The sequence below is a fragment of the Olea europaea genome, unplaced genomic scaffold (genome assembly GCF_002742605.1).
Source record: "Olea europaea var. sylvestris unplaced genomic scaffold, O_europaea_v1 scaffold1273, whole genome shotgun sequence".
NCBI lineage: Eukaryota > Viridiplantae > Streptophyta > Magnoliopsida > Lamiales > Oleaceae > Olea > Olea europaea.
Genome location: NW_019230182.1, coordinates 100,372 through 172,460, shown reverse-complemented (window position 1 = coordinate 172,460; position 72,089 = coordinate 100,372). Strand labels below are relative to the sequence as shown.

The window sequence follows — 72,089 nt, the reverse complement described above, 5'->3', positions numbered from 1 at the left end:
TATATTTGTAACCTTATTAAATTTAATTAATAAATATTTTTAATTAATTAGCTAATACCTGAGTTTTGCATTTTGAAACTTGACTCCTGAAAATTGAATTTGTCATACGTAACTCCTTGACTTTTTAATTTTTCCCCTTTCAATATATTTGTGAATTGGATTGTATTTAGTGGTGTCAACGAGTCGAGTCGAAACTCGAGGCTCAGGCTTGGCTCAAGTAAAATGATTCGAGCTTTTTTGTCGAGCTGAGCCGAGCTTTTGCTTGGCTAAGAAATTTAGGCTCGGGCCTTATCGAAGAAAAAGGCTATTGTCATTCTCTAGTTAGAAAATGCGATTGCGCATTGATGATTCCAAGCTAGAGTTTTGTACTACACCTGGGGCCTCATCGCGCGCCACCCCAGGGATCGAAGAATTCACCGACGGGCCTTCCATTTCCGTTTCGGAAAAAGGCTCTAATAAGACCCCCTCGTCGAAGTCCGTCCACCTGGCTGAGCTTGATGGGTCGGAAGGAGCCGGAAGTGCTTCCACCATAGTCAAAATCAAAAAAGGATGCTCGATTTTTTTTTTAAAAGGCAGCACTCGATTGCCTTAAAAAAGGCAGCAGGCAACCCAATACCCCAAAATGGGGCTCGGCCTGAGCCTTGAGCCCGGCTGGCTTGGTATTTTTTCGGGCCAAACCACGGGCAACCTGAACTGATGAGTTCGATTGCCATCCCTAATTGTATTTACAAAATTTGATTTTTTTTCCTTTAGCTTGTGAGAATTAAATCATAAAAAAAAAAAAAAAAAAAAAAAAAGAAAAGAAAAGAAAAGAAAAGAAAAGAAAAGGAAGAAGAAGAAGAAGTATTCCATCAGATACTGATGTTAAGTCACTCTTGTCATCAATCGAACATGTTTAAATATGGTTAATTCTCTTTTTAGCGGCGACGAAGTTTTCCTCCCTTGTGAATCTAATAGTTCCAATCAACTCCAATACTTGCAACGAAGGGTGACACTAAGTCCTCAATTTCTGCTCTGACATGAAAATTAACACTTCGAGTAAAGTCATTTTTAGAGAGAATCTATGAAGTCCAAAGCATGAAAAGGACCAAAAAGATGTTAATAGAATTTATTTGGAATGTCATGATGCTTTTATATATGCATCTTATGAGGTATGTTGATACGTGACATAATGTCGTGAAAAGTTGTTTTGGGTGAAGGTTTGTACAAGATCGTATTTATATAAAGTAGGGTCAAGTTTGACCACGACGAGCCCATGCCGTTCTCATAGTGGGTTTCCTCAATGGGGTGTTTAGGTTCTTTACAAATAGGGATAGATCAATTTAGTCCTACAATTGGCTAATTCAAACAGCTCACTAGACATGGTGTGTAAGTAGCGTATATCATTTCACTGGCAAAATGAGATAGAGGATGGGAGAGAGCGAGAGAGATGGCGATCAAACTCAATAGTCGTCTCCTGATTAGGAGAGTCGTCGCTCGGTTTTTAGGTGGTCGTCGACCAATCTTATGGGAGTTTGACGGGCAACTTAACTACCTCGACTAAGAGGAGATAATAAATCGACCTCAAACGATGCATGCACGGACCCAATAGGACGGTCTCGCAAATTGTCAACTGGCGAGGTGGCCAAATTTTCTATGACTGGTAACTTGAACCCGGGTGTACTTAAGCTATTTAATAAATAGGGCTGGTCAAAAATCACTTTATCACCACAGTCACAATACATTCAAATCACTCCTCAATCCTCATGCTTCCAAGATAACATATCTTAATCATCGCCTTCAGTCACAGGTTCTCTCTCTCTCTGCCTTCATATCTTAATGCACATAGATTTTCCTGTTTTGAATATTAATGCGGTTAATCCCTGCGAATAAGACAGGAAAAAATGGATTATTCAAACGGAAATGAGGGGGGACTTTCAGTGAAGAAACTGGAACCCGATCAAGTTCTTCCTTCTGGAAGGACTCCGGGGGGTTTGTATTTGCTCTCGAATCTCGACCAAACATTTCCTTGCCCAATTGAGATTTTGTTTTCATGTAAGGGAAATGAAACAGACAATGAAAATGCCACTGAAATTCTTAAAACATCACTGGCCAAGATCTTGATTTTTATCCATTCGCATGTTGTCTTTGACACAGACATGGGGTGGAAAAATGATGGTGAATCGCACCGGAGATGGCGTGCCGTTTGTCGAAGCTTTTACTGAGGATGAAATGGAAGTTCTTGGAGATTTACCATAGCTGATCCTCCAAAGCTAATGAAGCTCATCCATTTTAATGAGACAGATCAAAATATATTAGAACTTAGAAGTTCCACCATTGACAGTTCAGGTATCATACTTGCATTTTTCATTTATTAGTAATGCTTGTAAATTAAGGGTTGTTTGAGAAAGTTTTTGATAAAAGTTGTGAATTTCACAAAATGTGTGAATTCGTTTTAACGACTTATTAAGCTTTTTCGAACAATCACTAAATAATTTTTCACTAATGTTATTTAGTATTAATGGTATTCTAACACTAATTTAGGTGGCATCACTAGTTAATAACATAAAATTATAAATTCAATTAAATATAAAAAAAAATATGACCAATTTAATAGGGTTAGATTGACACCTTTCAACTCTTTAAATATCAACAAATATATATCTTTTAACACCATTGTGGTTTTTGTCAGAATGAAGGCCGCACTTCGGCTAAATTTGTTTAACCATGCTACACGAGCATCGAGTTTGATATCGGGGATAACCGCATACATATACATGGAGGGTCGAACATTATTTTATTCATGTGAAACCTACGCATTCATGTGAGTGTTCGATCATCCTCGCGAGTCGTTTGACTTTTTCCAAAATTGTTTACTTGATTGCAGTTGTCGTCAGTGGTCAAAATTGTATTCCATCGTTTTTATCATCTCTAATGGCAACATTAATTATTACAATTTTTTCCACTTGTAAAAAGAGAGAGAGAGAGAGCAAGGATACTTTATTCAGGCTGCTTATTTATCTATGTAGCTCGACTCAAATCTATAACAAATATGTTGGCTCTAATAAGATTGATTTTTTAAGATAGAATTAAATACGATATTTGATTTTAATTTAGTTAATTAATTTTTTAGTAAATTCAAAAACACAATTTCTGATGAAATATATGGTTGAAAAGTTGTGAATTCTATAAAATATGTGATTACAAATGAGTCTAAGGGAAAAATGAATTTTAAAAAATTAAGGCCAAAAAAGGCTTAATCTCATCTAAAAATTATGAAATTATATATATAAAAGACATGCTAAGGTTTAATAAATAAAAACGTGACTCTAGAATTAAATTTAATAAGTCATGCTTTTGTTTTTCATCTTTGTCCATAGCATCTTCACCAATAATCTTGATTGGGTCAAAGATACTTATTTCTCCATTAATAAATAATTATAGACAAGAAACTTGTCTAAAAATCATGTTTTTAGTATTTTTTTTATAAAAATTAATTAAATGTATAGTTGAAAATTGATTAAAAATTATAAGTCTCATAAAATATATGACAAATGAATTATTAATTTTAACTTAAATTTTTAAAAAATTACACGAACGGAGCATATTTAAGATTTCGATTTAGTTGATATCAATCAATTTGTGTCTTACTATACAAATTAATGATTTTAAGAGTTCAAATATGATTCATCGTACACGTGAATAGCCTCGTATTTTTCATTCATCTGTGGAATACTCTCTATTTTTAATATTGTCCATGAACTTATGGTGGACTCCATTTTCACGTGAATAGCCTCGCTCGTAACTTTCATACAATTTTAAATATTATCCCTGTATGGCCATGCATAAATGACACGTTGATAATTCCAAAATGGCCGTCTTGTATTATTTTTTCGTATAGTATAATAATTCTTGCTTGGTTCCTTTCTAACCAATATATAATAAAGAATGCAACAATGATGGTTAGTTTTGGATTAATTCTCCCTACTAAAACTATCTTGAAAATTTGTTCTATAATTATTTCAGGTAACAAGATTCAAGTGTGGGAGTATTATTCTGGGACTAGCATTTAATTATGTACTCGTCTGAAAAGGGGCCAAACCCACACGATTAATTATACAAGATACAGTCGATCAACAATAAAATAGAAAATAAACTTGTAGAAAAGTAAAATGAACACAACAGAATTTTTCGATCGAAGCCCCAAAGGTTCAGTGTTTTTTCAAAAACCTAATCTCCTGTTGAGCATCTAATCAAGAATGGATATTGCTTGATTGTACTAAATGCCTCAAAAATCGACAACGAAGGTTACAATGTTCAGCCAATACAAGAATACACAAAGGAAGAGCCTTATCTCTTCAAGATATCAATGGATCTGACTTGAATCACAAAAGAAACAACAGATTTGACTTCATGAACACAAGAACCCTCTCGTTCTTACACATTTCACTCAAGAAATCACATGTATTCTAAGGCTAAAACACCAAAAACCATCACTTCGAATGAGAAGTTCAAGCAGTAATGGCAGACCAACAACCCTTAGCAACAGAGACGAAAGAACTCTCTCGAATCTCTCTCAGAGAATGAAAAGCCAAAAGAATGAAAGTCTAAGCCAAACAAACCGTCTAAGGCCCTTTTTATATCACTAGAGCCAAAGATTCATCCAACGGTAGATTATAGGCCAAGTGTCATCATCATCCAATGAGTTGCCAACTTATAAAAGCGTATTTTGAAAACGCGTTTTAAATCTGAAAATTATGGGAGCACAAACTAGGTTCGAGTCTAACAATCTTCACCTTGCGACCATAGTTCTCAGGCCATAGTGCAGGTAGGAGCCAATATCATTCTATCCTTTCATTTGCTTTAAGTAATTGCAAATCATCACACAATATCAACAAATAATATCTTCAAACGGTTCTTGAATTTGCTCAAAGGTATTATCTTAGTTCCCATATCAGAGGGGTTATATGGGTATGTATTTTGCCAATTTTCAAAATTCCTTTTGAGTTTATATCTCTAATGAAGTGATACTTAACGTCTATGTGTTTAGTTCTACATGATACATAGGGTTCTTGCTTAGATGTATGGCACTTTGGTTATCTGAATACAATGTTGAATTTTCCATCAACGAATCCAAGTTCTTTTAATAAACTACTTAACCAAATACCTTTTTTAAAATATCAAAAGCAGCAATGTATTCTGCTTCAATTGAAGATAAAGCTACAATCTTTTGTAATTGGGATTTTCAACTAATTACAGTACCACATAGGCTGAAAAAAATATGATGAAGTTGATTTTCTATTATCCTTATTTCCAGCAAAGTCAGAATCAGTAAATCCCTTCAAAGTTACCCATTCTTTGTTCATTTTAAACACAAGACTCAGATTTAAAGTGCACTTTAAGTATCTTATCAACCATTTTAAAGTATTCCAATGTCCCTCCCTCGAGTTACTCATAAACCTACTCAATATTCTAATACTAAAAGCAAGATCAGGTCTAGTATACACCATCAAGTACATGACAGATCCAATCACATTAGCATAAGGAATTTTTGACGTCTTATCGAATTCTTCATCAGTTTTGGAACAGAACTCGAAAGTAAGCTTAAAGTGATTAGCAAGAGGCAAAGTTTTAATTTTTTTTTCAAAATCTTAGCCACATAATCATGGCAGTTTAGAAATAACATGTTTTTCTCTTTATCTCTATAAATCTGCACGCCAATGATCTTTTTAGCATTTCTAAGATCTTTCATATCAAATTCAGATTTAAGTTGCTATTTGATATACTCAATTTCAGATTTATCACAACTTGCAAGTAACATATCATCTACATAAAGCACAAGATAAAGAGAATGTTTACCTCCTTTACCTTTACAGTACAAATATGTATTATAATTGCTCATTTGAAAATCAAGTTTCAAGACGAAGGAGTCAAATCTTTTGTATCACTGTCTAGGAGCATGCTTTAAGCCATTTAATGATTTATTTAACAGACAAAAGACATTTTTAGGATTTCCCTTTATAAATCCAACAAGCTATTTCATATAGACATTTTCTTCTAAGTCTCCACAAAGAAAAGCAATTTTAACATCTAACTGGTCAAGTTCCCAACCAAATTGGGCAACTAAAGCAAGTCAACATCTGATTGTGGTATACTTGACAATTGGGGAAAATATTTCATTAGAGTCTGAGACACACCTTCCTTTTGTGTAAATCTATTGGCTATTAATCTAGTCTTATATCTCACATTGTTATTTCCTCCTTCGCCTTCCTTTATTTTATAAATCCATTTACAATCTATAAGCTTTTGACTTTTAGGCTTTTCAACTAATTTTCATGTTTCATTTTTAAGAAGTGAACTCATTTCATCTTCTATGGCTACTATCCAGTTTTTAGCGTCTTTACAATTAATGGCATTATCATAGGAGTTAGGATCATATTCTGATTGTTCTTGATAGGTAAATAAAGAAACAAAATCATCAAAATCATATCTAACCGGTGGTCTGATTTGCATGCTTTCCCTATCTCTAATTAGTTGATATTCATCAATGGAAAAAGTAGGACTATCAATCAGATTATTAGGATCAAAGACTAGATCATTTTCAGTTTCACTTAGAGTGTCATTTTCTGTAGTAACTGTTTCTATGATAACAGGTGCAGGTGTTGTTCCCTAAACATGAGGAGTCTCCACCTCAATTTGAACATTTTCACTAGTCAATTTATTCTATTTTCCTTCTAAACAAGGCATAAGACTAAGAGATTCATTAAAAATAACATCCTTCCTAACAATCGCCCTATACCCTCTTTCACCCTTAAACTCATGATTGCAAAACTCCAAAACATTATCAGTTCTCAAGATCTTTATCTTATGATAAGTTTGGTTTTCAATTTGTGTTTTCCAATCTGTGAAAATTGAAAAGGTTTCATCTTTAGATTTTAATAAGAAAACCCAAATTTTTCTTGAAAAATCATTAATGATCAAACGATAATATTTGAAACTACACGCAGATGCAGGATCCCATAAATCAGCATGCACATACTCAAGTATTTGTTTGGATCTATGAATTCCAGGCAGAAAAGGAAGTTTAACTTGTTTACCTATCACACATTGTTCACAGTGACCAATATCACCTAGCTTTTGATTGCCAAAAACTCCTTTATTAAAACCTTTAAACTTTTCTTGTCAATATGGCCAATTCTTTCATGCCATAGTTTTGCAAGGGAAAATTTTTCAATTAAAGCAACAGCAGTCAAACCAAGTAAGGTTTTAACTTTAAGAAAGTAAAGACCATGTCTCTTAGGGGTACTTATGATTAAATCATTGCGCCTAAGAATTTCAATATATCATTGACCCAATTTTATGTTATACTCCATATCATTCAACATACTTAGAGACACCAGATTTCTCTCTAGTTCTGGAACATATCTAGTTCTTTTGAAAATAAGACCTTGCCATTTTCAAGTAATAGTTTAATAGTTCCAACAGGTCATATTATTACCCATTATAACTTTCCCACCAATTGTTCTTTCAATTTGAAGAAAACAATTTTTATTTTGGCACATGTGGAAGGAACAACGTGAATTAAGGATCCATTCATCACTCAATTTATTTGCTGCATCAACAAGGACCAACTCATCTTCATTCTTATTATCTTTATTGTACACTGAGGCAGCATTCCCATCATCATATTTATTTTCTTTTAATTAATTTTTCTTTTTATAACAATCTTTGATCAAATGACCATATTTCCCACAATAGAAACATTATTATTATTATTACCTTTGGCCTTGTTTTTAGATTTACCCTTATCACCCCATTTGTATTTATTTTCATTTGAAGTTTTAGAGTGATAGTTAGGTTTACTAAAACCCCTTCCCTTAGCCAGTAAGGTATCCCCATTGTGGTTTTCTTTGGATTCAGATTTAATCTCTAAGGCTTTGTTCTTTAGGGCATTGATTATTATTTCTGTGATAAGTTCTGCCCTACCATATTCCAAGGCAATCTTGATGTCTTTGCATTTATTACTAATGAAGTTTAGCAGGATCACAACCAACTGATCTTGTGAAATCTTTTCATCACAATTGGCTAGATCTTGGGTCAACTTAGTAAATCTATTCAGATTGTCATCCAAGTCTGTTGAAGGGTCCATTTTAAAATAAAAGAGTTGTTTTAACAAATAACACTTATTTTAAATTGTCCAAGTCACATATTTTTTCTAAAGTTTGGTCCACAATTCAGAGGCTGTTTTAGTTTTACCAATGGTCTTATCACATTTTTAGACAAGTACAAAAAGATAGTAATCCAGACCACATTTTCTAGTTTAGTTTTCCTAGCAGGATTCATATATTGAGGTCAACTATCATCTAAAGCCCTAATACATCTCATTTGCATTAGGATAGCTTTCATCTTTTGACTCCCCATATTAAAATCAATTTTACCATCAAATTATGCAACCTCAAATTTAGCAATAGCCATTTTATTATGCCACACACAATGCACAAGCAAGAGTCAAGATGATCACAACACAATATGCAGAAGACACACAATAGTGCCTATCAAAATTCACAGTAAAGATCAAAAAGACACAAATTTTGCAAGTTTTAATCACAAGTAAAGTATGTAGATTAAAAAAAGTAAGGAGACAATAACAAAGGTAGAAGTTCTAAGTTTCAGAAACTTTTCCTTCAAAATTCTCCAAATACAGCCCCGTTTTAGACTTATCTCAGATTCTCAAGGCCTCACAGAAGCCTTTGAACAAAGACCAGTCTCCAGAGGGTTATGGTGTATGGCTAATCAAGGGTAGAATAACAAAACCCTAAAATTTTGAAAAGTAAACTTTACAAAATTAAAAGTTCTCACCTAGCGAGTATTATATACTCGAAAAGTCCTCTAACACTGCTCAATAGCAGTTCCAAAAATTCAAATTTGCAGCAGATCGACCTCTTCTTTCAAAAATCCAGATATCTTATCCCAGTTTAACGCTCTGATACCAATGAAAAGGGGCCAAACCCACACGATTAATTACAAGATACAATAGATCGACAATAAGATAGAAAATAAATTTGCACAAAAGTGTAATGAACACGACATAATTTTTCAATCGAAGCCCCAGAGGTTCAGTGTTCTTTCAGACAACTAATCCTCGTTGAGCATCGAATCAAGAATAGATATTGCTCGATTGCACTGAATGCCTCAAAAATGGCAACAAAGGTTACAATGTTCAGCCAATACAAGAATACACAAAGGAAGAGACTTATCTCTTCAAGAAATCAGCGAATCTGACTTGGATCACAAAAGAAATAACAAATCTGACTACACAGAACACAAGAACCCTCTCGTTCTTACAGATTTTCACTCAAAAAATCACATTTATTCTAAGGCTAAATTACCAAAAACCATCACTTCGAATGAGAAGTTCAAACAGTAATGGCAGACCAACAAACCCTAGCAACAGAGACGAAAGAACTCTCTCGAGTCTCGAATCTCTCTCGAGTCTCGAATCTCTCTCAAAGAATGAAAAGCCAGAAGAATGAATGTCTCAGCCAAACGACCCTTTTTATATCACCAGAGCCAAAGACTTATCCGACCATAGATAATAGGCCATGTGTAATCATCCAGTGAGTTGCCAACTTATAAAAGCGTATTTTGAAAATGCGTTTTAAAATCTGAAAATTATGGGAGCACAAACCGGGTTTGAGTCTCAACATCATCGATGTTAAAGCTTTTGCATATTTCGTAAGTTGTTGGTGCCAAGTTGCCAGAGGTTTGCCTTCGTCTATGCCTCCCTATCTAGACCGATCCATTTTTTCCGCAAGACAACCTTCAAATATCCAAATCTCCCACCATGAATACACAAAAACTAGATACCCATTACCAACACTCATTCATCAGAACCAACGACTGAGAATAAATCGAACATTTTGCTTTACTCCAAAACTACTTTCCCAACTGAAAAATTCGGTTAGCGGCAATACTAATAATAATAATCAGTTCAGTTAAGTTCAGCTCCGACAAGCTTTGAACTTATAGCTGCACTGGTTTGGATTTGCTAGACGAAGGCCACTGATATTAACCCAGAAAGCAAAACCAAACTTCTGATTGCCGTCGATGGCCATCCCAAGTTCTTTGAACCACTACCGGAAGGCTACTTCGGGAATGTCATTGCATGGTCGTGTGCACAAAGCAAGGCATGAGACCTAACAAGAAAAACCCTTGATTTTGCTGTAAGAATGGTGCAAAATGCTATCAAAGAAGTTACGGAAGATTATATAAGATTAGCAATAGATCATCATGAAGTAACGAGAAAAGGGCTTGATCTTGAAAATTCACTATGGATCACTAAGGGGACTAGGCTTCCTTTTTATGAAGCAAATTTTGGATGGGGAGAGCCAGTGCAGGTTGGTCCGGCTTCACTTGTGGACAACCTTGCTATCACCCTTTCGGAAGGGAAAGATGGTGAAAACATAGCTATGTCATTGAGCCTTCCAGCTTCACAAATGGAAGTATACCAACGGCTCATCCAACCAGAAGGATTTCAATAACCTGAGAGTCCACTTTATATTTACTCATAATTCGTTTTTAGAAAATTTATGGTCGAACATTCATATTTTGCGGTTTGTAGCGTGAACAATAAGTTTTAAATCTTTGAACAAACTTGATTTTAAATTTTTTGGAACATTGACGTGTTGTATTATGTGTATTAGGTCCTAATTATAATTGGCTTTATCCATAACCAAAATTATGGTTATTTGAATTGTAATATAAGTCAAAATAGTTTGGGGTTGATAGAGTCTTAAAAGGAGTCGAAGACATTCAAGAAGGTCAAGAAAAGGAAAAGGCGATCACACGGTGCACGCCAATATGGTGCTCAAGCTCCCACAGTAGGAATGCTGTTGCTTACTGGCCACGATGTTAACACTCGTTAGGCACCCACCTAGCGCTCGAGCGATGGTTGGATAGAGTCCTATTACGATTTTGAAGTTGTTTTTCAATCCTATTTCATCCCAAATACTACCTACTATAAATATACAATCATAGGTCCGTCCTAAAGTGTGTTAAATCATTATTTCATTATAGAGATCATATTATTGAAGATCCAAATCACATTCAAAGATTTCTAGATTCAACCACTTGATCACTAATTCCTGAAAATTCATCTTAAACATTGTTTAATTCCACATATTTGAGTCTAAAAATTTCCCAACAATGTGATACATATATTCTAGCTAGTCGACGATTACATATATGCTTGTCACATACAAGAATCGTACTGAGGAAGTTCTATAAGTGTGAAAAGAGGGATGGCGAACAACGATATCTTCCTATTCCTTGACTCACTAGACAACTTAGTACTTGGCTGTATTCATATGAGACTTATCTTGGAAGTCGAGATTTGTAGGACTGGGCAGAAAAAAGGGTTATGAGCATCAATAGAAGATATAGATGGTCAGTATCGAGCCCAGAGAGACTTGCAAAAAACAACCTTCACGTTGATCCTCGGAAAAAGTACATATACAATAAAGCCCCCCTTTAGAGTATCACTACTGTCATTCCTTGAGCGAAGCCTCCGTTCTTTTATGGCTGGGTTGTGGCACTTTAGGAAATCCCATGAATAGACGAACCTTCACCGTAAGGTAAGGACTATTCAATGCCGTTCTACTGGCGGTATGTATTCGGACTCGACTGACCGAAAACCTCTCATAGCTGTAGTTAAGTCATAAAATCAAAGGAGCATCCATGGTAGAGACACCTTATTCTAGCAGACAAGATTCGAAAGTCTAAACACTCTCTAGCAGACAAGAAGCTAAATTCCAACTAAAAAACATCGATGGGAAAGAAGCGAAATTCAAGCATTCTAGCAGACAAGAATCGAAAGTCTACCAACAAAAGCTGGGACTGGAATCCAATGTAATACTCCTCAACTGGGAAATGCAAAATAGTCAATCGCTTCAAAAAGACAAATGTAGCTCGAAGGAGATGACAACACTCGTGATTAACCCAACACGCTATCTATATCAACCAATAGGAACCGGGAACTCACCTTTCGAGGTTGATGTTCCCTCGAGTTCAGTTCAATACCATGAGACATGAAATCAAGACATTTCATTTCCATTTACAACTTCCATGACAGTTTTTAAACTTATCACAGCATTCCAGTAAAACATACAACTGAATTCAACCAAGGATTAACATATATCAAGCTCAAATGAACAAATATAATTTTGCATGAGCTTGAAATGCAAAAATTACAAAATATCAAAGCCGCACTTAGAACCATTTATCGCTGTTGGAAGAATTTTGTGAATAGTGACGCCAAAATAAGTATAATGATGGTTTTTAAATCCGTGCCGAAAATTGGATAGAGTAACGGCAAAGAAAACGCAAACAAAAAGAAGAAGAAAGTAAAGACAAAGTCGAGGCAAGAGTTGGACTCTTTGTCCTTAAGTCGAATTTGCCCCGCAACGGTGCCTACGGATTTCGACAATCGACTCCCAAGATACAACGGCTACACTTGTGTTTGTAGCACTCCAAAACACAAGTACAACGAACCAAATTTAGGTTTATGTACTCCAAGGATGAAGGAAAATCAAAATAAATGAAATGATTTTGATTTTGGATAGAAGAGAGGATGAGAGATGTTTTGCATATCAAATTATGAGGAATAGGACACCCAAAGGGTCCTATTTATAGACCATGAAAGGGTGTGGACGAAATTGTTGAGACCAAACCATGCACCATTTCCAAACAATGCACCTTTATGAAAATGTGTCTATTCACCGGTCGCACGGTCAAATATTTTGACCTGATTTTCGTCCTTTTTTGTAATTTCTCATTCATCCGATATTGATTTTTCGAAATGCCAAATACACCCTTCAATACATGCAGGTCGATCCCCGTTTGTGCGCCCCGAAGCGGCGAAGTGGCAAACAATTTTGCCTAAACGGATTGAGTCGAGCTTTTGAGTATTTGGCTGAAGTCGATACGAAGTCACTTTAATCGATTTTCAATTCTCGATTTATTTAATCAATATCCAACAATCGCCTCTATCAACACTTGTTTAGACGTGACTTCTTTGGTGTGGAGGAGGGGCGAGACTTCTTCGGTGTGGATGAGGGGCTTGGGGTCTCCTTAAATGCAGATGGGCAAAGACCATTAACTGTGCATATACTACAACGAGGCCTCAGTGGAGTACATACAGTCTGCCCGAACCCCACCTATGCACCAAATTCAGCAATATTTTATGAAATGACAAAATGAAATTCACCCAAATCACGCTATAATGATCAATATAAATGTAACCACACAGCGAGTAAAGTCATTGCTCGAAGAGGAAAGTTAGGATAAGATATTTATGATCAATTCTATCTATAATATAGTTTAAAATCTTTCAAATATTTTCTGCAACAATACAAGCAGAAAATGGATCGACAAGCCTTCCTATTGTCAAATTTTATTACTTTCTAGAACAAAATACCCTAAATGAAGATAAAACCAGTGTGCTTTGAAAAGCATATTTCTATTTTTACTTCAGATGTAAACAGCTGCCAGCATTTTTCAGAAAAGGCAGTGGCATTATCTACCATAGATTAATAGTCGGGTTGAGGAATAAAAAAGAAAATTGATGCAACAGTATATACAAAAGTGTTTTCCTGACGAAAAACACAGAAGATATTGCTGCACTCCACAAATAGTGTCGTAGACATACCAGAAGAGGATTGATAGGGACCCATTCCTCCTTAGGAAGCCATAGTTGCAATGACACTCTAGTCTCTTCTGGAGTCGAAGTTCTCTAACAAAGACCAATAAAGTTTGTGATGAAGTGCATAAGGGATTAGAGTTCATGGCAAAATGGGACCTTCACAAGGCAAAAGTTGGTAAAAAGGGCAAATGATTTCATGATGACTTTGGGTTTGCTCGTTTTTGGCAAATTGCTAGTCTAATTTGATTGGAGTCGAGCCAAGGAATAAAACTCAGCGCCTTTGGCCCTGACGCAAGGCCAATTTCGGGCAAAATCCATCGTTTAGGCCCTCGTTTAATCGTTTTTGCTATTTATGGTAATTTTCATTTTTGCAATATCTCTTTCCATGAAATTCGGATTTAGATTCCATTTGTTGAAGGATGATCCTGAAAATAAGTATTTTCCATCTTAGTAATTATCTCATATTTTTCATTTTTGGAAAAAAATATCTTTATTTTATTTTATTTTCCGGATTTTTCGAGATTTTTCTTCTATTTAATCAGTTGTAAGCCTTTAGAGGCAGTAGTTTTTGAATTCAATAAAATCTTTCTTGAGAATTTTCTCAATTTGTGATTGTTCATCTTCCTTATAATATTTCCGCTACGTCAGTTTGTTAATGATTCAATAGTATTTCTCTGCTGTATTATGCATTTATGATCATTTTTTCGAATAAGAAAGGTATTACCTGCTTAGTGCCGGAACGTGAAACCCATCCAAGCCTATTACAGATACGGTGCACTTGAGTATCTACACATATTCCTTGAACATTGTTCCATCCTACATTCATGACCTAAAAAAACAGAAATTTACTCGATAGAAGTACAAAATTAGAAGCAAATATTTGAAACAGATTCTTTCTCTAACCAGATGAGCCATTTTGGGACCAATCCCTGGAAGCAGGAGCAACTCCTCCAACGTACTAGGAATGTCTCCATCATACTTCGAGAGACAAATTTTAGCAATTTTTTTCAAGTTGCTTGCTTTTCTTGTGTAAAATCCTACCTGTTGAGAACAAAAGCCGAAGTTTGATGCATATAAGCCTAAAAAGTTGTGGCTGATATATTTAACTGTTTGTTTGGAACAAATTTTCAAATTTATTTGTATCAGCTTTAGAACTTCTCCAGATCAAGTAGATTGCAATGTTCAGCTATACATTGACAGAGGAAGAGGGCATACTGGGTATAGTAAGTTCTTAATGGTAACTTCATCCGATCGGTCGATGGCTTCTGCAGTAAGAATATCATTCTGAAGAAGCCGCTGAATAGCTCCTGCAAAGCCAAAAACTTAATATATATCCATATTCAAAAGCAAATATGAACTATCAACCAAAGTATTTGTCACGTCTTATCTGGATAAATGGCGCAAATTATGCCACCTACAATATATACACACCAAAGTAAACAGAAGAAAAGAACCTTCTATCTTAGATCTACTTCCCTAACAGAACTGAATATGAAGTTCTGTGAATGCGCAGAGAAGCAAATGAAATTGCAAAGCCATCTCCAGTAATATTATTACTTCATGTGTAAACCTCTGACATCAGATTAGCTCCAATTATATTTCCCGCTCGATCCTCTAAGTTGAATACCAACAAGGACTGAATAACAGCGATGAGTTACATTCTTTTCGCTCAAGATAATCATATGGATTGTAGAAGGCAGTCAATGAGAAACTTCTAAACAGAGCATAGAGAAACCTACTAAACTAAATGACAAGAAAAGTAGGCTAAAAGCACATAAAAGGAAATTTAATTGCATGTTGGGGCCAAAAAAAAATAAAAAATAAATCCTTGACAGCATGTGCAGAACACCACCAATGAAGATATACAATAAATGAATCAAGAAATTGATTCCTTAATGGCACTAACTTGAAAAAAGAAGAAACAAACTTGCCATGAGTAACGTGGTCTTTTGTTTGGCTTGACAAGAGTGAAGATACCAGAACAGCGAATCTTCTTTCCTAAAAAGAGAAAACATAAATAATTCTCAAGCCAATTTTTAGACACCACACTTTATCTATCAACCAAAATCACCTAAGGTATAAAGTATTACTATATCATGGGCACATGCTACCACAACCAGGTAATGGTGTGTTGGCAAGGTGGCATAGGAAGCTCGTAAATGAAATTCACAATAAGCAATTTTTAAGACTTGATAGAAAGGGAGAAGATATTGGAGAGAATATAACGAATTTAGAGGGAAAAAATATGAGTCTTTCAATAATCAAATCTCTATTATAATACATAATAAATTAAAATAAACTAATTTAAATCAAACTATATTTATTCCAAATCTACTAATAATATATTTTATTCTTATATTCATTCCCCATCATTTTTCACGGTCAAAATAATCAGACTTCGATGAGATAGACTGCAATTTTGGTGCCAAGGGAGGACGATCTTTCTTTCTAGTATCAATAATGGCTCATGATATCAACAAAATGTGCAACTCAACCAGTAGCTGAAGTCTTGGCCGGCTAATTAAGGAAAAACTAGAACATGTGCATAGGAAGACCAGAACATATCAACTAAACCTATATAATGAGGAGCGCATGAGACTAGCACGATAGACTAGCTTGCAGAAACAAAAATTGCAACAACGGTTGTGCCCGGCTAAGGAAACAATTTGGTTATATTGAAAACAAAATTTTCATTCAAGGGCAATGGTCAAAGAAGGATGAATTTCATGTGTCTGATTAAGAAACTCTTTCTTAACGTATAGCGTGAATTTATATTTGTATATAAATTATGTTTTAATCAGGGATGATCTTTAACTACATGGGTGAGTGATGGCTCTAATTTCAACAACAATTAACATGAAAAATAAATATCTCTAAGGTGGTTGACAATAGGGCTTAAAATTGAAATATGTAATCCACGACAAATATGGAGTTTGGCATTCAGAAGAACAACCAAACATATTAAAGATTGCTTAATCATACAAAAGCGGAGCAGTAATTTTCAAAAATAAAGATCTCAACCATTGACACCATGATATAAGATAATTAATTTCACTTTTTTATGCTAAAAAAACCAAAAGAATTACCTTAGGAGGAAGAGAAATGCCAGCTTTCTCACACCCCATTGAATCAACCGGTGCACCCTCGGAAGACCTCATTTTGCGAATTTCTCGAAGGACCTTTTCCCAGTTGGCAGGTGGTGGTTGTGCTGTATCGCACAACATGCAATATACATGATTTCTCTTAAGTCTTGATCATATGTTCTAACAGAACAAAATTGAAAAATTTAACTATTATATACCTAGGACGTAAAGTTAATTGTAAATGTTAGCAAATGGTGTCTAACTCAGTGGCATTTAAACTAATCATATCCAAAGAATTAGTTGGATTAGATCCTTTCTTAGAGATCATAAATCCACATTATTTATAAATTGTTGAACTACTTGATATAAAAGTTTAAGTTGTTCGATAAATGCATATCATTTAAATCTTGTCTTCAATACACCCATCGCACGTAGGCAAAGTTCGTTCCTTCTCCATCAGAGCCCAACGTGTGCATGATTCCATTAAATGGGTGACAGGAGAGTTGCACCAGGACCTTGACTGTTTAGATACCATATTTAACCACTTGATCTAACAACTTAAGCTAGTAGAAAATGTCACATGTATATCATTTAAATCCTATATCAACATAAACTTTTGCTTACAGTTTTAGTAATCTAATAAAAGACATGCTCTGGTCGAGACTAAATTTAAATAAATAAATGTAATTTAAATTTTAAATGAGATGACTCAACATTCTCTCTGTCTTTTAAAGTATTCATAAGTCAGTTATATATCATAAATGTATAAAACTGTCATTTATTGAGGATTCCTATTCCAATCCCCACACCTCAAGGGAACTCCAACATCAATGTACATTTTCACTAAGAAACCTTGATGTTTTTTCCTTGGATGAAGTCAGAACTTCATTAATGGAAAATGCGTATAAATGCTATGTGAAAGTAGAAAGAATAATGCTATATGTACATAATTTTTTTACCTAATCCTTTACCTATTAATCACAACAGGGGGTGGGGACCACATTTGAAAATTTTTATATTCATGTTGGGCCCGCATGTATTGTGAGAGGGGGGACAACTTTCGGTACCCCCAATTCGGTACAAATAGAATTATTCAAGTATTGATGCCTATCCCTGCTATACAAACAACTAAATTCAAGGGTCATAGTTACCTAGGCAGTTCTACAATTACAACCACCCGCATGCAAGCTTCAATGGTTATAATAATCCCCGTAATTTAGATCTTGGATCACCGGTGCTTTCCAGATCAAATATATTGAAAAGTTAAGCTAACAGATATATGTGGCCAAGATTCATTGGACCATTCTCCTCATTTTGGCAAACCTGAGGCTCATATTTTGTTTAATCCATTCACCATCAAAAATGCGTGGTATCTAGTTAACGAGATAGTAAGATCTAGCATGTATGCCAACACATAGAAACTACTATATTACAATGAGTTTTACCCTCCCAAGCAAACAACAAGCAACGTAATATATATAAAAGTATGTGTTATTAGAGAAAAGAGGAGACATGGAGAAGAAAATAAGAGAGATTCTACCAAAATATTTTTCATGAAAGGAGGAGGAAAGAAGGGAAGATTGTAAAAATAGTAATACTTCGACTAACATGCTTGGGGGAAGACAATTATGATCCTTCCAGTCATATACCTATACCATAAAGGTCATTCTAATACAAACTCTATGATTTTCTTTCTTCATGAATGCTAAACACTTTGAGGCAGTCTACTGAATCTCAAATACCTAAAAGGAAGAAGAGGTCTGTTATTTGGAAATCGTGGCCACCTTAGGATTGAAGCCTATACTCATGTTGACTGGGGGAGGAAGTATAACAGATAGAAGGTCCATATCAGGCTACTACACTTATATCATGGGTAACTTGGTGACTTGGAGAAGCAAGGAATAGTGGAAAAGCTAAGTTCAAAGCCGTTACTCATGGAACCTGTGAACTTTTATGGCTAGAAAGATTACTCGAAGATCTCAAACTCTCAAGTCCAATGCCTATGAAGCTTTACCGTGACAATAAAGCTGCAATAAACACAACTGATATGCATCTCCCCTGTCCCAACAGGAGAGAAGTTGGTGGATGTACTTTCAAAAGGGTTACATAATGGACATTTTAATAGTCTTACATGCAATTTGGGAATGCAAGACGTTTTTGAGCCAGCTTGAAGGGAATGTGAAAAGCCATAGACTGATTTCTTGTAATTATGCGCTAATTTCATGCAATAATGACGTTTTCTGATTTTATGCAATCAATCACGAAGGCAAAACAGGAATTATCTAAAATCAGATATTTGACTTTATTAAATTTAGTAGCTCCCATGTATCATTCCATGTACATACGTTCTTTCCTTAGATAGAATCCATTATGTACATGTATATAAATGAATGTTAATCATAGTATTAGCAATAATGAATGAGAGTATCATAATTTTATTCTCTTTCACATTTGTGTTAAAATAATATGAGGAATGTTAAGAAATGATGGAACCCACAAAAGATCAAGATTCTAGATTTTCTTCAAAAACTAAAATTATCGACATAAGTAGTAAAAAGTGGATCTTATTGGTGCACTTACAACTCCACCCTCCTCGCCTGTGTATTAGTACCGTGCAAAATGCCTTAGACAAGTTAATGCGTCTAAACAACCTTGACACGTTAGTTTAACATTTTTCAACAGCTCTCATTCACATGTTAAAGAATTCTTGTTTTGTGTAAAAACAATAAAAACAATGATGACAATAAGAAGAAATTTATAAATGTTCTTTCTCATATTTCACCAAATTCAAAGAGAAACAGCACGTTCTAGAACAAAATAACCTACTTAAATGAGAATAACTGCTGTCCTTTCCAAATGCAAAATCTTCAATTTCAGGAGGGCTGCATAGCTGCATATTGTAAACTGATAGTTATGCAGCAGTTCCAGTCTTTCGGAAACAACTTTTGTTTATTAATTTGGGTATAACAATATGCCAAAATGATTAATAAATTATAAAGGTTCATACATGGAAAAAAGGTCGAAACTAGTCAACCACCTATTAACACTAATTCAAGGTAAGAGGAAGGCTGCTATACAGCTAGTGTAAACAAATGCAGATATAAAAAGATAGTGTCCTACAAATATTTGAAGCTTACACAATATGCAAGGAAGACATAAGACATGAGAAAAGTATTTAATTAACATACTATCTTGACCCATAAGCCCATATGTTCATCCATACAAAATGAAACTATTAGTTTATTTGTCAACTTTTTGAGACAGGCTATTTCAAGGAGGAATAATTGTATGAAAGGAAAAAACAACTTGGAAATTTCCAACTGCGCTTGAACAAAAATTGAGTTTTATGTTATAATCGTTTTCACAATAATGATCGAGGCCACAAATTCTGGAAAATGCAAAACTGACCTGATTTCTTTAAAAGCTTAAACCCTTTTATTAATTAAAATAGCAAATAAACATTAGCTGTGTTTCGAAACTTAGACAAGTATCAACAGTTTGTCTACACTCAAGAGCAGAAGTGTAGATAATATACGAATTCATTAAAGTTTTGCAGGAATAATGCTTTTTAACTTCACTGAAATACTTGAAGAGATAATTCGGACCCATGTAAAGTGCTTTCCATCACCTGATGCAACTCCAACTTACATGTGCAATGCCCATGACACATTTACATTGCAGAGTCTGCAATCAAGTCATGATCTAAATATCTAATAATCTTTCAACCTTCCACTTCAAATTCCAATTAATCCTCTCAAGAAATAACTAAATCTAGCAACTAAAGGCCGCAAAGAAGCCTTTGGAACAGTTTTGTATGCTCTTCATGCCATCAGAACCAAATTATATCCTTAAAATTGAACACCTACCATTGGTGGGATCCATTATCAGTTCAGGAACATACTTTAACTCAACCAGTAGAAAACTGAAGACATTATTCCTTGTTTATTAGCACAGATGCAGTCAATAAAACAAGAGATGGAAAAGAACATGTCCCCTTAATGGGTAATACTAGGGTGGCAAAAACATCACTAGGAGGAGACAGCATTTATCTAAAATAGCATCCTTCACAATCATAATTCAGCATAAAAAATAATAGTATGTATCCCCTTAACGGGCAAATTGACTAGGGTGGTAATAGTGTCATCAAGAGACCACGCATTTCTCACAAACACCTCACCCATTCCCACAATGAAAGATCACAAAATAAATGTACAAGTTGAATAAACACAACAGCAACAACACAAATACTAAAGTACAGAGTAAAGCCCAACACAAACAGCCAAAGAATTTAACTGTGACTAACTCTCACCAACGCTAAGATCAAGCTGCATATCCTTCAGAATTTTTTTAAAAAGAATTTATCTTGTTCCTTAAGATTATTAATCTCACCTTTTGATCACGAGTTTCTGCTTCAACCGCTATGGGAGTGCTTTCAAGAGTTTTTTTGGGTCTCTTTTTCCTAACAAAGACGCGAAGATTTGGTACAGAACCGGCATTTGAACTTTCAGGAGCTGAAACGATTATCACAGTTAAAATTTTGGGTCTTTTTTCCAATGAACGGCATAAATTATATTTTGACAAAACCTGACCTGGGTTCTCTGGCTCCGGAGATGAAGGAGGTATCCCCAGTTTGGACGTTGAAATTTGTGTTGAAGGCATTTTGTTGAAAGAAAATGAGACGATGAATCGGGGTGAAGCTACGGGAGTGCTTCTGAGAAGAGCAAACATTATTTTGTGGAGGGAGGAATTGAGTTCAGGCTGTTCACAACATTTTTCTATATTTTATTTAAGTTTTATTCTTAGGAGAAAATAGCACAATTCATCTTTCATGGTTAGTTTAGCTAAAAATATTACTAAAAATTTAAGTGAAATTCAAAACATTTATCCAAATTTCAATCACATATTATATCATCTATTTATTACAATCCACCAAAATTTTGTTTTTTTTATCTAAACCAACAAACGAGGACTAGGTTGATATCTGGAGAATAGTGGAATAACGTCACATATATATTCTACTTGACACATGGACATGACCATTAACTCCAATCAATGAAATCCAAAATAATGATGAGCAGATTGGGAAATTTCATATTCAAGTAAACACAACTGACAGCATGGTTATACAATTTTCAACAAATTCTTAGCTAAACACAATAATAACAGCAACATGCTTGGAGCACTTGAAATGTATGTCCTTTTTCTGCTTCAATGTCCTTGAAGTGCTCCTCAACAATCTAGTCAACCTTCCTTCCCCTGAACTTGCTGGTAAGGATTCGGCGCAAGACACTGGCATCCAGCTGGCAGTAATTACGCTGAAGCTGTCCGAGGACATTGTACACAAAAACCATCAACCTCATCTTCAACGTGTGGGCAGCAATAAAACCTTGAAAGAAAGAATTTTCAAATCTCTAAGTAAAACTGAATTAAAGCTTGACATAGAATAAATAGAGAAAATTAAAAAAACACTATCTAGCACCAGTCTAGACGGCAGTAGAGGCTCACCTTGACCTGTCCAATGCATTAAGAGCTTGTTTAGGAATGATTTTTTAGTAATCATTTTCAATTGCACATCATATAGGACTCATGACTTTTTCTTACTTTTTAACCACAAATTATCCAAAAAAATTCATTTTTTATTATAAAACATCTCTCCCAAACAAGCTCTAAAAACTTCATTGGACAAGTCTAAATGGCTCCAATGTCATCTAGACGGGTGCTAAGTAGCATTACCCAAAGAAGCCCATCAAATACATTTTACTGAAACAATATTACATGAAAGTAAAGTTGCTTTCTCACTCCACACATGCTCCCTTTTTTTCCTGTGTTTTCTACTTACCAAGTGTAGTGCAATCCATCATAGAACATGGTTAAATAATTGATAGTTATGGTGGATAATAAAATGAAACTCTTCACATTTGTGGGAAAAAAGAGGGTGACATTCAATCAGCTATGTGCTTGTGCTTCCAATTCGCTATGTAATTTTCTGTGTTTCAGAGTCTTATAAGTTGAATTAATCAAATTCCATTTTTCTTGCTTAATCTCATATTATCCAAATCAACCTACCAATGGTACTGAAATTGTGAGATCCAAGATGAAACTTTTGATTCACTCGTAGGACCTGGCGGTTCGTATGGGACCTGATAAAACATAGACCATGGTCCACACTTGACAGTCTTCACTTGTAGCACCATGCAGTGCAGGACTACACTCAATAAGTGCCAAATGTACATATGCTTATAATGGAACAACATGACATACAAGTTCACATAGATCAATGAAGTTTCTATAATGCATGTAGATACAAGCCTTAGTGCTGAGAAATTCCAATCTTGAATGCAGCCCAGAGAAGAACCAATGACTATATCTAGGGAGTATATATATATTGACCGCAAGTTCGGCCCCATAATTTGTTAGAATTTTAGTTGTTCAAAATAGTAGTTAAATAAAAAAATAAAAATAAAAATAAAAAATTTTGGGCTTAACCATGCGGCCGCATGAGGCCCTCCTTAAAATGGGAGGGCCACTTGCAGTATAACCATTGACCGCATGGTTATTTTAGGGAGGGCCACTTGCAGTATAACCATGTGACCGCATGGTCTATAACCATGCGGTCGCATGGTTATACAAAGTGACCGTTGAAATTCGTTTTTTACCGTTTTTCTTTTGAATTTGGTGTCTTTTCAACATACTTTGCACCATTTCATGGGAACCCTTCAAAGTCTATAAATAGGTGTTCCAATTGCAAAGAAAAACACTCGTGAGAAAATTAAGAAATCCACCACAAGATTATTCTCTCAAATTATCATAATCAATCCTATATCTATTTTCATTTGTTCTTTGTGAAAGATACACTTTGCTTTTGGTGTTCTTCACACAAAGGCTTGTTTAATCCTACAAACTATTTGTCGGAACTCCTCAAAAGCATTGGAAAGGGGGCAACTAACGTTTGAGGATAGCGTTATCATTTTTGTGTTCAAGCCTCTAATTATATCTATATTCTTTTATTACTAATTTTCTTCTCCTCATTGCTTTAAATTTCCAACAAACTCAAACGTTATTTTACATTTACTGCAATGGAGTCAGAATCTACTATTGCTACTATCAAAATGATGAATCAAGATCTGGTGCGTTTGGATAGATTCGATGGTGCAAACTTTACAAGATGGCAAGACAAACTCAAGTTTCTTCTAACGGCGTTGAAGATCTTCTACGTGCTTGATTCAAAATTGGAACCCATTTCCGATGCAACTGACAAGGATACCGAAGAAATTCGCATAGAAAGGAAGAAACGAGAAGAAGATGAATTGATATGCATTGGGCATATTCTAAATGCATTGTCCGATCGACTATATGATCTTTACACAAACACTACTTCGGCTAAAGAAATCTGGTATGCATTAGAAAGCAAATACAAAGCCGAGGAAGAAGGTACTAAAAAGTTTTTAATATCTAAATATTTTGATTTTAAAATTTTAGACAATATACCTTTATTGCCTCAAGTACACGAGTTACAAATAATTGTAAACAAGTTGAAAGTGGTAAAAATTGAACTTCCCGGAGCTTTCCAAGTGGGAGCAATTATTGCTAAACTCCCTGGTTCTTGGAGAGGATATAGGAAGAAAATTCTTCACAATTCCGAAGATTTTTCTTTAGAAAACATACAGAAATATCTTCGCATTGAGGAAGAATCAAGGGCAAGAAATAAGATTGAAAATTCTTATGATGGCTCTTCGAAAGCCAATGCCGTGGACAATGTGGACAACTCCAACAAGTTCAAAAAGAAAGGGAAATTTCTTGGTCCTAGAAAGGATCAAGGAAAATTCAAAAACAAAGCCAAAGGACCGTGCTATGTTTGTGGGAAAACCGGACACTATGCTAAAGATTGCAGGCATAGGAAACAACATAAGAAAGAAGAACAAGTGAACTTTGTTGATGAAATTATTGCAACAGTAAGTGAAATCAATGCAATCCAAGGCAAAGTTCCGGGCTGGTGTTACGATACATGCGCAACAATCCATGTATGTTATGATAAGTCTCTCTTCAAAACTTATCATGACATTGAAGACAACCAAGAAATACAAATGGGAAATGAAGGAAGATCAAAGGTGATCGGTAAAGGAAATGTTGAACTCCTTTTCACTTCGGGAAAGAAGATCACTTTGACAAATGTCCTGCATGTACCGGAAATGAATAGGAACTTAACAAGTGGTGTACTCTTGGGAAAACCCGGGATTAAATCTGTCTTTGAATCTGGAAAACTTGTATTAACCCATAGTGAGCATTTTGTTGGAAAGGGCTATTCTACCAAAGGAATGGTCAAGCTATGTACTGTTGAGGATAACTCAAATAAAATTAAATCTTTTGCGTATGTTATTGATTCATTTAATTTATGGCATGGTAGATTAGCACATATAGGAGTTAGTACTATGAAAAGAATGATTAAATGTAGATTAATACAATGTGATATTGATAACTTAGAAAAATGTGAAATATGTGTTGAATAAAAAATGATTAAGAAGCCATTTCATAGTATAGAAAAAACAACAAAATTATTTGAACTTGTTCATTCTGACATTTGTGAATTGAATAGAATATTAACTAGAGGCGGTAATAGATATTTTATTACTTTTATTGATGATTGTTCTAGGTATATTTACGTATACTTACTTAAACATAAGGATGAAGCCTTTAGTGCCTTTAAAACTTACAAGAATAAAGTTGAAAATCAATTAGGAAGAAAATTAATGACTTTAAGAAGTGATAGAGGTGGAGAGTATTTTTCAAATGAATTTAATATATTTTGTGAACAAAATGGAATAATACATCAATCTTCTGTACCTAGAACACCGGAACAAAATGGATTAGCAGAAAGAAAGAATAGAACTTATTTGAAAATGATAAATGTTATGTTATTAAATTCTGAATTACCTTTTAACTTATGGGGTGAAGCATTACTTTGTGCTTGTCATATAACAAATAGAATTCCTATGAAAAAGAATAAAACTTCCCCATATGAACTTTGGAAAGGTAGAAAACCAAATATTAATTATTTTAAAGTGTGGGAGTGCCTTGCGTATTATAAAAATATGGATCCAAAGAGAACCAAGTTAGATCCTAGAGGTATCAAATGTGCCTTTGTAGGATATGCCCTTGATGGCAAAGCCTATAGGTTATTAAATCTCGAATCAAATGTTATAATAGAATCAAGAGATGTGGAATTCTTTGAGAATGTGATGGTAGCTAGGAAATCTGAAAATAATAAGGATATTCCAACCTTTAAAAGCTCACCAAAAGAGACATCCATAAAGGATGTTGACTTTGAATCTCGAAGAAGCAAAAGAACAAGAAAGGAAAAGAACTTAGGATCTAATGAAATAGATTCCCAACTTATTTCCTTTTACTTAGTAGAAGGAGAACAATTCCTTTTGTTCTTCAAGTGGAAAGTGATCCTAAGACTTATAAGGAAGCAATGCAATCTAGAGATTATATATTCTGGAAAGAAGCTATAAATAATGAAATGGATTCTATTATTCCAAATAACATTTGGGAAATAGTTGACCTACCAGCAGATTCGAAAGCTATTGGTTGTAAATGGGTATTTAGAAAGAAATATAATTCTGATGGATCGCTTAATACTTATAAGGCTAGATTGGTAGCTAAAGGGTATCGTCAAAGGGAAGGAATTGATTACTTTGACACAGGAATTGATTACTTTGACACATATACACCAGTGGCAAGGATAACCTCAATAAGGATTTTATTTGCACTAGCATCTATATATGATTTATATGTTCATCAAATGGACGTAAAAACGACATTTTTAAATGGAGATTTCGAAGAGGAGGTCTATATGGAACAACCGGAAGGGTTTGTTTCACCGGGAAATGAACATAAGGTGTGCAAATTAATTAAATCTTTATATGGATTAAAGCAAGCTCCCAAAAAGTGGCATGAGAAATTGACTCTAAAATAATGTCAAATGGATTTAATCACAATTCAGTAGATAAATGTCTCTACACAAAAGTAAATGGTGATATAATCACATTAGTGTGTCTATATGTTGATAATATGCTAATCATTAGTAACAATATAGACAGAATCAAAGAAACAAAACGATTTCTATCATCTACTTTCAAAATGAAAGATCTTGGAGAAGTAGATACTATCCTTGGAATCAAAGTAAAGAAGGATAGTGGGGATTTTACATTAAGTCAATCACATTATGTTGATAATGTGATAAATAAATTTAAAAATTTGAACATTAAAGAGGCGAATACCCCTATAGATCCAAATATAAAATTAATCAAAAGCGAAGGTAAAGCAATTGCACAAATAGAATATGCAAGTGCAATTGGAAGTCTTATGTACGCATCACAATGTACAAGACCTGATGTGGCATTTGCTGTAAGTAAACTAAGTAGGTTTACTAGCAATCCAAGTTCGGAACATTGGAAAGCCATTGGCAGGGTTCTTGGTTACCTAAAGAAAACCAAAAACCTTGGGCTACAATATACCAAGCATCCTAAAATATTGGAAGGATATACCGATGCAAGTTGGATATCAAGTGTAGGAGAAAATAAATCCACATCTGGATGGATTTTCATTCTTGGAGGAAGTGCAGTTTCTTGAAAGTCTAAGAAACAAACTTGCATTACACATTCAACTATGGAATTAGAGTTTGTAGCTTTGGCTGAAACAGGGAAAGAAGCAGAATGGCTGAAGGACTTATTATATGAAATACCTTTAGACATAAAGGATATTTCCTCCATACCTATTTTGTGTGATAGTCAAGCTACTTTAGCTCGAGCATATAACGAAGTATATAATGGAAAGTCTAGACATATGAGTCTAAGACACGAATATGTAAGAAAATTAATCAAGCATGGAGTAATTTCTCTTACATTTGTTAAGTCAAGTGAAAACTTAGCTGATCCATTTACCAAACCTCTCACAAGAGAGTTAGTGAAATCAACATCAAGTAAAATGGGTTTAAAACTTCTTAAATAGATTCACCAATAACGACAACCCTACCAAAATATACTAAACCAGTATATATATAGGTTCAAAGGGTAATAACAAGTTATTCGATAAGTGGATGGATTTCAACACTATTAGATATATTGAAATTATATCATTGAAACTAGTGTTGGTTGTTACTGTTGGAGGGATGAGTTAATTAAACTCTTAATGAAGTTCAGTACGGAGTACAAGTATCTGTAAAAGTAACAAAAATACTGGAAGAATTTCACCTATGTGAATTTCGAGGTGGTGCCGCATCATTAGAGAATTGAAGTTTTTCTCTATAAAAGTTCAACGAAATAGGATTAGTGCAAGGCCATATTAGCACTAAGCGAGTTAAAGGAACTTGTGAAAAGTTTAACACTTGTGTGTGTGATTTTATCGGTATTGTCACAAAGAATAACTGGTTCAAAGCACTTTAGCTACTTGGAATTCTAATAATACTTTATGAGATTTACACTATGAATAGATTCAAATCGAAAAGATATCTTTTAGTTGTTCAATATAGTAGTTAATATTAAAAAAAAAAAATTATTTTTGGGCTTAACCATGTGAACCTATGCGGCCGCATGAGGCCCTCCCGAAAATGGGAGGGCCACTTGCAGTATAACCATGCGACCGCATGGTTATAGCCCATGCGGTCGCATGGTTATACAAAGTGACCGTTGGGGATTCGTTTTTTACCGTTTTTCTTTTGAATTTGGAGCCTTTTCAACATAATTTTGCACCATTTCGTGGAAACCCTTCAAAGCCTATAAATAGGTGTTTCAATTGCAAAGAAAAACACTCTTGGGAAAATTAAGAAATCCACCACAAGATTATTCTCCCAAATTATCACATAATCAATCCTATATCTATTTTCACTTGTTCTTTGTGAAAGATACACTTTGATTTCGGTATTCTTCACACAAAGGCTTGTTTAATCCTACAAACTATTTGCCGGAACTCCTCAAAAGCATTGGAAAGGGGGCAAATAACGTTTGAGGATAGCGTTATCATTTTCGTGTTCAAGCCTCTAATTATATCTATATTCTTTTATTACCAATTTTCTTCTCCTAATTGCTTTAAATTTCCAACATAATTTAGATGCAGGATTTAAGATGATGGAAGTAGCATAATGGACATAAGCACGATTACCAATATTAAAGAAAAAAATAAATGGAATATTTTATTTGAAGAGAAGGCTGGCGCTACAAAGGTTTAGTTTATTTTATGTTGAAAGTTAAGGACGCTAATGGCGAGGTTTTTCCTTCTTTTTTTTTTTTTTTTTTTTTTTTTTTCCATCTGAACAAAATTAACCAAACCATGGGTGAAGCATGCAAAAATTTTCCGATTAAAGTTCACCCCCTCATGTATGATATCAAAGACAAGCAAAGCATTCGGTAATTACCCACAAATCACGGGATCAATGTATCCAATATGCTCTAGTAGCTACTAAAATTAGAATATAATAGGATGTCTTACCGACATAAAGAATGGTCAAAAGGTTGAACCAACAACCAATAATAGCAGCAGCCCACAAGCTTGCTACAACCTGCAAGTATTTTAATACATCAAACACAACTTAGACATTTTTCGATTTGTTTTCATTTAACATTATGTCTCCACTGAAACAGTCCAACACAGAATAAGAAAAAAGCAGTGATTAATAATATAACGTACAATACGAATTTGTTCATGAAGTTTAAGTGCTGACGAAGTAACAGCTTATTAAAAAACATAGGAAGCTTTATCAGCAGATAGTTAAGAATAAAAACACTTAAATATAGAAATGGGGACAGTTTGTATTACCATGTAGGAGAAAAATACTTAAGAACAAGAAAACATGAAGTCTAAGAGATATTAGGACCGCTGGTTTCTTCTTCAAGCATGGCACATAATATAATGAAGGAAAGTGTCTTCGATTTAAGGTGGAGATGCACCAGAACAAGAAAAATATCTTAATTTAAGAGTTTTCCATTTGAAAATGTTGAAACAATTGTCTCATTCTGAAAACATTTGCGATGTGCTTCGCCAGGTAATGTATCAATCATTTATTTTCATGTTTTTAGCTGGAGAAGGAAAAAATACAATGAAACTAACATTTTTTTAACTTGTGAAAAGAAAACGTAGTCTGTATTTCTTTCTTCCTCTTATGTATGTTTACTACTGAAAACAGAAATGGACAAGTAAAATCAGAACAGCTGCAAAAGAATTATTCTTTTATGGTGAGGATCTAAATACGAATTGAATTTTCAAATTATGCAAGAGTGGTAAACTAAATAATAACCAAGAGAAAAGGTCAGCAAAAGAGTGTGGATTTCGGGACTACGAATCTTTAAAGATCAGGTCAGAACTATACTAGCTTGCTCCCAGCTTTCCCGATGAGCGAAGGTAACCAATCATCAACGCAGCTAGGAAAAGTTTAATCGAGGGAGGGAACTGCTTGAAATCAAAGAAAGGCTGGGACTCTTCTTTTCTTCCAAACCAATTGAGTTCCTAAAATCATTTTTAATGTTTAAACCATTTGGTAGCACATTGGTGTCTTGAGAATTCAAAAAAAACATGAGAAGAAGAAAAAAGTGGATCAAATTATCTGTAAATATATTCACACATAATAATGAATAAGGTTACAATTTCTAAGAGGAAATAAAAAAAAAATAAAAGTGCAGAATTGATGTTAAAATACCACTAGAAATTGCTTCATATTTCCTTCAGTGGCAACATCTTGCAAGAAGCTTAAACCCCGATTCACCTCGGCTCCAATCAAATTGGCAATGTTAACAAAAACCTCCACAGGCACAACAAGACGAGGGATATTGGATGGAGTTCTGTTAACATTGATATTACAGGAATTAATACGACGCAACTGAATGCATCCTGCCACTACCAAAAGCAGAACATTATCTCTATTTAAAATTACCTGTTTAATATGCCTGATGCATTTTTCCAAACCAATTGAGCAAGCATACCCATAACCAACACAAAGCATAGAATGGTAAGAAAATTGTAGTTAAGCCATTCAAAAAGCACCCAAGTTACAGTAGCAGCAGTTAAGACGCTGGCTGAAATCTTCTTGTTCCTCCATAATAGCACATCAGCAGCTAAGCATTCAAGTGAATATACATAAAATAAAGATGAATTCACTAATAAGAAAATTGGTAGAAGACGTAATGAGATCATACATTTGCCAGTTGCCACAACCCAAAATATGGTGAACGTGCCTTTGTCGTCCAAACAATCTATTGAACTGAGAATTCATGGATTTTAAATTCTCCTCCTCAAAAAAGGACTCAGATTTGGGCTTTGAAGCACTGTCAGTTATTGTTTCCATGATATTGTGCATAAGACTCTCAGCTGTTATTCCCTCAGGCATCTTTCCTGTAAGTCCAAATTAATTAAGCTCTTGTAGAAAAACAGACTTCAAGCTCTTGGGCTCATGTTGAAGCCAAAAAGTTGTTCAAGTTCAAAATCTGATGAAGCGGATAAAAGAGATTGATAAAAGAGTTTCATATAAACTTGAAAGAAAAATTGAATAAATAGGAGTGAGAAGACCATGGTGAGTAACCACTCACAAAGCATTTTAGCCTTGTAATGTTGGTTCTACCAGTCCAAAAACTCCAACCCCTCAACAAAGGCCATTACGAAAACTCTTGGGAAATTAATTTCACCAAAAATTTTCATTCATTTGAAGCTTCATGAAAGAGAAAAAAGTCGCATCGCAAACTAAAGTGTATGACCTTTAGCATAGAGGAATCATGGCAGCAAATAAAAGCGTGGACAAAAGCATAAATATAATTGAATTCTTGAAAGGCAAGGCCCTCTGATTTCAAAACCCTTCAACTATTTAGGCTAAAAGAGCAAAAGAAACATGCAAAAACAGTTCAGCCATTCTGAGTTAGTATTCAAGATTGCTCAAAAACAATTACTCGCTCGTTAAAACATAAGAACAGTCCCAAAATCACAGCAAAAAATGTAAAATCTGTGTAACCAAATGAACATCGAAGATGGTCCAAGCTTTACAAAGGATTGATAAAGATGAACTTTTCGTGTACTTACATGAAAGCCTCAAGGGAAAAGCTGAAGTCACTTAATTAATTGAGATAATAAAAAAACCCAGTAATCATGTTAAGTACTTGTTCGTATACATTTTCACTAGTAAACGCCCAAGACCACAGATCACTGTAAATCCAGATACTATAAAGGTCACGAAAAATCAACTTAAAGAAAGATCAAAATGGAACACAATTTGTGATGAATAGTAAATCATATAACTGAAATCACCAAAGATTGCGTTAATAATTTCAATGGTGATTGAACTATGTTACGAGTTACTACTCACTAACTGTACTTCAAAGCGAAAGGAAAAGAATAACAAATAAATGTCTTCATCTTCCTCGGGCATCCACCCTCACCCAACAACCATCTCTCTCCCATGTCCCAACTCCACCTCCACCACGGCCGCCGCCTGCCACCACAAAGACCTCATAAAGACGTAACCACTACCAGAAAAGATGACCCATAAACAAATACAATGTAGCAGCTTCGACCAAATATTATTAGAAAGTATCAACACAAATGGGTAAAGAGACGTGAATATTTGAATCAAATTAAATACCCGAATATTTGAATCAAGAATCGACGGATATGGTTCGATCTCGGTTATAAGTTAAGACTCGAAGAACCGAATAAGAACTGAATTTTCTTAATTTTTTTAATTTTTTTTTAAATAAGCAAAATTATTTTATTTTTTGTATATAAATTTGTTAACTAGTTAATTTAGTTCAAATCACAAAATATGATTTTTCCATTTCTAATTTTTAGTTCAAAATCAACTTAATTAAATTGACCTCAATTTTATCCAAATCCGTTACTCTCCTGTAATATCGTTGTTACTAGAGAAAATCGAATTAAAACTCTACAACATCTCTCTTAATTATTTTGAACTCGCTATCTTTCTCTTCCTGTGATTTTAATAATCAAATTTATGAAGAATTCAGTAAAGGGAGACGTAAAAGACACATAAAATTGGACTATGTTACTTTGTAAGAGTTAATATTGAACATATCATTAATTAAATTAATATAACTTTGTAAATATTAAAAAATTTAATTATAATACGGAACTGAATGGAACTGAACCGTTTCGAACCGATGGAACCGAACTCGAACGGTTTCATAATTAAATTTGGACCCGACAATTCCACTTACTAAATACCCGAAAATTTCGGGTCGGTTCGGTTCTTGTTAGAATCGAACCGAACCGACCCGGACCATGTCCAGCCCTATTGATAAGTATGTTTTTGCACACTTATTTAGGTCACAAACATGATTTAATAACGAGTAAAATGATTGAATTGTGACTTAATCTCGTTACATTTATGAATTATAGGGAAGACCGATGAATATGGTGAAATTCAGGAGAAAAGACGCGAAAAAAGATTAAAATGACGCAAAGTGAAAGTTCAGGGACCAAGGTGCAATTATCCAAAAATTGACCCGACGAACAAATCGAGAAATTGATTGAGCCAAATGCCAATTGATGAAATCTTGGGATGATGGAATGGAAAGAATGAAGAAAAGATGCCAAAAAGTAAAAGATTCAAGTAAAAGGACCAAAATGAACTTCCTCCATAGTTGGTAGCACTATGCGACCCCTCTATGCGGTCGCATAGAGGCAAACCGAAAACAAAAGGGCACAAAACTTTTACTCTATGCGACCGCATAGAGCGTTTTTATGCTAAATCCGTAGTTTCCTTATTCCGCTGAAACTCTTATGGAAACAATCTTTTTAGGGTTCTATATAAAAAAAAAAAAAACTCGACCAAAACGAAGGGGACGCCTTTTTTGCAAGAGAAAGGGAGATTTTGAAGAAGAAAACAAGAGGAAAACATCGCACCAAGTGAAGTTTCGATTGAAACTTGATTCGGGTTATGACGCTTCTTCAACTATTTTTGTATTTTCTTCTTTTTAGTTAGGCTAGATTTTTCATTGCTAGGAGATTGATGAACCTTGTAATATACGTTTGATTTTTGTTTGGAGATTTGACATATTTAAACGCATGTGTCCGGAATTGAATGATTCATTACGTTTTTATTTCCATATTATTTTTGTGCACGTAATTATATAATTGTGGTAACCTGTTTTATGCATTCGAAAGAATGAAAATAGACTCGACATAGTATAAATCATCATAAGGTCCGAAAGGGGATAGAAATATACATCTATGCCTTGTGTGAATTGTTGGATATTCATGAAATCATAAGGCATTCCGGTATGTTAGTATTCGTCATAGAGATATAGTCGAATCACATATTGGGATAGGTTTGGCATTGTTCGAGAGAAATTGATAAATTAAAATAGGAATATTGATTCACCTTTTGTGGGACAGTGTGTTTCAAATTTGCACGATTGAAAATTGAACGGGTATTGCTTGGGGATTCGTGATCTTAGTGCGTTAGTAAATTTTATTAATTCCATAAATTCTAGTAGATTGTGTCCAAATCATTTTGCATTTAATATAATTCTTTCATCCATAATTGCATCATAGTTTACATCTTCTTCAGCTAAATCACAACACATCAATTTTACTTTCGTGTTTCGGTTAAGGTCGTAATAGGTTGATTTGAACTAATTCAATCCCTGTGGGATCGATACTTGGACTCATAAGCCATTGTACTACTTGTTAACGAATTGTACACTTGCAGTGGATTTTAAATCGAAATAAATAATTTCGTGGACAAACGTAACAAAAAAAAGACTACATCTAACCAATTCACACAAATGAGATGGACAGAAGCTAAAAGAATCAGCCCTTGTTTGAGCCCCGAGCAAAGAATGCATTTTGAATACCATATTGACGGAGAATGTAAGGTCAAAATTAAGGAAAACTTTTAGATTTCGGCCCCACTCGGAGTGATTTTTCACCCTAAAAAATTTAATTTTTTGACTGTTATTTCACTATTTCATCCGTAACTTTTGATTTCTTTTCTTACAGGTGGCCTCCATTTTTTTCCCAACGATCAAAAAATCAATTCTCAAAATTACTATCAAACAAGTCCTTAATGTAATATGATTTTATAAAAGAATGTGTAAATAGAAATGAGTCTTGAGATAATAAATTTTTAGAAAAAATGAGGCTTGAACAAGAAAAACTGAAATAGTATAGAACCAAAAAATTAGAATAACTTAACTTGCTAAGGAATGTGAAAATAGAAGGCTAAGGAAAAAAAAAAGTAAGAGAAACTTTTGTGTTGATAAACAACCTATTTTGAATTGTGGGATTCAACTTTCAAGGATATTTATTTATTGAGGCCAATATGTGAGACCATGATGGGAGAATACCACTTGAACAATCCCCTCGAAAACTATGGAATTGTATGGCTCCCCCTATTACAGGGAGGTTGTCAACAAGCATCGCCCAACCATGATGATTTCCCTGTGTATCTACGTAAATATATAAAGATAATGCTGGGCGTACATTTGGGCTATACATAACCATGTCCATAATGGTGAGCTAACAGGATTTGAATCCATTTTCTCGTGGGATAAAAAGTACCATAAATATTTCCAAAAATAGCCCTTCATATATTACACAAGGGGGTCCTTTCTCTTTTCATTTTCCATCTACACAAGATTTAAGGAGAGGACTCCTCCAACATTTTCGACGACCTACTGAGAGAGCGAATCGAGTGGAGAATCAACGACCTAAGGGGAGAGCGATTCTAGTGGAGAACAATTCCATCAAGGAAACAAGTGGAACCCAGATATGAAGCCTAGTTTTCTGTCATCTAAAACTCTTACGGTGAGCGAATTGAGGGAAGACTCATCGATAACAAATGGCTTGACAGATATAAGGTAAGGGTTTGATTTAAAATGCATTTTTGATTAGCAGATTATACAACTTGTTCAAAAATGCATTTCAAATCCATTGTGTTGTAAAATGCAAATTGAAAATGTTTTCTTCAATTTGGGTTTGGATTTGGATTTTAGGGCATGTGTTGAATGCCTTGTTGATTTTGTGTGTAGGTAAATATTAGAGAATCAAATCAAACCGAAAGCCTATGTATTCACAGTTTCCTTAAATCGAATTCGTCGCCTCATCGGAGTGTAAGAGGTTTTGATTGGTGTTCGATTCCCAGGATACAATCGGTTGTCGGTTCACGCTGCACTACATTAACCGCCTGCGAACTAGCTGTGATATACTCTATCTCACAAAGAAATTATAAGCACAAGGAAGAACTTGAAAGTGAGAAAAAGAAGATTGTTGCTTAGAGGAAGAAGCTTGCATTTCACTTGTGATTTTCCAACCTAGAGAGACTCCTATTTATACCAATGGAGGAAAAGCTAGCTCATTAATCAAGGAGTTAAATCATTCATTGATAAAGGAGTTAAAAACATGAAGGGACTTGAGTTATAACATATGAAGAGAGTTCTATTCAATATTTTTCATCACTTCTATTCAATATTTTTCATTTAATTCTAATAATCCCCCACATGAATGAAAATGGAAACTAAGACTCAAGAGAAAAGAGAGAATAACACGAATCAATCCTGTATCGGATGGGCAGCATTTAGCTTTGAACCTTCCCTTATGAAACCTTTCGAGAATTACTAGCAAACCAGTGGATCTGATGCCTTGAACTGTTTCGTCATTTGTGTAAACCAAGACAATAGATCTCACACATGACCATTCTAGTCACAACATAGTTCTTACTGTTGTGTTCGTTTTGGCTATGAACACGTCGCCTGGTTCTGCAAGTGTTTTTTCAAGGATGTAGCCTTGACAATCCTTATAGAAGCGGCCCCACTTCACACTTACATAGGTTACCTCTTAACTTAGTTTTTCACAACAACGCTTAATGGTTATTAAAAGCATAGCTTAACCTGCATCTTTCAATCACTGTAAGCACCATAGGAATGAGCAGAAGGAGAACATTTTCAGTGTTTTACACAGATATACATGTTTTAGTTGTCCCTTTGAACCTAGGTCCTGGGATCTCCATTCAGCTAGGTTGGGTTTCCACCATGATACCTTTCAACGTCATAGGCTGCAAGCCCATTCCCCTCGATGCTTTTATAACTAGCTCTCGAGTTAGCCCTTTGGTTAGCGGATCCGCAATATTATCCTTTGACTTCACGTAGTCCAGAGTGATAATACCTTGTGAGAGTAGTTGTTGAATGGTATTGTGTCGTCTTCGAATATGGTGAGACTTACCATTATACATATTGCTCTGTGCCCTGTCAATTGTTGATTGATTATCACAATAAACACAAATTGTAGGCACATGCTTTGACCATCTTGGAATATCCTCAACAAACTGGTGAAGCCACTCTGCTTCTTCAGTTGCTTTGTCCAAAACGATGAACTCTGATTCCATTGTAGATCTTGCGATGCAAGTTTGTTTAGACGATTTCCAAAAGACAGCTGCACCACCAAGAGTGAAGACATATCCACTAGTAGACTTGGTATCTGACATATCTAATATCCAATTTGCATCAGCATGCCCTTCGATTACTGCAGGGTATCTAGAATAGTGCAGTCCAAAATCACAAGTGTGTCTTAAATAATGTAGCACCCTAAAAATGGCTTTCCAGTGGACAGCACCTGGGTTAGTCGTGTAGCGACTCAATCTGGTAACTGAGTATGCTATATCCAGTCTCGTACAAGTCATTAAATACATTAAACTCCCAATTATCCGAGAATATTCTAACTGTGATACACCATCACCAGTGTTCTTCGATAAGTGGAGACTCAAATCCACTGGAGTCCTGGCCACAGTGGTATCTGACTTATTGAACTTGTCTAGTATCTTATCAATGTAATGAGATTGAGATAACACAAGTCCATTTGGTGTTCGAGTAATTTTTACTCCCAAAATGACCTCCGCGAGACCCATATCTTGCATGTCAAATTTCGAGTTTAACATATTCTTAGTGGCTTTGATAATCTTGTCAGAGCTGCCGATAATGAGCATGTCGTTGATGTATAAACATAGTATGACATATCCATCATTAGTGTCGTTGACATATACACACTTGTCGCACTCGTTGATTCTAAAACCACTAGAAAGCATAGCATTATCAAACTTCTCATGCCATTGCTTCGGTGCTTGCTTCAAACCATACAGCGATTTAACCAGTCTACACACTTTCCATTCTTGACCTAGAGCTGTAAACTCCTCTGGTTGCTCCATGTAGATTTCTTCATTCAAATCTCTACTTAGGAAAGCTGTTTTTACATCCATCTGATATATTTTCAGATTTTCCAAGGCCGCAATAGCAATTATCATCCAGATAGAAGTTATTCTCGACACATGAGAATAAGTATCAAAGTAATCTAAGCTTTGCTTATAACCTTTGATTACTAGCCGAGCTTTATATTTATCAATGGAGTCGTCCGCTTTTATCTTCTTCTTGAAGATCCACTTGTAGCCTAAAGGCTTACAGCCCGATGGAAGATCTACTATCTCCCAAGTATGATTCTGTAGAATGGAATCGATTTCACTTTTGATGGCTTCTTTCTACAAATGACCATATGGAGAAGATATAGCTTCTTTATAGCTTTGAGGATCATTCTCCATCAAATATGTGAGAAAATTAGGGCCAAATGTCTTAGAAGTTTTGGCCTTTTTGCTTCGTCTAGGCTCATCCTCACCTTCTTCAACTAGATCTTTTCTGCTGCCAGAAGCAGAAGATTTCATTGTCCGTTTAATAGGAGTTAACTGTTTAGGAGACTTACAAGGAAATATATTCTCAAAGAATTGTGCATTCCTAAGCTCTATAATCGTGTTTGGAAGAATATGCACTACTATTTTGTGCATAACCAATGAACACACAATCAACTGTCTTAGGTCCAATCTTGACCTTTTTAGGAAGAGGCACCACAACTTTAGCTAGACACCCCCACATTCGTAAGTATTTATATGAAGGTGTCCGATTTGTACAAAGTTCATAGGAAGTCTTATCCATATTCTTTCTTAACACTTTATTCAAGATGTAATTTGTGGAAAGAATAGCTTCTCCCCACATGTTCTGTGGTAATCCAGAACTAATCAACATAGCATTCATCATTTCCTTTAAAGTTCTATTCTTACACTCAGCAATTCCGTTCTGCTGAGGTGAATAAGGTGCAGTAATTTGGTGAATTATTCCATATTTAGCACAAAATTCACCAAACAGTTATTCATATTCACCACCATGATCACTCCGTAACACCTTTATTTTCTTACTAAGTTAATTTTCAACTTCATTCTTATAAAGAATAAATTTATCGATAGCTTCGTCTTTGCTTTTAAGCAAATACACATAACAATATCTCGTGCTATCGTCGACAAAAGTAATAAAATACTTATTATCGCCTCGTGTTTGGACAGATTTCAAGTCACATACATCACTGTAGACTAGTCCCAATGGCTCAATACTTCTTTCAATACTATGAAACGAAGACCTAGTAAGCTTAGATTCAACCCATATTTCACATTTATGATTTGAATCAATTTGAAACCTAGGCAAGTAATTTAGTTTGCTTAGTCTACGTAAAACATTATAATTTACGTGACCTAATCTACTATGCCACAGATTTGAAGACTCAAGCAAGTAAACAGAAGGAGTTTTTTCATTACTCATAACAGTTGGAGTTATAGCAATTATATTCAATTTAAACAGGCCATCAGTCATATAGCCTTTCCCAACATAAACTCCTATTTTGTTAATCACCGGCTTATCCACCTCAAAGACCATGCGGAATCCATTCTTGCTCAGAAGAGACCCAAAGCCCATATTCTTGCGAATCTTTAGCACGTACATCACATTAGTCAGAGTAAGCTCTTTGCCGGATGTTATCTTCAGAATCACCTTACCTTTACCAAGCACTTAAGAAATTGCAGAGTTTCCCATGAACAACTTTTCACTATTTGTAACTGGTGCAAAAGTAGTGAACATGCTCCTGTTGGAGCAGACATGGCAAGTGGCCCCAGTGTCCAGCCACCACTCCTTTGGGTTAGACCCCACTAGGTTAACCTCACTAATCACCGCCGTGAGGTTTAGCTTAGACATTTCATCTGAGAGATGATCTCTTTCATTTCCAACCATATTAGCCTGAGGACGATGCTTATTATCCCTTCGAGGCTGACGGTAGTCTGCTGATCGATGCCCAACTTTGTCACAATTGAAGCAGTTTCCATTGAACTGGAACTTAGGTTTCTTTCCTACCCCACCTGTAGGCTTCAGCTGAGACCCTTTCATAGTCTTTTTTTATCTTTTCGATTTTCGTTACCCTGTTTGACTTTAAAGGAGTGAACTTTCTTAATACCAGAACTTTGGTCGTACTCCAATACATTAGCCTTCTCAGAGTAAGAATTATCTGACTTACATTTGGCCCGTTTGTTATCCTCCTCAATGCGCAGCTTGATAATTAAATCCTCGAAAGACATCTCTTTCCTCTTATACTGCAAATAGCTTTTGAAAGCCTTCGACTGAGGAGGTAGCTTGTGAATAGCAGTAGCCACCTGTAGAGATTCTGACATGGTCAGACCCTTAGCATGCATTTCTTGCAAAAGCACTTGATACTTCTGCACTTGGCTCACCACTGAACATGAATCAATCATTTCGAAGTCCATACACCAACTGGCTAAGAATTTCTTAGATCCGATATCCTCGGTATTGTATTTCTTTTCTAAAGACTCCCAGAGCTCCTTAGCAGACTTCTTTACCACATATACGTGATACAGAGAATTCAGTAGGCCATCCAAAACATAGTTGCGGCACAAAAAATAAGCACTTTTCCAAATGTCCCAAGCTGCAGGCCTATGCACATCAGTGTCGTTTTTAGCCACGATAGGGGCATTCTCAGTGAGGAAACGTGCAAAGCCCAACTTAGTGAGATAGAAAACCATCTAATTCTGCCATGTCTTAAAATCAGTACCAGCAAACTTATCTGGTCGAATTGCACGACTCATCGAAAATGGAGTCGAAAACGATGGCAAAGGTGCCGAAGCCGCAGCCCTAGGCACCGCAAAGGTATTGATGCGAACCCCGTAGCAATGGAAACTACGAAACCCACAACGAGATTGATGCGAAACCTAAGAACGCCAATACTAACCCGGTTTTGGATCTTGAACCCCAAGAATTGAATCAAGAAACCCTAGATTAGCGAAGAACCTAAAACCCCTTGATTACAATTGAAAGAACCCACAATCCAATTGATAGAACGCCACAAAAAGTTGAATCTTGATAAGTTCCAAGATTGTTCAAGAAGAATAATTAAATTGGAAGAATAACTCTCTCTCTATAATATTAAGCAATAGTCAAAGTTCAAAGGTCCTTACAATGAAAAGATATTCTCCTATTTATACTATTCCTCGAATAGGAGTTAAAAAGGAAATATAATTCTAATAATCTAATAAAATTCCTAAAATATTCGTCCAATATGGTAGAAATTTGATTAAAAATGAAATTCTAGTAAAATAAGGAAAAACGTGGAAAAAAAGGAAAATCGTGCCCAGAAGTGAACCATACGGTCGCATGGTTAAAACGCGTGCGGCCGCATGGTAGTAGAATTTTGGCCACTTTGATTCTCGGTATCATGCTGTGCGGCCGCACCGTGCGGCCGCATGGTTGCACTGCCCAGTGTCGTCTTCGGCTGCTTGTAACGCATTGATTCATTTTGTTTCGGCCTTCGACCCGAACACGAAACTTGTCCCATTTTGAGTCCCGAACATGGTTCCATCAATAGTTTCTTGAACGAGCAATCCCATCGCTTGTTTCACTTGCTTTGCCCTTAATCGCGTCATTGGTCCGCCATCGACTATCAACGGGTCTCGTCTCGCACTTTCCGTCGTCGGGCTCGACTCCTGGATCATATCATCCCCTCCTTCTTTAAAAGGATTCATCCTCGAATCTGAACCTGCATCAAACAGAGAGCGATCAGATACGTTAAAAGTAGCTGAAACATTATACTCACCTGGTAAGTCCACTTTGTATGCATTGTCGTTGATCCTCTCGATGACTTGAAACGGTCCATCGCCTCGTGGTTGCAATTTTGACTTCCTCTGTTCTGGAAAATGCTCTTTTCTAAAATGCACCCAGACCCAATCTCCAGGCTCAAATGTAACGCATCTTCTTCCTTTATTTGCTTTTGATGCAATCAGCTTTCATTTCTCTTCAATCTGCATCCTGACTTTTTCATGGAGTGTTTTCACCATCTCGGCTTTTCGTTTCCTATCCAAGCTACCTCGTTCATGCACAGGCAAAGGCATTAAATCCATAGGTGTTAATGGATTAAAATCATAAACAATTTCAAAAGGAGAAAACGAAGTAGTAGAATGTGTAGCTCGATTATATGCAAACTCTATAAACGGTAAACACTCTTCCCATGATTTCAGATTTTTATTGATAACTGTCCTAAGTAGTTGAGTCATAGTTCGATTAACTACCTCAGTTTGTCCATCTGTTTATGGGTGACAAGTTGTAAAAAATAATAACTTAGTTCCTAACTTACTCCACAGAACACGCCAAAAATGACTCAAAAACTTCATGTCCCTATCAGACACTATAGTTTTAGGTACTCCATGTAAACGTACTATTTCCCTAAAGAATAAGTCTGCAATATTAGTAGTATCGTCAGTTTTATGACATGGCATGAAGTGTGCCATCTTACTAAACCTATCGACCACTACAAATATTGAATCCCGACCCCTTTTTGTCCTAGGCAAACCTAACACAAAGTCCATAGATATGTCTACCCAAGGTTCACTAGGTACAGGCAAAGGAGTATACAAACCATGGGGTTGAACCTTAGACTTAGCCTTTTTACAAGTTATGCACTTTCCACATATTTGTTCTACGTCATGTCGCATTTTAGGCCAATAAAAATGTTCCCCTAACATATCTAAAGTCTTTTGAACCCCGAAGTGTCCCATTAGACCACCCCCATGTGCTTTCCTTACCAATAATTCACGCAAAGAACAATTAGGAATGCACAACTTACCTTCTCTAAACAAATATTCTTCATGTTTATAGAATTTATCAAATGCACATTTGTCACATGAAGCATAAATACTAGAAAAATCACAATTAGATTCATACATGCCCTTAATATGCTCGAAACCAAGTAATTTAGTTCTTAATGAATTTAAAAGCACGTACTTTCGAGACAATGCATCAGCAACTATATTTTCGTTACCTTATTTGTACTTGATGACGTAGGGAAATGTCTCGATAAACTCCACCCATCTCACATGTCTTTTGTTCAACTTACCTTGACCTCGCAAATGCTTCAAAGATTCATGATCGGTGTGTATCACGAATTCCCTTGGCCATAAGTAGTGCTGCCAAATCTCCAATGCTCGAACAAGTGAATATAGCTCCTTGTAATATGTCGGATAATTCAATGCTACCCCACTCAACTTTTCGCTAAAGTAAGCAATAGGTCTCCTTTCCTGCATTAACACTGCTTCTATACCTATTCCTGATGCATCACACTCAACCTCGAATGTTTTATCAAAATTTGGTAATACCAAAATAGGTGCTTTACATAGCTTATCCTTAATTGTGTTAAATGCAATTTCTTGAGATTCTCCCCAATGAAAACCTACACTCTTCTTTACTATTTCAGTCAACGGTGTGGTGATGGTGCTAAAATCTCTTACAAATCGCCTATAAAAACTAGCAAATCCATGAAAACTCCTAACTTCAGTTATAGTCTTAGGTGTTGGCCATTCTTTAATAACTTCAGTTATAGTCTTAGGTGTTGGATCTAAATCTAAATTCTATTCAAATGGGTAGATCAAAATCCATTTTTTGCTTCTTATGTCCTATATATATATATTCTGCTACAAAATGCGAGTTGAATTTTCTTTCCATTTCTTCATTGAAGTCTAGAGAGGTTTCTGACCATTTTGAAAATCTAAATATCTATTTTACACAATCATAGAAGATGCTTTAACATCACGGTGAAATACTCTCATTCTCACGCAATTATGTGCCGAAATAATTGGCTTTGTTTTCTCGTCATTGATACATTGTTCGTTTCCTATCAAGTAAGTTAGAAAGACATTTTTTAATTAGTTTTCATGTTTCCGTTATTTTAAACTGAACGGAAAAAGGAATTAGAAGATGCGATTTAAACCCAAACCAAACTGCAAATTGGATCGGGTTGGTTTAGTTTGAATGATAATGATGGTTTGATTTAAGTTTAAAATTTTTCCATTGAAGACCACACACCCTAACTCATGTAACACGGGAAAATTACAAGGTCTCTTTTGCTTGCTTGTCGTGAGCAATATCAACGACGTTATACCTATAAAATAATTCATATTGGGCCTTTTTATTGGATTGGGCTTGGATTTGGCCCATTAACCTTAAGCCTCACATGGCTAATTACATTTTCGACATTTATGCTATTCGTTTGACAAATGAGGTAAGTTCTCTAACTATAGCCAATTTCCCTCTCCCGACTCTTGTACTCTTTATTTTCTTTTCGTCTGACCGTTGACTTGACCATCAGATTGCAAACAATCGTCGGACCTTTTTCTCGATCAGCGGCCTTTGCTTCCTAACAAGGTGTTCTGTTTACAGGTTTGGAAGGAAAGAGGCCAGGGATCTGTTGGCGACATTTTTGGAGTCAACAAATTGACGCTATTTGTAAGAAACGATACATTAACCATGTTACCGCCTCATCCAAAAAAGCCATCGAAAAAGAGGGATTTTTCCAACAATTTATCTACCAAAAGTAGTGTAGAATGCAATGAAAAATGAAAGGAAAGATAGCTACTGGATGGGAGTTACCAAAAACACAAAATTTCTTAGGCTTTTATTCGACATATGTATTGAAGTCGTCGGGGTGAGAAATAGAAAGAATTATCAGCAAGCAAAAACAAAAAACTCTCGCATCTTTTTCTGAAAGGGCGGCTATTACCATCAAATTGGGGGTGACATGGAATAATTAAAAGTGGGAAATGGAAATTCATCCTCAAACTTCCTTTGCATATTTTGCCTTTGCCAACCAAGAAAAGAATGGTCTTTCAACACATGCCAATGACCAAGCTTTGGCCAAGATGGAGCTGTTAGGTGTGAGAAATGGCATTTTCTAACAGAGAAATGAGGACCAAATCTTATAGGAATGTTGTGTTATAAGCAAAGAGCATTTTAGAGGCACAAACGACCAGCTCGATGAAATGCCCTAAAAAGTTTTAGTCTAGTGACCCTCATTGAAGCAGCCGCTGCATCTCATGAATTCAGGTGACGGCCATTGAGAGTCAAATCTCCGACATTGCGACGGCTTGTTAATTCACTACAGGATAACACCGTGCTTTATCCAATTTCTGTCTGCATTAATTTGATAGGTACAAGACTCTATATGGCGTGCTCAAATAGGGATGATTTGTAGAATTTAAGTTCTATTTGCAGTTTTTTCCCTGACACATGAACAGATTTTTGGCTAGTTTACACAAGGGCGGACCCAGACTATTAGTAGTGTGAGGCCAAAATTTTGAAAATATTTTTTTTAATAAACAACGTAATATTAATGAAAATAAGTTAATATATATTTTAACACTTTGAAAACGTCGTATAATTATATCATTATTAATATTATTAAATAAATTTTGTTACTTGTATAGTTTTGTTTATAATTTTATTGAAAAATGCTGAGCTAATATTGAGTAAATTAAATTGAATATAGAAATTAAATGAATTAAAATAAAATTCAAGTTTAGTTCAGGAAGTAAATGAAATTCAAATTTAAAGCAAATATAATTCGAAAGTAATTCAAATTGCATTTAATTCGTAACGACCCTAAAAAATTTATGTTATATTTCATGTAAGACTTCCGAATGAAATGACATAAATTATATTGGAAAATTTATCGTGCAAAAATAATAATTAATTGAATTTTTAAAAAAAAAACGAGTTAGACGTCTTTTTTGAGTCATATGTTTCATACATATTTAACTATTTTCGATATTCGTTTGGACCATTCGATATGAAAACGATATAGTTTTTGAAACAAACTTTTACATGGTATAGAAGATTTGTGGATTCAGATAGCACATTATCGCAAACGAATTTTTAAATTTATGATATTATTGAAATTTCCAAAATACTAGTTTCAAGCGGCCTACTTTAACATGTCATAACTTTTGTTATATTTGACCACTTCGCATGTCATTAATGAGTGAAAAACTAGGTCATGAGTATTTCAAAATGATATTAAGAATGCAATATTTTGACTTCATTTGGCATCCCGACGAGTGCATCAAAATAGATTGTAAAAAAAAAAAAATAGAGACAAAATTTTGTGGGGTCATTTGACCCCACATGAATCCATGTGGGTCCGCCCCTGAGTTTACACACTATTGACTGCCTTAGAGTCTGGGTTTTTCTTTCTTCAATCTGGCCCAATAGTTCAAAATAAAATGTTCTTGAAGATCTCTTTTGGGCTGCTCAACTCTTGGGTCATGAGAAGTTGGGCTCCAATAATTTATTAAGGCTCTGTTTGAGCATCATTTTTACTTCATTAAAATGAAAAATATGATCGTTATCCATCACATCAAACCACCATTTTTGAATTTATATCTCTTGTATGGAGCCCATAACGGCTCTATTTTTCATTCTCATTCTACAAATAATGTGGTTCAAATGGGCTCTAAAGCGTTTGGGATACTTGATCTTATTGCATGTTTTGAGCTCCTGCTTCGATTCTTTTTGGAAAATTTCGAAAGGGATAAATTAATACAAAACCAAGTCATCTCCCATGGCATACAAATCAACGACAACAACTTATACAAAGGGGAGTAATCTTTTTAATTATTCCATTTTCATTCCCATTCTTATCTCCATGGCTACAATTTTCTTTTACTCGTGTCAACTGCTATTTGCCATTAATCTACACTACATTTGGCTAAGTTTAACACTTGAAACCTGCTTTGAATGGGCTGCTAGTCACCAAAGTGCTTTACTTCATAATTGCACTCTATTAAGTATGATATGAGTGGGCCATTTACTTAGATTTTTAACAATCAATTTGCCAGCTAACCATTCTTAGAATGTCATTGTGCATTTGGTGGCTTGGATAAGGAAAATAAGCACGAACTTCTTATATTTATGAATAACTTAGTGCTTAAAGTAATTTAAGAAGATGTTTAAAGTTGGTGTGAATGACATGCTTTTACATGACATGCTGGGAGATTTAAGATTCAATTATATGTAATTTGTATCTCATAATCACAACTCCTTGTAATTAATAAATCATGAAGATTTGAATATACGAAATCTATTATTTAATTTAATTGTCTATTAATTAAATAACACATCTGCTATTAAATTGAATTAATTATTGATGAGTGCTTTACACTCATAATATTTGTGCCACCTAATTTGTTACTCTTGAGAGTGTTTTAGAGCTTTTTATTGTGTGTTTTGATGTTGTGATGTAGGTTGATGAAATTGAAAGAAATAAGCAAAAGTTGGCGAAATTGGAGAAAATTGTCAAATTGTAAGAGATCCAAAGTTCGGGGACTAAAGAGCAATTATTGAAAAGTTGTGTTGAACCTCGCAATGAAGATCCGAGCATGCGAGGAGTCAACTGTATGAAAAAAGATGTCAAAGGAATCAAATTTAGTCAAAATATGATCACAAATCAATTTCTAACCGAAAAGTTGTGCTTCGAAATTTCATCCTTACATTGAGACTCATTTTTTACATATCAAACGATCGAAGCGAAGAATAATATCTGAAGAAAATTCGTACCCCTTTGAGTTAGCTTTCTAACGAGCTTTGAATCACCTCAATTAGACATCGAACGATAAAGTTATGCTAAAAATATTGAAGGACGCACAGAAAGAATTTTTCGCCCAAACCCCATGAAGCTGAATTGGACAGTAAGGGCAGCGCCGTGGCACCGCCTATGTGGGGAAATGTATTTTGATATTTTTGGATTTCTTTCTCGGCCCATTCCAACCGAAAATCGTCCAACACTTGAGGAGACTATAAATACTACCTAAAAGACCTAATTAAGAGGGGGGAAATGAGCAAGGAAAAAGGGAAGCAGTCGGCAAGAACACATGACTGGAAAGAGGAGTTTAGCCGGCCAATTACAAGAATCTTCAGGGGACAATTTGGAGATGAATCCAAGGGGATTCTAGCTGGTCAATTGCAAAAATCTAGAGACAAACCCACGACTGGTCAATACAATTAAAGAAGAGGAATTTAATTGAGAGAATTTGGCAATAGTGGAAGAAGAAATTGAGCAGTAAAAATGAGTTTTTCTATTTCGTTTCATCTCTATGTTCTTTCTTATTAATTTATTCATGTCAATTCCTTTAATTATGCACTAAATTTTAATCTTACAGTATGATGTAGCCTACTTTAGACATGTTTGGATTCCATTTTAATTATTTCAATTGATCTTTCCATTTATTTATTTATGTTGTTTGTGCGCAATGCTTTCAATTAACTAACCACTAATTGATTGATTTGATGTTCTAAATGTTGGCGCTCGAAAGAGGCAAATTTAGGCGTGATCTAAGACAATATAACCTAGATTTCGTAGGTATCGAGAGAAAGTGCGAATATTTGAGGCATGTATTAATTAAGAACCACGTGCTTGATAATTTTTATATTTTTAATTCGGAATAGAGATATTGGAATTGAAATATAAAAATAGATTTTATTTGGTGCTCGAGAGAGGAAAATAGAATCAATTTAGCATTCTTGCCTATAAATTTGGAAAGATTGATAGAAATAGTTATACGGTTGAAAAATATTGTCGAATGTACGGTGAAATCATTTCCTAGGCATTCATAATTTGATAAGAAACTTCATAATTTGCCCTCGTTTACTTGCATTGTTCATTCTATTTAATTTTAATTTAACATAAAAACATTGACTCGAATTTTGATCTTCTAAATAAAGGGAAAGCTAAAATAATTATAGTACTTAATTGATTCAAATATCAATCCCTGTGGGTTCGACATCCTAACTTCTTTACTATATTACAAAACTTGATACCGTACACTTGCGGTTTAAAAATCACGTTACATAAATCGCGTGGCAATTATATATTAAAAGTATTTATATCCAAAGTTGATTGGACCTAAGGCATAATACTTACAATCTATACATACCTATTTATCTTCAAAGCTGCCTTCAAAATTCGTCAATACCTATGAATTTGAGGTGAAGCAATTATAAGAAACCACAAGTAACAACTTTGAGACTGTCTTAGCTTTACGCTAGCCGACATTAGCCTCCAAAGCACTACGATTATCGCTTTGGTTTCCTTATATCTAGAATTTACTTGGTGGCGTCATAATGAAATCTAGTATTCTTGCTAGAATTCTTTCATTGGATTGGGTGGTGAAGCGCGCTATTTAACTTCTAGGTTTGACAAGGAAAAGAGCATTTATGAAAATCTGAACTTCTTGTGCCACACACTAGTTGTTTAAACAAAACACCTTAAGGATTTACCCATATGTTGTGGCACATTGTTTGGGAACAAGCTTGCCATTGGAGATATTTCCAGTCAAGATGCAATTTGGATTATTCTTTATTCCAACCTGGTCATCTATGATTTGGCTTCATAATTTGGCCCTTTTTTGCTATTTACTCGAGGGGCATTTTCTAAAATTATTAGTAATGCTGAGGTATGGCATTCTAGTGCTTCTATTGGCTTTCATCGAGTTGTTGTTAGCCATAGTTGTCATGGAAGTTCTAATGCTCTTAAAATCAATGTCCTGAATACAAAGGAGATAAGCTACTCTTTGCATCATCTCAGTAGTAAGGTAAACCACAAAGGTGGTAGTTGAAAAACAATTTTTGCACCCACAACATACATGAACCATTAAAGGTGAAAGAATCTCCTCAGGTAAAGCCTGGAACTCTTGGAACTTGGCCACTTCAAAAATTAATGATCGCAACAATAATTTTAACAAATTACTCAAACACCTAGAATAAGCAATGGAAGAAGCACAACTTGGGAAGCTCCAAGATGATGCATCTTCTAAGGTTGAAAACTGCAAGTTCTATGTATCTCTCTGATTTAGTTGCTCTTGTTTGTAATCTAATGGTTCAAGCTTTTAATGTGGGAGTTGCTGAGAGATCTTTTCCACTACATCTACCAGCATTGGTAATTCAGTCAGCACCACGCATGAAAAAAAAATTGAAGAGAATTTGCCTTTTTTATTGATTTCTTGATGCTATAGACTACAACTTGGCTAGAAAATACAAAATTATGACTATGTACACCAAATGCCTATTCTTATAATTGAAGGCAAATCCTAGCTCGTGGCTTTCTTATTTATTGAAAGTAAGCCTAGCTCGTGAACTTTTTATTATCAGATGTGTTATTTTAGAACCCTCATTCCTTGAATAAAGGAAGAGACTAATTGCCAGACGTGTCTGCCTTTGAAAAAGGAGTCTTTAATGGCCTTACTTGTGAAATGTTTATTCCCCGTCGCGTCAGATGCTTATTCCTTGCTCCGTGGGATGTTCATTCCTCGCCTCGCCAGATGCTTATTTCTGGCCTCACAAGATGTTTATTCATTGCATTGCGAGATGTTTATTCCCCGCACTCGCCAGATGTCTATTAATGGCCATGAGATATGTTTATTCCTCGCCTCGCGGGATGTTTATTCCCCGCCTCGCCAGATGCTTATTTTTGGTCTTGCGAGATGTTTATTCTCTGCTTCGTCAAATGCTTATTCTTGGCCCCATGAGATGCTTATTCCTCGCTTCGAGGGATGTTCATTCCCTGCCTTGCCAGATGCTTATTCCTGGCCTCGTGAGATATTTATTCCTTGTCTCGCGGGATATTTACTCCCCGCCTTTCCAAATACTTATTCCCAGCTTCGTGAGATGTTTATTCCTCGCCTCGGGGATGTTCATTCCCTATCTTGCCATTTGCTTATTTCCAGCCTCGCGAGATGCTTATTCTTCGCTTCGCAAGATGTTCATTCCCCGCTTCGTCAGATGCTTATTCTTGGCCTCGCAAGATGTTTATTCCTCACCTTGTGAGATGTTTATTCCATGCCTCGCTAAATGTATATTCATGGCCATGCGAGATGTTTATTTCTCGCCTCGCGGGATGTTATTCACCGCCTCGACAATGTTTATTCTTAGCCTCACGAGATGTTCATTCCTCTCCCCTCACTATCGTCGAGCCTAGCTGTAAGACTTCGTCTATTCGAGACGCTTATAAGACTCCGATATTCAAGAGCTATTTGCAGAATGTCTATTCCCCACTTTGCCAGATGATTATCCCTAGCTCGGCGAGACTATTCCTCGCTCACTATCGTTGAGCTTAGCTCTTAGTCCTCGTCATTCTGAGGCCAATCACTAAGACTTCGATAGTTCAACAGCTATTTGCGAAACGTCTATTCCCCGCTTCGCCAGATGCTTATCCCTGGCTCAACGAGACTATTCCTCGCTCACTATCGTAGAGCTTGGCTCTAAGTCCTCTTCATTCCGAGGCCAGACACTAAGACTCCGATAGTTCAATAGCTATTTGCGGGACGTCTATTCCCCGCTTCGCCAGATGCTTATCCCTAGCTTGGTGAGACTATTCCTCGCTCACTATTGTTGAGCATGGTTCTAAGTTCTCGTCATTCCGAGGCTAGTCACTAAGACTCTGATAGTTCGAGTTATTTGCAGGATGCTTATTCCCTGCTTCACCAGATGATTATCCTTGGCTTCGCGTGATGACTTATCCTTGTATCTTGCTACCGTCGACTCCAAGTCCTCTTCATTTCGAGACAATTGACTAATACTCTGATAGTTTGAGAGTTATTGGCGAGATGCTTATTCCCCGTCTCACTATCATCGAGCTTAACTCTAAGTCCTAGTTTATCTGAGGCCAGCTTATGAAGCTTCGATAGTTCGATAGTAATTCACGGGATGACTATCCCCCGCCTTATCAGATGCTATCCACAGCTTATCAAAGCTTTTAGCCATCTCCCGCACATCGTCCCTTGTGGGTCAGCGCCTCGATCGAGATGAGCCCATCAGCTTTACAAAGCTTCTACATCCCAACGCGTCGTTCCATGTGGGTCAACGCCTCGATCGAGTGTAGCAAAAACTTCACAAAGCTTCCATCCATCTCCCGCGCGTCGTCCGTATGGGTTAGCGCCTCGATCGAGATAAGCCCATCAGCTTTACAAAGCTTCTACATCCCGATGAGTCGTCTCCTATGGGTCAGTGTCTCGATCGAGCGTAGCAAAAGTTTTACAAATCTTCCAACCATCTTCCGCGCTTTATCCCTGTGGGTCAATGCCTCAGTTGAGATGAACCCACCAGCTTTACAAAGCTTCTATATCCCGACGCATCGTCTCCTATGGATCAGCACCTCGTTCGAGCATAGTAAAAGCTTTAGAAAGCTTCCAGCTATCTCCTACGTGTTGTCCTTGTGGGTCAACACCTCAATCGAGATGAGGCCATCAGCTTTACAAAGCTTCTACATCCCGACGCATGGTTCCCTGTGGGTCAATGACTTGATCGAGATGAGCCCATCAACAACTCTATAAGGCTTCTACGCAAGTCATCAAGTAGCTTATCAAAGCTTTTGGTAACTGTCGTACGTCGTCTCCTGTAGATCAGCACCTCGGTTAAGAGTAGCTAATCATCTTATCAAAGCTTCTGCTAACTCCTGTACGTCGTCCCTTGTGGATCAGCACCTCGGTTAAGAGTTGTCAATCAACTTATCAAAGTTTTTGCTAACTCCTGTGTGTCATCCCTTGTGGGTTAGCACCTTGGTTGACAAGAGATATCTACTTAAAAGCTTTAACATACACTCTAACGATCAAGTCAGTCGACAGTGGTAATACCAGGATGCCTTTGCAACTTATGTCCAGAACATCGCTTCAACTGCTTATATCTACAATCTCATCTTTGCATCAACTTCATCACAGTGGCTTATATGTCAAGTCCGACTTACATATAAATATTTGACTCGCCCTTGTGGGACTGTTGTGATACTAGTATCTCAATGTCATTACATTATTACTAATTCATATGCTAACATATGCATGATATTATTGCTGCTAAGTATGTGTGTCACATCACTGCTAGAATGTCTCATGACCCATGACACTTTTTACTAGCACTAGTATGCATGTCACATTATCTACACCATCGTCAAGCGTATGACCTGTTATGGGGAAAATGGATCCAATTTATTTTATATATGTGCAGTTGAGACATTATATTGAATTGCAAGTTGGTTTAGTTTATATTACAGAGGAAATGCTATCGAAATTTCGAAAAATAATATGCAACATCTTTCGAGGCAATTCGTAAGCCCTCACTTATTCAGGCTCACGCAAATATTTTTTAAGGCAATTCATAATTCCTCACTTATTGGAGCTGGTAATATTCTCAAGGCAATTCTTTATATTTCGAAATCCAACCCACACATGAATGTACGACTCAGACTTGAGAGGACTATTGTTATACCTATAAAATAATTCATATTGCGCCTTTCTATTGGATTGGGATTGGGCTTGGACTTGGCCCATTAGCCTTAAGCCTCACATGGCCCATTACATTATATATATATATATGTTATTCATTTCACAAATGAGGTAAGTTCTCTAACTCTCGCCAATTTCCCTTTCCTGACACTTGTACTCTTTATTTTCTTTTCATCCGATCGTTGACTTGACCGTTGGAGTGCAAACGATCGTCAGACATTTTTCTGGACCTATGGCCTTTGCTTTCTAACGGGGTGTTCCGTGTGCAGGTTTGGAGGGAACAAGGTCGAAGATCTGTTGACGACATTTTTGGAGGTCAACAATAACTGTTTGAGAGTTTTGACTTCTTTGTGACTTACTCATCAATTGTACTTTTTAACGAAGGATGAATGAAAATATAATTATTGTTTTAAAAATCTCTTGAGATAGATTTTACATTATAAAGAATATTTCTATTGTCAACTTCCTTTGTTTGGCAAAATTTATATATAAGTTGTAAGTAGATATCATTTTTAATCTCACAAGAACCATCACTTATGTTTATTTACTATAAATTAAATTGTGTTTAAATTTTTTCAAACGTTGGCTTGGAGAATCATCTTTTGAAACCCTATTGCATTGCTTAACCAACATGAATTTGGAGTTTATTTCATTAAATTTCTTATTTTTTTCTAATATACGTGTAATTTTTATTTGAAGCGTACATTGTCCCTACGGAAAATTCTAAATGTATATAATTTTTGTCCATAAGGGTATCCATGCCTCTCACATGGGGTGGGACCTACAAAAGTGTGAACCCCACCCCATGTGAGAGGCATGGACACCTTGATGTACAAAAATTATGTACATCAAGCAAAATCCTTGTCCCTACTTTATAAAAAATGCAATGGAGAGTTGCAGTAGATACAATAGTGATCAAATCCCCTTTCATTTTTTTTTGTCATTTTTCCCTTTTTTTCGTATTCTTTTCCTATTTTTCATTTTTTCTGTATGAGAAGGAAACGACGATGTTTTACCTTCATTTGTGTGAAGACGACGTCATTTGGGTTAAAGTCGTTTCAATCTTCTCTCTCAATATATTGCAATCTGACAAAAAGACACTCTCTCTGACTCTCTCTATTTTCTTACGCTACCCGGCCACGCATCTTCAAATCCATATTTTCTGTTTCTTCTCATCCACACAAATTTCTCACTATTCTCCCTTTCTTTTCAAGCCTTTCTATTATCATACATCTGTGTTATGATTTTTTTGATGGATTGGAATTTTTGTTATGTTTTTTGATTTTGATTTTTGATTTTTGGCTTACAAAACTCTCCGCTTTGGATCGTGAGCACGCCAAAATCTACCCAATGGAGCTACGGGCTACGAATGAGGTTCATGCTAGCCTGGAAGAATTGAAACGGCATCTTGAGGCTTGAAACCCAAGCAGATCATCCACTTATGTACCCTCTGTAAGATTTAATTGCTTTTTGTCTTCATCTCGAAGAACATTTTGGGATTTCTATTGATATAAAATTGTATTTCCATTTTCCAGTGCATGTCCTTTCATGGGCTTATATCTTAGCAATTTGGAAGTTTATGAAGAAGAAGCTAATAAGGTTGACCCTAACTGGTCTGTTTCCATTTCGGCACGTTCGTCTGCATGACCTTTGGTGGAAGGAAAGGCGGATTGTACTGGAGATTGTCGGCTTTGGTTCGCAAAAAAGGAACAGTAGTAAAGATGATATATTCGAACTCGATGGTTGCATTCGTAAACTCTGTAAATATAGAAAATACAACCATGATCTCAAGGTATGTATGAGGCGCACGTGTCAATTTTCCAGCTGGATAACTTTGCATTTGAACAAGAGGTGTTGTTTGTTAGGTAAATAATTGCATCCACTGTAAACCAATTGAGTGAAAATAAAAAAAATTGTATGATTATACGAATTTGTGTGGGTATGTTTGGTATGCCCATTTGAGCTATATGAACGGTGCAAGTAGTTTTGATTTAGAGCTTGTAGGTTAATAGGTATTGCCTATGGCTAAAACAAAAACACCTTATTTTTTGTCTTTTTTTTCTTTTTCCATTTTTTTTGGGGTCTGTTGAGGTGCTGCTTTGCTATTAGTAAATAATTTTGGAAATGAAATGATAAACCTTTTAGATTTCTACTTTCAGGCGTAAATTATTTGAATAAAAAATCCATAGAAACCAAAGCAATCATAAAAGGTGCTGATATAATTCTCTTGTTTTGGGTATATTTCTCACAATTTGGATATTTATATTCAATTACCTCTTTTATTTTTTATTTATCAATTATAGTTGTTATGTATAAGTTTAGTATCAATGTCGCTTTAAAATTTTTTGGAATGTTTGTTAGGAAGGATTGTATAGACTTCTTGTTCACTATATTGTCCAATTTTGTCAAACAACTTGTACGAAACACACCCTTTAAGTTTGAGCTAAAGTGAAGTGATTAAAATGTCTTTCTCCTTTCCTTGACTGAATCCATTCAAACACAAAGCACCATATCGTTCTCTATACCGTAGAATTAGTTTGCCACACTACAATTTTGTGCCGTACTGTGATACTCTATATAGGAGGTTCTTAATTTTCCCTGTCTTGTGCTGTGCCTTCATTCTTCTTTTGAACTCAATCTTGTAACCCTTAATTGTTCATTATTTTCAATGCTCCAATAGGTCAAGGTTATGGTCTTACTGAAACCTTTTCTGGTGGAACATTTTATGAATATGGTGATACGTCCGTTGGTCGAGTTGGCCCTCCCCTACCTTGCTCATTCATCACAGTAAAATGTACACAGTTGTATTTCACTTCAAAGTATCACATGTGTTTGTAGTATGTGTATTTCTTCTTCATGTATGAAAAACATAATCTCTATTTTGGAGTGTTGGATTGCTTATATTAATTCTTTATTTTAAAACATCCCGGAAAAAATGTATTACTTATAATTTTATCTCTAAATTTCAATTGATAGATTAGCCATAGGGCAGATACTTAATTAGCGATTCTCCAATGCCGCATGGAGAAATAGTTATCGGTGAACAAAATGTTACCCTTGGATATTTCAAAATGACGAGAAATCAAAGGAAGTGTACAATGTAAGTAATTTTCAAATTTTGTGCCTTTCCTTTTTTTTTTTTTTTTTTTTTTTTTTTTAATCTCACATTGTCAAAGAGCATTGTTTGGCTATGCCTAGAAAGTTTACTTATTGTTAAACAAGTAACTTTTTATTGATTAGAATTGGAAATAAGTAGAAGCTACTTAGTTTGTTAGTAAAACAATTGTTACTTTCAAAACATAAATAACATTTTTTAACTTAAATGTAAGAAAAATGTGATTTATCCATATATGTTTGGAAATTGAAAGTAACTTTTATTTATTTTAAGCTAGCCAAATGTGCTCTTTACTTCAGCTTAAAAGTATTTACTTTGTTAATCTGATGATGCTTAGGTTGATGAGAAAGGAATGAGGAGGTTCTATACGGGTGATGTAGGGCGATTCCATGTTGACTTATAAGCAAGTTGAGTTTGAAATTATAAGCAAACTAGTATGGCCTCATACATAGTTTTCTTTATATTGCAGTGGCCCTTGTTTCCCTTAAAAATCTTTTCTATTGATCTTCAATACATATTAAGGCTTTCTGGATTGTGCTGAAATAATGGATGTTGCTTGAAGAAGGGCTCGTTGTACACCTATGGAGATCATAGGTTTTATTTATCATATATGGCTGGAACTTTTAGAGAAACCTCACATGCATTGTGCTGGAACCATTAAATGATCAAGCATTTAGTTGTTTGATTCATTCACTTCCAAGGAAATTGAATTTGTCTATTTGTTAACGTTTAATTTGTTTCATTCTTCAATGGCATTTGTCCAGTTTCTAAGAATTGAGGGGTGATAGATATTTTGGATGATGGTACAAAATACAGGTGGATACTTTATTTTTGGATGTGTTTTTTGCCAACTAGAAAGAATTATTTGGATATGTTTTACATTTTTTGGTGGGTTAGGTATGTGCTTTACTTATATTTTCTCTCTTAATCCTTCGTTCTAATAATTAATTTGATTTAATGCAATTGTTCCAATAATTATTGTATATTCAGATCCTGTTATTTATAAACAACCAAGAGAAGAAGTAGAAGTGATAGTGCAAAAATTATTTATTGTCTCAACATACTGGCTCGTTGGTTTTATTTTGTAAATACTGCATCGTATCTTTTTACAACTTGTTTGCAATCCATTTTAATTTTTTGATGTATGCTTTATTATTTAGTGGATCAAATATTTCTCACTCATGTAAACTTGCAATCTTTATCTATGTCAAATGTTTCTATTATCATTTATTGTCATGTTCTACATACACATGATGTCTTTAAGTTTATTTTTTGGTGAGTTTCTTTGTGCAGTAATATCAACTTTTGAAATGATCACCTTGTTGGATAGAGCAGTAGCGAGGAAATAATATGCTCTCAAGACTCTTGAATATTCCTTTTTCAACTTTTTTTTTAACATCTACAATTTCTACACTAATAAAAACATAATAAATATAAAATTTATGCAACGCACGTGTCAATGACTAGTAATAATAAAAATAACAAATGATTAACAATAAAACTATAAGTACAAGAAAAATTTAATAGAATTTGTACCGACACTAACGTGACAAAATGTAAGTGGATCGTTCTTCTTCTTTTTTTCCCATCTTCTAATGATGTTCCACCATGTATTGTCTGTAAAATTTTTTTGTTAAAAAATTTTGTACTTATAGCATGATTCAATGATTAATGTGAATGTTTATTTGGAAAATAAACAAACAATGGAATATCATGTCCGGATACTAATTAATGAACATAACTAATTTGATTTTCTACTAAGGGCTGTTTGATTGGTCACATTTTTTATGGAAAACATTTTTCATTTTTCACAAAAGGGCCTGTTTGTTTGCAATATTTTTTAGGAAATTCCATTTCCATCCCCCCCCCCCCCCCCCCCCCCCCCCCCCCCCCTTTTGTGGGGGTGGTTTTTTTTTTTTTTTTNCCCCACACGTGCATTTTCCATGAGTTGGTGGACCTTTTTTTTAATTTTTTCTTTTATTTTCAGCTATGTCCTCAAGTTTTATTCACAATTGTAAAAAATTATATTCTTTTAATTGACAATTTTCACAAAAAACAAAGTCAAACGAACCTTAAAAAATCCAAAATTTTAACATTTTTCAGGTGAAAAATTATACTGATAAAAAACATTTAATTGACAATTCCTAGAAAAATAAGTTCTAAACAATTCAATTTCCTAAAATTTGTTTCTTTCTATTCAAATTTCATTCTTGCAATCAAACAGACTCTATGATCACTGTACTAGAATTGAACATGTACAATTAATTAAAAAAAAAAATTGAATACGCACAATTTAAACACGAAAGAATGAGCAAAATGATAGTAATTAATGCGGGAGGAGGATAAGATGCCCCACTTTTATCGGGAGAAGCTAAACGACGCCGTGATAACGACATCACCAATGAGCAAATTGGTAGTAATTAATGCGTTTGTTTGGAAAAAAAATAAGGATGGTTTAATGAAGGTGAGTTATATAATAAGTGAATAATTTTTAAAGTGAAAAATAGTTAAGAATGTGTGGTTAAAATAAATGTTCGGCTCTTTGAATTTATATAAGAAAAAAATTATAATAAAGCACAAAAATAGCATTAACTACTAAAGAACATATTTTTCAAAAAATGAAAAAGGTTTAGAGCATATTTGGTTATGCTTAGAATAAAAGTAAAGTTTCTTAAACTTAACTCTAAAAAGGGTTATATTTGATTGAGACTTCTAAAGACTTATTTTTAAGTGGTGACTTTTGTGAATCTTATGAGTTTTTATAAATTTGTATGGAATTAGTGGAATTTATATAAACTTTTATTTTTAAAATTTTTATAGACTTTTTTAAAATTCGAATGACTTTTGAAAACTTTCATTTAAAATAGAAATCACATGGATTCTTACATAAAAGGTCGAGGATTGATTTCCATTCCGTTCATCCATGTAGTAAAAAAATATTTCTAAAAGAAAAAAAAAGTAAATCACCTTAATTAAAATAATTAAAAAATATTTACATAATGTTTCAAGTAATATATTTAAAATTTAATGACAAATTAGTCATTTTTTTTAAGTATAAAATTTTAGAGTAATGCTCCTCTACCAGATTTATAAAATGTCAGATATAGGAGCCCCTCTCCCATTTTCTCTCACCTCGACAGGCCCCATAATTAAAAAAAATACCCCTCCAAAAACACACCCCACCTGAACTGTGAGAGGGGTTGCACTACCAGACCTCTTACAGGTCTGATAGTGTAGCATGGTTGAAAATTTTATTAAAAAATCGATCAATTACACAAAAAACTGGACAAAAGATTTGTTACAAGAATTTTTAGCCCTTATTTGAGCCACATTCTTGTCAAAAAAATACATTTTTGAATAGTGTATTAATTGAAAATGTATGATTAAAAATAAAGATAAGTTATAGATTTACATGTAATATTATTTTATTGAAAATATGTGATTGAAATAAGATTAAATCACTGTTAAAGAATATATTTTGATGAAAAAAGGGGCTCAAACAAGGACTTAATTACAATTTTTTTTTTTTTAAAGATTGAAGAGAAACAATTAAAAAGATATAAAAATGAAATTAGAACAAATATAATTAACAGGTGGAATAAAAAATAATAATCTTTCAATCATAACTACAAGGTCCGAATAATGGAAGAAGAAAGAGAATATTTACATGACATAAAGCATATTTAAAAAAAATTAAAAAAATTGAAGTTTCCTGAAATCTTGGGATGAATGGGAGACTTCTTTCGAAATTTTGTTTTTGTACTTTCTATTTTAAATATAGTGTCCTGCAGATTTTTATGAAAATTTTTAAAAGTCATTAAAATTTTGAATACTACAAGGCTTTTAGAGACTCCTAAAAACTTTTAATTAAATATATCGAAACTTTTAAAAAGTTTATAAAAGTCTTTATTGAATATATCAAAATTTTTAAAATCTTTAAAGGTTTCAATTAAATATATTTAAACTTTTTAAATACTTAAAAGTTTTTAAAATTTTTTTTAATTGAATACACTCGCGGCTAAAAATAACATTGTAATTGGTGGCTGCTATCCATGCCTAGTCGTATTTAGAGAATCTATTTTTCCAAACTAATATATATAATCAACCCAAGACTAAATGGGACCCACTTAATTGTTTGAAAAGGTTTGTCCGACGAAACACCTTTTGCATCCACTCGATTCTATTATTTGCTGTTGTATTAGTCAAAAACCACGATGAAAGTTTCTAGTATTTCATATTTAAAACAAAATGAGTATAAATATACGACAGACTTAGCATGTTTGCCTAAACTTAAAGAAAGTGGAAAATTATCCAAAACCATGAGTTTTAAAATTTGATTATCACAAATCAGGACCTTAAGATTTTTATTTTTATTTTTTATCTTTTTTACAAAAACCTTGAGTTTAATACTTGTAGGAAAGTCTCTTGTTTCGTACAAACCCATGTGCAATCGTGCAAATAGATAGAGTTATATTATAACCACATTTATGACAACAACAATTCTTCATGTTGGTATTTAACATCAATCTAAGTGACAATACTTGTGCCATTAAATTAGGTTCAATTGAATACAAGGATTTATGACTTATTTATTAGGACATATTACATGTGGATGTATAGATTGGTATTTAGCACTACCGATATTAAATAGTATTATTCTAACATGTATGGTTTTATCTTCAAAAGGAAAGTTTGAGAAGGTGGGACCCTTATGCTCATATGACAATTGACATGGAAACCACACTAAATTTTGGAAGAGCAAGATTATGCAAATGAACACTTTGTCACCATTGAGAGCCACTACAACCTTATTCTCTACGAAAAATCCTAATGTGCCAACATCAATCAAAGTCCAAAACCCCCCATTTTTCTTCCCACATCGAAGTCCATACACAAGCAAGCAAAAGGAGCAAGTGTCCATGTGCGTTTGAGAGAGAGAGAGTGAGAGGGATCAATGGCCTCAACCGCATGCTTCTTGCACCACCATGTAGGCACATCACACTCTACTCAAAATAGATCATCTTCTTCGTCTAACCGCTATCTCAAGCCAACACGACTAATTTGGCGTACGCAGAATCAGGCTGCACTTTGAGTAGAAGATGGCACAAACATCATGTCCCAAAGATTGGCTCTTGCTGTTTTAATTGGGGCAGCTACCATCAGATCTAAGGTTTCATCGACCGATGCAGCTTGTGAAGAATCTGGTAATAGTACAGAGAGAACATTCGAATTTCGGTTTAGGCACATATGACCATTTTGAAAAGAGAACGACAAAAATAGCAATACTCATAGCTATGCGATAACATACAAAGAAACTCGAAAACTAATTTTTAAAGTTTTAGCACTATTTTTGTCATTTAGTTTATTTTGGATTATTTTCAATTTTAATTTGTTTAAACTTCGTTTTCATTAATTGTTGTCATTTTAAACTAGGTTTCCTTATAACCCTTATAAGTAAGGGGTTATTTCGTTGTTTTGATCATATTTTCATTAATAAAATTTGTGAGTTTATTTTCTTCATAATTTGGTGGATTCCTTGCGCTGTGTCATAGATCAAAGTAGCCAATTCCATCAAAGAGGAACCCTGGCAAAGAAGTGGAATACCCTGGTCAAGATCTTAGATACGAGGACAACTTCGATTCCACAAGCAACATCGTCGTTATGGTCATCCGGACTAACAAGAAATCCATCATTGACTACGGTTCCCATGAGTACTTCCTCTCCAAAGTAATGATTGTTGAAGATATTGTTCAAAAATCAACAAAACATTTATAGTTGGAAAAAGAATTGGGTTGGATATCAAAACGGTCGTGGTGACTAACCATGCGGTCGCATGGCCTATGACTGAGACCTAATGGTCTCGGTCTACATCAACTATGCGACCGCATAAGATTGTACTATGCGGTCGCATAGTACAAAATTTGTGACCATTGGTGGGCGTTTTTGAACGTTATAAATTTGATTTTTGGTGACTTTTCACTCATTTTTTGGCACCATTTCATGTATATGGTCGTGACCTATATATGGATGATGCATCTCAAGCCAATAATATGTGGAAAAACACTTTGTGATAAACATCCATTCCAAAATCAAAAGATCAAACTCTTAATTCATATTCATATTCAATCGTCCTTGTGTTCTTATAAGTTTTGGTGGATTACACTTGTGTTTTGGTGTTTAATCCATTACAAAGCTTGATATAATCCTACAAACCATTTGTCAAAATCCTAAAGCATCTCAATCAATTCTGAGAGGAGGCAAATATAGTTTGAGGACTGTGATCCCACATTCGAGCCTTCAAATTGTTGTTTCAATTTTCTGGTTTCTTGTTCATCTTATTGATTTCTCTTTTGTCTCTTCTTCATCCTTTCAATATTTACAACAATCTTAAACTATATTTGATGCGATGGAGAGCGAGACTACAATGGCAACAATAAAACTCATGAACCAAGATTTGGTGCGGTTGGATCGATTCGATGGTACAAACTTCAAGTGTTGGCAAGTAAAATTGAAGTTTCTTCTTACTGCATTGAAGATCTTCTACATTTTAGATCTAGATTTGGCGCCATTACCAGAACCCACAAATGGAGAGATCGAAGTAATCAAGGCGAAGAGACAAAAACACCAAGAAGATGAATTGATATGCCGCGGTCACATACTCAATGCACTATCGAATCGGTTGTATGATTTGTACACCAACACAACTTCGGCAAAGGAGATTTGGAATGCATTGGAAAGTAAGTATAAAGCAGAAGAAGAAGGTACCAAGAAATTTTTAATTTCGAAATACTTTGATTTTAAATCCTTGATAATATACCCCTTCTTCCTCAAGTACATGAATTGCAAGTTATTGTCAACAAACTAAAAGCGGTAAAGATTGAAATTCTGGATACCTTTCAAGTGGGGGCTATAATTTGCTAAACTCCTGGGGGCTTGGAAAGGATACCGGAAGAAAATAATGCATAGTACCGAAGATTATTCTTTGGAACAATTGCAAAAACATCTTCGGATTGAGGAGGAATCCAGATTACGTGATAGAAGTGAAATCTCTTCGGAAGGGACTTCTCAAGCCAATGCCGTTGAGAAATCTGAACCGCCTACAAAGTCCAACAAAAGGAAGCCTTTGAGGAATTTTAACAAATCCAAGAAGAAGACCAAAGGAGGATGTTTTGTGTGTGGAAAATTTGGACACTACGCAAAAGATTGTAGACACAGGGAAAGAAGCAACTCCAAAGGTAAAAATAAACTCCATTTAAGAAGAAAAGATTGTGGCCACCGTGAGCGAAATAAATGCTATCAAGGGAAAGGTTCTTGGGTGGTGGTATGATACTTGTGCTACGGTGCATGTATCATATGATAAATCTTCATTCAAAACCTATCATGAAGTGGATAGAGATCAAGAGATTCAAATGGGCAACGAAGTTCGCTCCAAGGTTATTGGAAAAGGAACTGTTGATATCATCTTCACTTCCGAAAAAATCGTTACCCTTACCAATGTATTACATGTTCCGGATATGAATAGGAACTTGGTTAGTGAGAATCTCTTAGGAAAATCTAGTATCAAATGTGTGTATGAATCCGATAAACTTGTAATATCCCTTAAAGAGAACTTTGTTGGAAAATGCTATTCTTGTAAAGGAATGGTCAAAATATGTACTATTGACAATGAAATGAATAAAATTGATTTTGCTTATGTAGTTGATTTATTTTCATTATGGCATGTTAGATTCGGACATATTGGTAAAAATACTATGAAACGTATGAAAAAATGTGATTTGATTTCATATGATGAAAATAATTAACATAAATGCAAAACATGTGTAGAATCTAAAACGATTAAAAAATCATATCAAACTGTGAAAAGAACATTTAGTATCTTGGAATTAATTCATACGGATATATGTGAATTAAACGGTATGTTAACTAGGGGAGAAATATGTATTTTATTACCTTTATTGATGACTTTTCTAGATATACATATGTTTATTTGATGAAATTTAAACATGAAGCTTTTAACATGTTTAAAGTATATAAGAATGAAGTCGAAAACCATCTAGGAAAGAAACTAAAGACTTTAAGAAGTGAGAGGTGATGAATACTTTTCTAGTAACTTCAATTTATTTTGTGAACAACATGACATAATTCATCAATGTTCGGCACCTAGGACTCCCGAACAAAATGGTTTAGTTGAAAGAAAGAATAGAACATTAGTAGAAATGATTAATGTCATGCCTATATATGCTAAGTTGCCATTTAATTTGTGGGGTGAAGCATTGCTAAGTGCATGTAGGATACTCAATAGGGTTCCTTCAAAACATACAAAGGTTTCTCCGTGTGAATTGTGGAAAGGAAGGAAACCAAATATTGGATACTTCAAAGTGTGGGGGTGTCTTGCTTATTGCAAGAACACGAACCGTAATAGGACAAAATTAGGTCAAAGAGGCATTAAATGTACCTTTGTTGGATATGCTAACAATAGCAAATCTTATAAATTGTTAAACTTGGAGACCAATATGATTATCGAATCAAGTGATGTAGATTTCTTTGAAGATTCGTTATCTTCGAATAATGAATTAAGGGAAAAATCTTGAAAATATCCCTACCTCAAGTGGCACATGAGGTGAAATGTCTTCTAAAGATATTAACGAATCTAGTGAACCACGAAGAAGCAAAAGAACTCGAGTTGAGAAGTCTTTGGGACAGGATGAAATTGATTCTCAACTTATCTCCTTTTACTTAGTAGAAGGAAATGAATTAAATGCTGTAAGAACAATTTCTTTTGTTCTACAAGTGAAAATCGACCCTAAAATGTATAAAGAAGCTATGGCTTCTCGTGATAGCATCTTCTGGAAAGATGCAATTAAAGATGAAATGAATTCGATAATGTCTAATAAAATTTGGGAACTTGTCGATTTACCACCTGGATTCAAAACCATTGGATGTAAATGGGTATTTAGGAGAAAATATAATGTTGATGGTTCTCTAAATACTTTCAAAGCTAGATTAGTAGCCAAAAGATATCGACAATAGGAAGGAATCGATTATTTTGATACATATGCACCGGTGGCAAGAATAATATAGATTAGGATATTATTTGCATTAGCTTCGATATATAACTTGCATGTGCATCAAATGGATGTTAAGATGACATTTTTAAACGGGGATTTCGATGAAGAGGTCTATATGGAACAATCAGAAGGGTTTGTTTTACCTGAAAATGAACAAAAGGTATGCAAATTAGTTAAATCGCTATACGGTTTAAAGCAGACCCCTAAAAAATGGCATGAAAAGTTTGACTTAGCTATAATATCTTTTGGATTTGAACATAATAGTATAGATAGATGTTTATATTCTAAAGTATGTGATGATTACATGATATTTATATGCTTGTATGTTGACGATATGTTGATTATAAGCAATCACATGGACGGTGTAAGAGAAACGAAGAGGTTTCTATCTTCCACATTCAAAATGAAGGATCTTGGACAAGTAGATACTATTTTAGGTATCAAAATCTCAAAGACTAGTGGGGGTTATCACCTTAGTCAATCGCATTATATTGAGAATGTGATTAACAAGTTCAAACACTTGAACATAAAAGAGTATAATACTCCTATTGATCCAAGTTCAAAACTTGTAAAAAATGATGGAGGGGCGATTGCTCAATTGGAATATGCAAGCGTTATTGGAAGTCTTATGTATGCAGTTCAATACACAAGACCGGATATAGCCTATGCAATAAGTAAGCTTAGTAGTTTTAGAAACAATCTAAGTAATGATCATTGGAAAGCTATTGAGAGAGTTCTTGGATACTTAAAGAAAACCCAGATCTTAGGCATACAATATACTAAATTCCCAGCAATACTGGAAGGTGATTCTAGTTGGATATCTAGCACGGGTGAATACAAATCCACCTTAAGTTGGGTGTTCACTCTAGGAGGAGGTGCTATTTCTTGGAAGTCAAAGAAACAAACATGCATAACACACTCGACCATGGAATCGAAATTTGTAGCCCTATCGGATACAAGAAAGGAGGTTGAGTGGCTTAAGGATCTTTTCTATGAGATTTCTTTGGGATCGAATAATATTTCTTCAATATCTATCATGTGTGATAGTCAAGCCACGTTAGCAAAAGTATGCAATGAGGTATATAATGGAAAGTTTAGACATATGAGTCTTAGATATGATTACATAAGGAAATTAATCAAAGATGGAATAATTTTCCTAAATTATGTAAGGTCGATTGAAAATTTGGCGAATCCTTTAACTAAACCTCTAAATAGAGATTTAGTAGCATTTACTTCGAGTAGAATGGGATTGAAACTCCTTAACCGAAATATCCACCAATGACGGCAACCCTACCCGTCGTTACTCAAAAGGTAATACACGAGTTCAACAGGTAATAACAAGTCATTCGATATGTGGATAGTTGCAGCATTATTCACATCCACAATAATCATATCCTAGATAAAATAATGCTGGTTGTTACTGAAATGAGGGTTGAGCCTTAAGCTCTTAATAAAGTTCAATGCTAAAACACAAGTACTTCTAAAAGTAACAAAGGTACTGAAAGAACTTTACATAAATAAACTTCAAGGTATTGCCGCCTTAATAGAGAGTTGGAGTCTCTCTCTTAAAAGTTTATTGAAAAGGTTAAGCGCAATGCCATAAAAGTGTTAAGCAAGTAATGAGAAACTTGAGAACATGTGATATTCGTGTGTGTGTTCTTACCGGTATTGTCACATGAAATACTTGGTTCCAAGCTTCACGCTACCTTGGATTTCGATTTTACTTTGTTTGAATTACACTATAATTAGATTCAAATCGAAAGATATCTAATCCTCATGCATGAGTATCGTATAAATTGAATATGAGTTCTTGTTAATTTTGAACAAGTGGGGGATTGTTGAAGATATTGTTCAAAAATCAACAAAACATTTATAGTTGGAACAAGAATTGGGTTGGATATCAAAACGATCGTGGTGACTAACCATGCGACCGCGTGGTTGATTAGGCCATGCGGTCGCATGGCCTATGATCGAGACCAAATGGTCTCAGTCTACATCAACTATGTGATCGCATAGGTTGTACTATGCAGTCGCATAGTACAAAATTTGTGACCGTTGGTGGCTATTTTTGAACGTTACAAATTTGATTTTTGGTGACTTTTCACTCATTTTTTGGCACCATTTCATGTATATGGTTGTGGCCTATATGTAAATGATGCATTTCAAGCCAATAATATGTGGAAAAACACTTTGTGATAAACATCCATTCCAAAATCCAAAGATCAAACTCTTAATTCATATTCATATTCAGTCATCCTTGTGTTCTTATAAGTTTTGGTGGATTATACTTGTGTTTTGGTGTTTAATCCATTTCAAGGCTTGATATAATCCTACAAATCATTTGTCAAAATCCTAAAGCATCTCAATCAATTTCGAGAGGAGGCAAATATAATTTGAGAACTGCGATCCCGCATTCGAGCCTTCAAATTGTTGTTTCAATTTTCTGGTTTCTTGTTCATCTTATTAATTTCTCTTTTGTCTCTTCTTCATCCTTTCAATATTTACAACAATGAATTGTCTTCATTATTATTTTCACCCACGACTATGTCTAGTATAGAGTATTGAACAACACTATCAATAGAAATATCCAGCCTACCAAACATGCTTGGACGATATTCTTATAGCAAACTTTTAACTTTTTCTACATGCAGGTGGACTGTCTATTGGGAAAACAAGCCTTCTCTGGTAAAACTGATTCAAAGTTGGAAATATACGTTCAGTGTAATGATCCAAATTTTTAATATTTAAATCGTTACTAAAAGTTTCATTTAAATTTTAAGAAAAACATGACATGCAATAAATATAAAATTATGTAATGGTAGTTTACTCACTGTTACATTGAATAATTCCATATTCTTTAATTAAAAAAAAACAAGAATTTTCCTACGCCGTATCTTGTTCATTTCGTAATTAAATAAACATATCAAATATTACAACATGAAATTTTTGATTCAGCCAATATTAAAAAATACATAACCCAATGAAACATGTTCCAAACTCTAAATAACACAACCTACATAATAATATAACTAAAATAATGCTGAAAATAAAATCTATAGTCATGTTACACCGAATTTAATTTATTAGTTCCAAATATTTTGGCACCATAACTGCACTTTATCGCCACCAACCGACGATCCATTCTAACCTATGAGGAGTGGGGCAAATGATGAGTATATGGAAATATTTAGTAGGATACGAATAATGGTGCAATTCCGAGTAAAAGATTTAAAACATATGTAAAAAATATCATACCATCATCATATCTTTAGAATTCTCTTAGAACTGAATAAATATCATATTTTTTTTTTTATATCGGATGGTTATAACATACATATCATTAACTTTCATTGGCATAATAATTTAACAACATGAAAAAATAATTTAAAAGGGATAAAAATCAACGACACCCTGTTATCTTAACTCATCACATCAAAGAAATTTTTGTAGATGCTATATCGATATCACGCTTTATTTTCAGCCTGCTGTCGTGTTTAAAAAATATACACACACACACACACACTAGGTTTTCCGACCTTTTTCTGTGAAGGTTGCATAAATGGATAAATATAGGATAAGTGTCCTATAGGAAGTAAACGTTCAAATTACCCAAGACTTCATCCAAATCAAAGAAAACAACATACTTAACTCAATCCCAACACCAATGTTGCTGTCAAAACTTTCACAAGTCAAGAACAAAAATAATAGAAGAATCATACTACAAGTACTCTCTTTTTAACATCAACTTTGACAGCCTTTTCACATTATACAAGTGGGACTCGAGATTAAAATAATCGTGGGGCCCACTTATGTGAGTTGGCTGTCAAGCTGAGTGTACAACATAATTCATAATAAAATAATATTTAATGACAACTTTTTAAAATTTCAATAATTTAGGTTTCGCTTATCCAAATAATCTCAAGCTTTATATACGCGATTAAATACGAGCTATCAAACGAGCCCAATAATGATATATTCATCATTGCTCTATCAAAATCTAATTATCTGATCCAAAATTAATAGAATTTAAAACATATTCCGCTTTACTCCTTCAACCTTCAAAAATATAAAATATAGCATCTAAAATAAATAAATAAATTCTATTCTATTCTATTCTATAATTTTATTTTTTATCTTTTATTTTTTATTTTTTTAACATTCAAGGTGGTTTCGATTCGGATGCAGTGGCAACTGCAAAACATATTGGAGAGTTCAACCCCCAGTGATCAATGGGCAACCGTACTATTTCATATCAGTATTGACTAGAGCGGGTTGATGGAGATGAAGACGGCAAATACCAACTGATAAAAGCCACGGTGTCAGCTGGTAAGTTGTACGTCTGCAAGGCTCAAGCAGGGGACAAGAGATGGTTTAAAGGTGCCAGGAAGTTTGTTGAGAATGCAGCAAGTTCTTTCAGTGCTGCTTAAGATGAGTATCTGGTCAGAATACCTAAATATGGCATTTGATCGAGTTGTAAGAGCTGTCAATCAGTTATAGTGAAGGAGTTCATTTTTGCATACAGGAAGCCCCTTATCATGACCTAAGAATGTTGAACTTTTAAATCAATTGTGGAATGTGAATCAAACTTTGATTCTGCAAAAGAACAAACATGTTGACTTGCTCATTTTTCACAATAAAGGAGTCGGTGGATGATCGGTCACACTCGGCCCAGGAAGAGAACGCAAATGGACTGCAGATGGTGGTCGTGGTAAATTTCAGTATCTTACGCTGCAAAGTGAACTCTTGAAGAAGTCTTAAAAATACACCATCGTTAACACACACACACACACACACACACACAAAAACAAATAGTAATAGAACCAAAATCCATTTAAGAGGTCAATGGCAAGAAATCAAATAAAAAAGATTTTGACTTGATTTCTAGCATTTGAATACCTAGAGTATAGCAACCTAAGAAGTATCATATGAAGGGAGCAAGACAAACTTCTGCACCGTAGATTGGTCCTAGACGTTTGAGTGGTCACATCTCTATTGAAGCTTTCAAGAATGGTCGAGAACATAATCCCTCCTCGATCTACTAAGCCAAGCAAGTTGAACAAGGACGTTAACCCAAGAAATGGCTTTATAGGTTACATCACCACCAAATTTCTACATAACAAGTTTATCAACTCAAGTCTACACAGTAAAAACTAAATAATCCATTCCACTTTTGGGTATAACATTTTACAGGTTATTTGTAATGAATGCATTAAATCGGCACAAAGTACACAACAATTTAGTTAACCACTTAAATATGCAAGAAGGAATCATGAACGAGCTCAACTCATCAAGGAGAAAATCAACGGCTTCAACTGGCACAATATAGATTCTAGGAAAAGACTTAAGAAAATGTTTTAAGAAAATTACATAAGAAGACATTATTCGTGTCATTACTGAAAAAACAGAACTATCACAGACACTTTTTAACTCCAGATGCCAGCCTGGTAATGTAACAAGTAGCTAATCGGGCAAGAAAAAAGTTTGTTAAAATTGTTAAATCAATCGACCTAGTTTAATCATGTAACACGTCCAAAGCGTCAATACTTGGACAACAAGAAGATAAAAAACCTTTCTTGACCTGCTCCATAATGAATAAAATAGCAGCAAAGAGTGACATTGAAAAGAAAGTACACATCATTGTCACAGAGAATGTGATATCACCTTCTAGTTTGTAGTAAATGTCAGCTCAGGACTGGTGTAGAAGAATTTACAACTCGACAATAAGGAAATACAAATTTTAAAGGATTGATGACTTCAAGTTGCTCTCATTACAGTAGCAGACCCCGGTACTATGCTTCCCAGTTTCAGTCATATCAACCTGATTTAAGTCCCATATGCGAATGGTCCGATCGTCCCTTGCAGAAGCCAACATATGAGGATTAGCTGGATTCCAGCTAACACAATTGACAGCCCCAGAATGTCCAGGCAATGTAAAAATGTGCTCTCCCAAGATCCTGTGCCATATATAAACCTACATATCATGTCAAATAATTAGTAACACTCACAACAAAGACAGCTGGAATTCACAATTTAATACATCAATTGTTAACCAAAGACGAGACTGAGCTAGCATTACTGAAACAGGAATAAAACAACAGGCAGAATAAGAATAAGATAATCATTTCCCTTCAGTACTTGACAAAAGAAGCCATAATCAAAGGTGAGACCTTTGCGGAGTCGTAGTTATTTCAGTACAAGTAACATTTAAGAAAGAGTTATTTTGAAAGCAATCTTTACCTTACTATCAAAATTTAACTTATTTTCAGCGTTCATCGATCAAAAAATTATTTATTTTAGAACAAACTTATTTACTTATATGACCAAACCTTTTGTCCTTAGCCAACCATGGCAAACACACCCACATCGTATATTCCAATCTACTGTAAAATTCAAAACTGCTTTGAGAGTGGTATACTTGCAACATCCAGACATGGTGGCCTCAATGTAATTAGCACTTTGTATGGGGTGCAAAAACACTCAATTATAATACACGCTTGTCCAGATAGAAGGCTCATTAACAACACTGACAACAGTAGCCAACAACAGTAGCCATCTCTAGGATTGTATACAAGAAGCTTATTCCACATAAATAATACTGTTCTTAGTAGTGTGCAAAAAACCAGTTCATAGTGGAAAAATAGATATAATATGTATGCGGCAATGCAAAATAAATGCTCATGAT

The 72,089-nt window shown here is 34.8% G+C and overlaps 2 protein-coding genes, 1 long non-coding RNA gene and 2 pseudogenes across 3 annotated transcripts; 2 read left to right on the top strand and 3 right to left on the bottom strand.

The window, feature by feature from the left end:
- Positions 1-13,010: 13,010 nt before the first annotated feature.
- On the bottom strand, positions 13,011-21,504 carry LOC111374665 (endonuclease III homolog 1, chloroplastic-like). The gene is made up of 10 exons (XM_022997374.1): positions 21,351-21,504; positions 21,151-21,272; positions 19,588-19,651; positions 16,765-16,886; positions 15,610-15,676; positions 14,894-14,985; positions 14,582-14,719; positions 14,403-14,507; positions 13,685-13,768; positions 13,011-13,193 (listed from the first exon to the last, which is right to left on the bottom strand). The coding sequence occupies exons 1-10, from the start codon at positions 21,487-21,489 to the stop codon at positions 13,026-13,028; spliced, it is 1,101 nt and encodes a 366-aa protein (XP_022853142.1). The 5' UTR covers positions 21,490-21,504; the 3' UTR covers positions 13,011-13,025.
- Positions 21,505-21,761: 257 nt separating this feature from the next.
- Positions 21,762-36,416, bottom strand: LOC111374653 (reticulon-like protein B8). The gene is made up of 9 exons (XM_022997365.1): positions 36,384-36,416; positions 35,158-35,277; positions 32,178-32,230; positions 31,984-32,036; positions 30,961-31,143; positions 30,686-30,866; positions 30,452-30,593; positions 29,248-29,317; positions 21,762-22,147 (listed from the first exon to the last, which is right to left on the bottom strand). Exons 1-9 carry the CDS (start codon positions 36,414-36,416, stop codon positions 21,999-22,001), a joined length of 984 nt encoding a protein of 327 aa, XP_022853133.1. The 3' UTR covers positions 21,762-21,998.
- A 17,885-nt stretch (positions 36,417-54,301) lies between these two features.
- Positions 54,302-57,211, top strand: LOC111374664. The gene is made up of 4 exons (XR_002699173.1): positions 54,302-54,676; positions 54,760-55,016; positions 56,201-56,324; positions 56,677-57,211. It is a non-coding gene; the product is annotated as an uncharacterized LOC111374664 (long non-coding RNA).
- A 4,082-nt stretch (positions 57,212-61,293) lies between these two features.
- Positions 61,294-69,917, top strand: LOC111374651 (annotated as a pseudogene).
- Positions 69,918-70,967: 1,050 nt separating this feature from the next.
- The window catches only part of LOC111374663, a 12,574-nt pseudogene continuing 11,452 nt past the window's right edge, over positions 70,968-72,089 (bottom strand).

Coding starts and splice junctions, on each gene's coding strand:
- LOC111374665 (XM_022997374.1), bottom strand. CDS start 21,489: ATGTTTGCTCTTCTCAGAAGCACTCCCGTAGCTTCACCCCGATTCATC. Junction 14,986..15,609: donor AAAAGACCACGTTACTCATG/GCAAGTTTGTTT, acceptor TTGGCTTTGCAG/GAGCTATTCAGCGGCTTCTT. Junction 14,508..14,581: donor GTCCCAAAATGGCTCATCTG/GTTAGAGAAAGA, acceptor CTGTTTTTTTAG/GTCATGAATGTAGGATGGAA.
- LOC111374653 (XM_022997365.1), bottom strand. CDS start 36,416: ATGACGAAACAGTTCAAGGCATCAGATCCACTG. Junction 35,278..36,383: donor TCAAGGCATCAGATCCACTG/GTTTGCTAGTAA, acceptor AAATCCTGTTAG/CTCACCATTATGGACATGGT. Junction 31,144..31,983: donor CCATTTTGATCTTTCTTTAA/GTTGATTTTTCG, acceptor TTGGACTTACAG/GAAAGATGCCTGAGGGAATA.